The sequence below is a fragment of the Thermobia domestica genome, chromosome 4, assembly GCF_964235325.1.
Source record: "Thermobia domestica chromosome 4, izTheDome1.hap1.1, whole genome shotgun sequence".
In the NCBI taxonomy this organism is placed as follows: Eukaryota; Metazoa; Arthropoda; class Insecta; order Zygentoma; family Lepismatidae; genus Thermobia; species Thermobia domestica.
In genome coordinates, this window is record NC_137457.1 from 25,480,309 (window position 1) to 25,552,397 (window position 72,089).

General features: G+C 36.2%; 1 long non-coding RNA gene across 1 annotated transcript; it reads right to left on the reverse strand.

The window, feature by feature from the left end:
* Positions 1-14,339: 14,339 nt before the first annotated feature.
* LOC145683782 (uncharacterized) lies at positions 14,340-29,346 on the reverse strand. Its single transcript, XR_014131178.1, has 2 exons — positions 28,763-29,346; positions 14,340-23,191 (listed from the first exon to the last, which is right to left on the reverse strand). It is a non-coding gene; the product is annotated as an uncharacterized LOC145683782 (long non-coding RNA).
* Between the last annotated feature and the right edge of the window lie 42,743 nt (positions 29,347-72,089).

Here is a 72,089-nt window from a genome sequence, read left to right on the forward strand (position 1 = left end):
AACAACTTGTGCAGGGAAATTGAGGAAAACATAGTCAAAGGCAATACAGAAACGGCATATAGAAAGGTTAGAAAACAGTTCGGTGAGAAAAGAAACGCACAGACATTATCATAAACAAGGGAAGAAATATGGAATATGCTTGAAGAGTTTGCTGTTGATTGTGGATCTGAAATAGATGATACAAATATTGACCCAGATTGTTGGTGGCGCTTCTGTAGCAGGGACGTTTAGTTTTTTCTTTTAGTTTGTAATGACTGACCAATAAGGATGACTGTAACATAAGCCTTTATGTGAGTGGGTGGGAAATATCTCTTTGTAACATTTTCTTAGGTACAATTGTATTTATTTATTTATTTATATTCTCATACATTTTCTGGCTATGGTAGCACGACAGAAGAGCGAATGTGAAAAGGGCGACTCAAGGCGGAAAATAGATATAATCGGCCTGGCACTATATTTTTACTTTATGCTTCTACCTTACTGCCATTTCAAAGTATCTAATATGTGTATTGATGGATTGTAACATTTGAAGGGCTGTAATGCGCTAAAAATCTCATATGTGCATACTTGTAATCAATCATATTGCTTGTCGGAATTTTTTTGTAACTGAAAAGTGTACATTTATAAAATAATATAAAAAGTTACATAAAAATAAGAAAACAGGTTAATAATGTGTTCTGTGGTACTAAGTTCATATTACGAGAAAATAAGGACCAGTTTGGGTTCAGGAGAAAAAAGGGAACAAGGGAAGCAATACTGAGTCTACGGTTGATCATGAAACAGCACATCACAATAATCAAACTTATTGTGATAGCATTTGTAGATATAGAAAAAAAAAACTTTTGACAACGTGGATTGGATATTATGTTCAGAGCGTTGAAGAATCTGAAAGTGGATTACAGAGACAGAAGAATAATATACTAACTTTACAGGAACCAGACCACTGTTATAGGGAGAGATCAGAAGGAAGCAAGAATAAGTGGAGGATTAAGGCAAGGATGTGGACTTTCACCTCTCCTGTTCAACGTCTATATGGAAGAGGCTATGGAAGAATTCTTTGAGTAAAACGAGAAAGCCGTAATAGTAAATGGCCAGGTTTTCAGCACAATAAGGTTTGCTGATGACATAGCACTGATAGCGGAGAACGAAAAGAACTTACAGGAAACACTTCCAGACTTTAACGACAAACTGGAAATATAATCCAAAATGAAGAATAATAATAAGAAAACCAAAGTGATAAAGTTCTCAAGAACAGGACAGGAAGGACCAACGTATGGCTAGGTAGAGAGAAAATCGAATACGTTAAGACGTTCCCCTATTTAGGAAGTCTAATATTCTCGGACGGAATATGTGGAAAAGATGCAAGTTCGAGAATAGAAGGCTAAACAAGCCATCAAAGACATCGCAACTTTCTTTATTTTTACGAGATACAAAGGCAACCAAGAAAGTTGTGTCGTTTTTTGTGGAGGTTTGTGTCCAATTGGCCCTCACTCCGTGAGTTGGAGATAAAGCGAAAGGCAGTTGTTAGTGTTGGTATATCTAACATACTAGCTGGTTGTGGCTGTTCAGTTACACCATGAGCTTGCCTAACGACAGAGTGAGCGTGCGACTACCACAGAGCGTCATAAGGGCGTTATGCTGTACAAGTTCAAATTAAGATCATACTGTTGCAGCAGGACGGAAGATACGAAGGCCTTTGATGAGGGTGTCGTGACTACGCGGACAGTGCAATGGTGGTTTAACAAGTTTAAGGACGGTGACAAAACACTCGAAGACACACTACTTGACGGAAGGCCAACACATGTACAAAATGAAGATATTCATGCAGCAATTGGAACGAACAGGGTCCAGACATGTGAGGAACTGGAACTATAATTCAGTGTGAGTGGAAAATCCATTCGGAAGCACATCCATCAACATGGAAAACACTACAATTTGGTTGCATGAGTCCCACATAATTTGACTCGGTGCCAGAAGGCAACGTGAGCAGACACCTTTGTTTAGCATCCCATGAACAGATTCCAAAACAGCCGAAACCGTCACTGCACCAGAAGAAGATCCCGATGTGTTTTGTGGACTGCTTAAAGTATCATGCATCGGGAACTGCTACCAGCTAGTCAGAGCATCAATGCGACTGTATACTGTCAGCAGTTAAGCCATTTGCAAGAAAAAGTCAAAACTTTGGGGCCAGCACTTCTCAATTGTAAAGGGGTCCTCGTGTTACAGAACAACGATAAGCCCTACGCGGCTAGGATGACACGGGACACCATTCTACTCCTTGGATGGAAGACAATATTGCATCAGCCGTACTGCCTGGACATTGCACCGTCCGATTATTACCTGTTCCATTCCTTGGACAATCACCTTAGAGGACGCCAGTTAAAATCCATAGTAGAGGTACAAAATGCACTTAATACTTCTTCGCTTCACGGCCCACCAAGTTCTAACGCAATGGAATTCTTGGCCGTCCAGAACGTTGGCAGCAGGTCGTCGATGTTGATGAGGACTATTTTTCATCTTCGAAGTACGTCTAAGGTGACATATCGATGTTCGAACGTGGTGGGTGATAAAGCGATAGAAATTTCATGGTTAATTTTATAAAAGAGTGGCACAACATTATTGAGAACGAATTCTACAAATAAAGTAATTTGTTATCTTGTGTAGAGATTTCTTAAGTATGTGGTTTCTTTCTATTACGTCTCTTATTATAGATTTCTTGTATTATAGGAATTGTACAAAATCTTAATAATAATTAGGCAAGTGCTTCTTTTTTAAAATGATTTAACTGTTTAAAAACTAATCATTTATGAAATGTATTATGCATATCTGATTTTTTGCTGTATTTCTTCTTGTTAACCTAAGTAATAAGAAGGAAAGGTGGTAAAATATTAGAAAAGGAAAATGGCAAATTGTTTACGATTCTCTCTTGAAGACAATTTTGAAATCTGGTTCCTGCTTTATTTCGCTCAGTACCATCATTTATAATTTTACACTAAAGGTGAAGATACTGTAGAACTTGTTAAAGGACATGGTAAAAGTGTAAATGTGTCTCTCGTAAATTTTTGAAAGTATCCTGATTTCAGTATTCCCTTAAAAGATCATCAAAGGAAGGACCCTCGACTGAAGGAAATTATTACTAAACTAGAGAATAAACAGGAGGCAAGAGGTTATAAATTGCAAAATAATATCTTATTAAAGCAAACGAAAGGTAAATCTGGAGAAGGTTTCAGAGCTGTTGTACCTTCTTCATTAGTAAACTCAATTCTTGAGTACGCCCATAATTCTTTGGTACCGGGAGGTCACATGGGAATTAAAAAGACCATAAATAAAGTGTCTTCTCGTTTTACATGGCCATCAATGTATTCCGATATTAAGAATTTCATAAATATTTGTGATGTATGTCAGAAATGCAAGGATAAAACTACTAATCAAATGGGTAATTATTATACAAAAATAGTTGAACATCCTAATTGTCTGGCATATTGACGTAGCTGGCTGACTGCCTAATAGTTTTGGTTATGAGTATATTTTGATTGTAACCGATTCTTTTAGTAGATTTGTGTTTATAGAACCTTTGAGACTACTAAATTCTAAAACAATTTGTAATAAACTATTAGATTTATGTCTGAGATATGGATTTCCAGGTTCTGTTACACAACGGAGCTTCTTATTTCGTGTCAGATTTCTTCACCCAGTTTTTATATTCTTATGGTATTCAGGATGTTAGATTATCCCCTTATAACCCGTCGCCGAATAAAACTGAAGGGACTTTAAGGTCAGTGAAGAACTTAATTCGTGCGTATGTTGACAAATTACAGAGAAAATGGGCCCAATTGTTAACTAAAATCGCGTTCACTATCAACATTATCATGAACGAAACAACTAGGTTTTCGCCTAGTGAAATTTATATGGGGGAAAATTTTATCACCCATTAGATATCAAATGGTTGCTAGATCTTGAAATTCTTGATGATGATCAGAATAAGGAAGAGAAGTTTGCTACCATAAGTAATAATATTCATAATGCTTGGAAACGAGTGAGAAAATCTATTCACAGAAACATATCCTAGTTAATATACATATCGGAGATCTTGTGTTAGTTAAAAGAATGATGAAATTGTCTGTAGAAAAACACTTTAACCCCAAAATATCGCCTGCTTGGGATGGCCCTTTTGTTGTACTGAGCAAACCAACTCAGAATACGGTTTGGCTAGAAAATATAGAGAATCCTGCTATTATATTGAAGAGACATGTAAGTTTTTGTAAGCCATATAATGTACCACAAAATCAAGTTCCAAATGTTTAAAAACGGCTTAAAAATCCCTTAACTGGATTAGATTTTGTAGTTAAAATTATTGTTTTGTATATAATAATGTTTGAATTCTTGTTGTGTTTGTTTAATTTTATTTTTCTTGCAGGAAATCCTTTACGTGACTTAGGAACTAGGAGAGGTAGTAGAGCTAGTCATCATCATCATCTGTGTACGTTGAGTTGTTATTTGTAATGGATTTCAATTTTTTGGAAAAATTTGTAAGAGAATTAACCATATATTTGGAAGATAATTAGTAATGTACAATAGCTTTTATTATTCTCCTATTGTTTATTTATTGTTTTTGGAAAGGAGAAATTCGTAGCCCCCCGGGGGGATTTGTGTTGCGTGCCTTCAGTTACCTATTGCTGGAAGTTCTCATACTTCCCGCTACATGGCGCTAGTTGTGCCTGTTCACTCCTCGGGAGTGTGCAACAAGCAAACTTTATAATGTTCTAGGTAACCACCTTGGGTGTTGTTCTAACGGAATTTGCTGCGACAGGATAATATGGAGGAGTGAAATGGAATTGTGTTAATATGGGACGATTGAGTGAGAATTACCTTTGGTTTGGTTTAAAGATTTCTGGCAAAACTAACCACTAAATATAATTTTTTAAACTGGTTTTGAGACAAAGAGAGAAAAAGAATGCAATGGAAAATGAATGATTTGTATTTGTTTGTATGGTAGTTTTAAGTAATATTAGAATACTACTATAATTCTGTTTCTTCATTCATATTGTCTTGCTTTTCCAAAAGGAGGAAAAAATAAGAATAAAAATTTGACGAGGCCATGTCTTTGGATTTAACAGCTGCATATGAGCTGAGTTTGCTGTTTGCTAACTTACTGGAAATATTTTTTCTCTTAACTTCTAAATTAAAGGCAGCAAATCTCAAAAATAAGCATGCTAGAACATTAGTAGCTTTATTATTGAGTGAGTTTTCTGAAAGTATTCCCTTATTGTTCTTTGGACTGGGGGATTTTATACTTTTCGTTACCTGTCAAACAAAACATGAAAAAAAAAGTTAAAAGCTATTTGTTACCTCCTATTGAGATTTGATTAACAGACTTAAGTGAATCCGAATGCTATTTAAACTTGTTGTATGTTACATGTTATTGCATTTAATTTTCTTATAATAAAGACATATATATATATATATATATATATATATATATATATATATATATATATATATATATATATATATATATATATATGGGAAAATGGGCTTTTTCTAATTGCTACTGTAACTGGTAACCTGCTGTACAGCAAACAAACATACACGGTCACACGACGTGTGTCCTTTAATTGTCAGTGCTGGTTGTTTGTATAGAATAATTTTGGATTAATTTTTAATTCTAAATACTTCAGGGTACAAAACAACGACTACTGAAGGTTTCTGGAGGCGTATATTATATATGTGTGTTTATTACCAAACAGATCTTAGACAGTTCTCATGTAGGGCCATAGTGACTCAATGGTAAATGTCGTGCCGGACCTGTGGAAATGTGAGTAGAGGCAAAATCCCAAAAGTTCGCACAGGGGCGGCTCGGCAAAAATAAAAGAGTGGAGCAAAGTCGTTGGTCTCTTAACACTAATGAAAAGCACTTAGAGTTCTTCAAGGTTCGAACTGAAACTCTCTCGGATTCCCTTTTGCTGTTTATTTCCAATAATATTTGACTATCTACAAAGTTATTTACAGATCGGTGGTGTTTTACAGAAATCTCACAATACTACGTAGGGATCCGAAAAACTGGCGAGGTAACACACACTACCACGAACTGTTAAAATAAATTTGGGGTTTAATTGCTTTGCAGCAGATTAGTACGGTCTTAATGTGAACCTGTATAAACTTGGTACGGACTTCAAATGCACTGTGTATGGGTAACGTATGAACTACGTATGAACTACGTATGAACTACAACAGAGGAAGGACTTAGTGCCCCTCAACAAACGCGATTCAGCCGGCAGCAATTTCGGATTGCAACTGAATGACGGTTTTCGCACTCCAAGTGGTTTTGTTAAAGCCTTATCTTTATCCACGTGTTGCCATCACCAGTTTTGGGGATGTACATCGAGATTTTGAGGGCGCGTGTGGCCAACGGTCAGTTGGCCCAAGCGCCCTGGACACATGATCATTGAACGTGAGCAACGTGATTGCCGTCCTAATTTTGTAAACCCGGGGTGACCAAGGGGGCCCCGAGGTCCTTTGGTTGACGCCAGCATGGTGCTTCTAGAAGCAGAAAGACATTTAGCTTGTCAACAGACAAGGAACTAACGGTAATTTATTACTTTATTTATTTCGTTTATTAAAGAATTGTAAAGAAATAAGCCGATATGGTTGGTGTTTTTGGGTTACGAAAATAAATGAATGCCTCATATATGATTTTAGTATCAGAATTCTGGCACGTGTATACTGATCTTTGCATCATCTCACATCATGATGCGTATTAGGAAGAAAAGAAAAGAACAAAAACAAATGAAGTAATTTTGATTAGCGAAACTCAATATCATTTGGCCTATGACCTGTCCTTCTTTAATATTGATATGTTGTTGCTCGCGTTGAATGACTTAACTAAATCTTTCATTCAAAGAAAAATCTCTATTGCAATATATGACTACCTAAAGAAAGACACGAAAAATGAAAAAAATAAAAAAGTCACCTGCTCCTTTCTTTAGTTGTACCCACACAGGTGAGAAGCTGGGGGGTGCGACACCTCCCTTCTTATTAAAAAAAATGAGAAGCACTTTTTTAAATGTACAACAAACATGTTTACTTATCGATCCATGGCATTTGTTACTAACGGCTTCTTATTCTAGACAATACCTTTCGAGGTTTGGCGCTGGGTTTTGTACCTGTGGTCGCTACCTCCAAATCGGTCACACTACCTTGAGTTCCTAATTCAGACATAGAAATGGGAGTGAGATTAGTTTCTTCTTGCTATGTATGTATCCTATTTATAATCATAGGTTTAAAACATATACTCTTGCAACAATTTTCTTCATTATTACACCAATTATAAATTGATTTAAGACATTTACTTCGTTTGCAACAACACAATATTATTAAGAGTATTACGATTGCAGAACCAATATAAGCGAAAATTGATAAACCTTGAATTTTACTGGCGTGAGTTAACTTCCATTCTTGATCGGCAATTGCTTTATCAATCTCGTCTATTTTATGAGATGCAAATCTTAAATCGTTTAGATTATTAATTACGTGTTTAACAGGTAGGTTTAATTCTATATCATATATTGTAATTTGTTGACCATGAATTTCGCCACAGTCACAGCTTAAATTTACGTTTGGAATTACATCCTTGTTTGTAATGTTTAGTTCGTATGTGTTTTGAGATTGAATTCATGTTCTAACCCCATTATCCTTTACAATTTTTCCTGTTGTGGACTTACATACAACCATTCATTATTGTCTAGTTGCGTCCATAATGTTTCAATTAAATGTATAATCCTCTTGTTGCAATCTTCGGGTATTGAGCGTGTATACTGTAACAGTTACGCTTCACATTCGTCGTGAACATGGATAGATAATATTGGAAATGATTGTTTACACACATACCATTTGTTTTCTAATCTTTTACATCTCTCGAACTCCTGATTAGTTAATTTTGCATAATATTGTTTGGTGGTATCTATTATTAAATAGTCCTTTTTCTGGTTGGATGAACATAAACTTATTTGTTGCAATTTTTATTTTAATAGGTAGTGGCAACACACGATAAATGTCATAATTTATGTGTTCAGTTAATGGTAGACTGATTACATAGCCTAAAATGTTTTGGTGACAAAATACTTCAAGATCTATAATTTGTAAGAGAAGGTAGCCATTTGAAACACTTAACGGGAATGGAGGGGAGAGACCTTGTGGTAAATTTTGAATATCAGTACGAAAATGGTTAAAGATTTCGGCTGGCGAAATAATGTGTGGTTGAAGAATTCCTTTTTGAGCATTAATAATTGCCTGTAAAATTGTTTCAAAATCGGATCGGATATCTTTCAATACCCGATCGATTTTTTGTATATGTTCATTAAGGGTAACTTTCATATCAAGAGAGATAATTATGAACAAGCTTTTTGTCGCGTTTATTGATTTCTGAGGTTAAATAATCTAATCCCTTCTTTAATTCATTTTCATTTTCCTAAATTTTAAATATGGTATTATTAACTGTTTGTAAACTACTTTTGACGACTACCATTTGTTCTTTAGATAGCTTTAGAAAGTCTGCTTGTTCTTGCTCCAATTTCTGGATGTGCTCAGTATAATATCGAGCATCATCCTCGTCAAGGGTACCAAACAACGTTTTGCTAATGGCCCCGACGATATTAAGGATGCCACGTTTTCTTCTTTCCTCACGTCTGTTCCGTAATTTGTTTAATCAGAAATTGCGTGTCTCTAATGGCTCTTACCTTCTGACTTACCCCGTTTTCTAAAGTGGAGATGCAACCCGTCTTATTACCTTTTACCAAATTATGTTCACACATCGCTTCTGTGCGTTTAATGTACATCAACACTAGATCGAAATTTTTATCTAACCTAGTTAAATTTACATACGTTACCAAGCGCCATTTTGTATTGTACAATTCTGCTAGTCCTTTGTACTCATAGTTTAGGACTGTCTTAAAATTTTTCAAATCGGACATTTACCCCCATACATATATAAAGAGTGGCAAGTAGTACAATGAACATCATAATTTTCTTCATCTGGAAGAGAAAGAATAAATTTTAATAATACAGTTTCAATCTATTGGCGTGAACCTTCATTGCCTTACTACGCTTAGTTTCAATAATAGTTTACTCCATCGACCTTTTGGACCTTGTATGGTCCAATCCATTGAGAGGACAATTTCTTAGATCTACCCCTTCGGACTGTTTCGTCAAACAATAGTACTGAATCACCTTCCTTAAAAATAGTTTCATATGCGGTCTTGTCATAGTGTACCTTATTCTTTTCTTTTGATTGTACTAAATTTCCTTTGGCTAATTGAAAGGCCTGTTGGAGTTTTTCTTTTAATGTTTTCACAAAATCGTCATAGTTATAATTTGGCTCCGTCACTTTACCTTGCAGAATACCAGGGATATTCGGTGGGCGCCCAAACATGAGTTCATGGAGTGTGAAATTTGTCGCCGAATGTTTTGTAGTGTTAATTGCAAACACGGCATACGGCAACCAAATGTCCCAATCTAATTGATTTTCTGAAACAAAGTGTCTCAAAATTTGAATAAGATTTTGATGCATTTTTTCTATGGAACCGTTACTTTGGGGATGATAAGCAGTTGTGTATATCTTATCTATTCTGAGTAATTTGCAAGTTTTTACAAATACTTGGCTGAGAAAATTAGTTCCTCTATCAGTAAGGAGTATTGAGGGGATTCCAAATTTCAAAATTATTTCTTCTACAAACGCCTTGCTAACGGTATCCGCATCTTGTTGTTGAATAGGTATGGCGACCACATATTTTGACAGATCGTCCTGAAAGGTAAGAATGTATCGGTTGCCTAGGGTAGTGGGTGTAAGCGGCCCGACTAATTCCATTGTGCATCGTTCAAAAACGTGTTCCGGGGTCGTTGTAATTTGCATTGGCATTTTTGTTTTATGATACGTGATTTTATTCTTTTGGCATGAATCACATTTTTGAATGTTTTTCAACATCTAATCGCAAATTTGGCCAATCATTTAAGGTATAGTTATTCAATTCTAAGTGTTGCCTAATTTTATCTATTGTTCTTTTAACACCAGGGTGTCCTGCTAGGGGAGAATCATGAAACTCTTTTAAGATGTGATCTTTTATATCTTGACTTATTGACTTATTTTCAATTGTGAGAATTCTACTGAGGGCATCGGCATGGCAGTTCTTTTTACCTGGCCGGTACCTAATTTCGTAATCAAACTCCTCCAATTTAATGCGCCAACGCATCAATCTAGAACTGGGATATTTAACATGTAAAATCCATACTAAGGGTCTATGGTCAGTATATATTATAGTCTTTCTCCCTAGAATATAAGGTCGAAATTTTTGGCAAGCCCATACTACGGCTAGTAATTCCTTCTCTGATGTACTGTAATTTTGTTCCGCGTTATTCAGCGCGCGAGAAATATACGCTATCGGTCTATCATCTTTGCCATCTTCTGTATCACTCTGACTTAGGATAGCTCCAATCGCGGTCCCTGATGCGTCACTACTAATTTGGAAGGGTTTAGTAAAGTCCGGATGGCGTAACACTGGATAAGATGTTAATTTAGTTTTTAGTTCCTCAAAAGCCTGCTGTTGTTTATCTGTCCACTCAAATTTTGCGTCCTTCTTGAGCAACAAATGTAAAGGTCGTGCGATTTTACTAAAGTTAGGAATAAATTTCCTATAGTATCCGCACAAGGATACATAACTTTTCACTTGTTTGATGGTTTTTGGGACCGGGTAGTCCGTTATTTTTTCCACTAACCTACGGTCGGGAAGAATTCCATCGGCTGAAATAATGTGACCTAAGTATACGACTTCTTTTCTTAAGAATTCACATTTGGTTGGCTGCAACTGAATGTTATGTTCCCTAAATCGTTCAAAAACCTCAATTAGCCTCTGATTATGGTCCTCTAAAGTGGGACTATATAAAAGTACATCATCTAAGTACACCAGACATTTTATACCTACAAGACCTGCTAGAACTGTATTCATTAACCTTTGAAAGGTACTTGGTGCACCTTTAAGTCCGAATATCATTCGATTAAATTCCCAGTGACCGTCAGCTGCTGTGATGGCTGTCATAGATCTGTCAGATTCCCTTACTTCGCATTGCAAATATCCATTTGCCGCATCTAGAGTCGTAAAATATTTGGTCTTATCTAGCTGATCTAGGATGTCAGAAATGTTTGGAAGTGGATAACTGTCCCCTACCGTTATCTGATTTAATTTTCGCAAATCTGCCACCAGCCTCCAACGGGGTTTGCCAGTAGCATCAGGTTTTTAGGGACCATTAAAACTGGAAAATTCCAGGGACTCCTACTTGGGCGTATAATGCCATCGTTTAGCATTTGATGTATTTGAGTTTTTATTTCTTCCTTGTGTATTTCGGGAATTCTGTAATTCTTTTGAGTTACCACAGTGTGGGCATGCTCTGGGAGTAACTGTATAATGTGTTCGGTTGTTTTAGTACAAGTTAAGCTATCACCTGGCAGAAAAAATATAGCATGAAAATTAAAACAAATATCAAGGAGGCTTTGTTTTTCCTCAGAACTTAAGTGTTCTAGTCTTAATACTTCTAAAAGTTTTTGTGTTCTTTCTTTCTGAGAAGTGAGACGGGGAGGAGTAGAGTTACTCTCATCTTGAGTAATGACCTTGATTTGTTTACTTTCTACGTTTTCTGGAAGTGGTTCTAAAACTAAAGGTTGGACAGTTAAATTTACAGGTACCTCATTGGTATTCAAAATACGTGCTATGAATTTGTTATTTTTAGCAACCGTGATAGCTTCATCAAGGATTACGTTATCAGCTAGCTCTTGTTTGTTCACTATACAAATTCCGTGATTATAGGTGGGAAGTTCAACTATTTGTTCGCACCTTCCTGGTATTTCAAGGGTTAATATTAAGTGATTGTTACGCTTATAATTCAGAGTGCAATTGTGCAAGATTAAAAAGTCTACGCCAATGATTCCACTATAAGGTGAAGGTATGGTAACCTCGTTTGAGACTACATGAAAGTCATGGTTAAATTTATTTCCATCTAATTCTAAGGTTAATGGAATACTTCTGAGGGTGTAAAAAGCTGTCTTCTCAATTCCTTGTATTCGTGTTTTCGTATTGGGATTCACTGAATGGAGTAACTGAGTGTTCAATTCACTTTTCTTGATTAAGCTAAGTTGCGACCCAGAATCAGGAAGAAAATTTAATGTTTGGTCAAGTTCGCAAATTCTTATTTTCAAACAGTTAAGGTGGCCCAACTCATTATTGCAACCGAGAAGGTCAATGGGTTGCCGCATTGCCTCCTCTACTGAGTTTCCCTGCCTGGCAACATTCCTGCTCGCTTGACCTTGGTCTGTAATCTCCTTGGAGCAATTACGCGACGGACAAGTTCCACAGGTGGGACAACCTTGTGCGGCACCTATATGCCTGGATGCGCTAACACTCGAGAATCCAGAACAGTGGCCGCTATTACCTTTACAGTGTGCACACTTAACTTCGACTGAGTGGTTGCAACCCAAGGTCCTTTGTTTAGGAAATTTACGCCTAAATCTACTCTTGCCGCCGTCAGTAGTAGTGGCTTGTACCACCTTTACCTGAGCCGTTGTAGGCTCACGCCCCTTACGCAAGTAACATTTTGCGGCCCTGTGGCCCTGTTTTCCGCAATTAAAACAAACAATTTTTGATTTATCTGCCTTTATTGTTTTGCTGGATGAAGTGGATTTATCTGATTTACTCAATTTTTCTTTCTGGGAGAGTATATAACTCTCTTCCTCCAAAGCAATCTCTACAGCTTTACTCAAAGTAGTTTGGTCGTCTCCTTTACTTCTGACAATAGTTTGGATCCTATCATTAGCTAACCCTTGTATCAAACTGGCTTTTGATAAGTGTTCAATTAGTGAGATTGCTCCAGCAATTTCTTCATCGTCTAACACTCTGTTTGCAGCTTCCTTCAAATCTGACTGAAGGGAGTCGACCCGCGAGCCCCAGGAAGCTGTTGTCTCTGTTTTACCTTGCAGGGCATTGAACAAAGCGCATGCATAGAAATCTAACGTCCGACGGACGGCGTAATTTTCTTCTAGAATAGCCTTAACTTGGTCCCAGCTTTCCGCGGTATTACGGACCAGTAACTTGACCTTTGCCTCACCAGTTATTTTTGCTTTTACAAACTTAAGTAACATATTATGCTGTGCTGGGTCTACTAACTTAAATGCTGTGTCTACGTTATCAATAAATTCCTTTAATTTTCGTTTATCGCCACTAAAGGGTTCAGTGATTAATTTTATAGCTTCATGTACTGTACAATAATCATTAAGTTCGCCGTCAGCTGCCATGGTTTACAAGATATTTGAATCTATTAATTCAAATTTAGTTAACTAAAACAAAAATTTTGCAAATTGAACACAAATAAATTTTGCAAAAGCTTATTATTTGCAGATGTACGTAATTACTAAGATTTCGTGCAAGAAAATTTTGAATAGAAAACTTAACACTTACGTTGCTGTAGCACTAGGATGTTGGAACCACTAGCTCGAGGTACTGATGATCCTTACTGGAACTTTACACAAATTACTCCTTTCACTGGTTAAAACAGAAAATAGAGGTTTTCGTCAAAATGGTGACCTCGGAGACGGGGTGCGATATCCAGGGCCTCCTGCGGCCAATGTGGAAACCGGAACTGGAAAACCTTGGTTGTTGGTGCGTGGTGACCAAACTCAGCCTCTGTGCGTGAAATCGGCGATGTGTCGGTCAAATGTTGTGGGACTATCGTATATCCAAAAGACCAAACGGCTAGACTCCTGGCTCGGCTTTTACCACCAGTGGCGAATTCGGAGGTGTTGCAGAAAAGTATTTCCTCGTCCTCGCAGTAGGTCTCAAGTCCAAATCCTGCGTCTGGATCGTGGAGACAGGGATTGTCTGGGTGGAAGTCTATGAGAACCTCGTCGTCAATATGAATAGTTTTCTCCTCTTCGCACAATGGTTCCAGTAGAGGTTTCATCCGGGGTATAAAATGGTTAAATTTCCTTTTCTCCTTTTCTTGCGTACACTACTGCCTCTGTTGTACTTATACTTAGCGTTTGTCGAGAGCACTTGGCACAATTACACACTTCACTGTCAACTGTCAGTCACTACACTTCACTTGAAGGCACTGAAAGATGGAGAGTTATTATTCGATGTTCTATGATGAATCACTATGTGCTTCGAGACCACCCCACACCTGACACAAAAAAGTTTTGTATGTCGTGCCGGACCTGTGGAAATGTGAGTAGAGGCAAAATCCCAAAAGTTCGCACAGGGGCGGCTCGGCAAAAATAAAAGAGTGGAGCAAAGTCGTTGGTCTCTTAACACTAATGAAAAGCACTTAGAGTTCTTCAAGGTTCGAACTGAAACTCTCTCGGATTCCCTTTTGCTGTTTATTTCCAATAATATTTGACTATCTACAAAGTTATTTACAGATCGGTGGTGTTTTACAGAAATCTCACAATACTACGTAGGGATCCGAAAAACTGGCGAGGTAACACACACTACCACGAACTGTTAAAATAAATTTGGGGTTTAATTGCTTTGCAGCAGATTAGTACGGTCTTAATGTGAACCTGTATAAACTTGGTACGGACTTCAAATGCACTGTGTATGGGTAACGTATGAACTACGTATGAACTACGTATGAACTACAACAGAGGAAGGACTTAGTGCCCCTCAACAAACGCGATTCAGCCGGCAGCAATTTCGGATTGCAACTGAATGACGGTTTTCGCACTCCAAGTGGTTTTGTTAAAGCCTTATCTTTATCCACGTGTTGCCATCACCAGTTTTGGGGATGTACATCGAGATTTTGAGGGCGCGTGTGGCCAACGGTCAGTTGGCCCAAGCGCCCTGGACACATGATCATTCAACGTGAGCAACGTGATTGCCGTCCTAATTTTGTAAACCCGGGGTGACCAAGGGGGCCCCGAGGTCCTTTGGTTGACGCCAGCATGGTGCTTCTAGAAGCAGAAAGACATTTAGCTTGTCAACAGACAAGGAACTAACGGTAATTTATTACTTTATTTATTTCGTTTATTAAAGAATTGTAAAGAAATAAGCCGATATGGTTGGTGTTTTTGGGTTACGAAAATAAGTGAATGCTTCATATATGATTTTAGTATCAGAATTCTGGCACGTGTGTACTGATCTTTGCATCATCTCACATCATGATGCATATTAGGAAGAAAAGAAAAGAACAAAAACAAATGAAGTAATTTTGATTAGCGAAACTCAATATCATTTGGCCTATGACCTGTCCTTCTTTAATATTGATATGTTGTTGCTCGCGTTGAATGACTTAACTAAATCTTTCATTCAAAGAAAAATCTCTATTGCAATATACGACTACCTGAAGAAAGACACGAAAAATGAAAAAAATAAAAAAGTCACCTGCTCCTTTCTTTAGTTGTACCCACACAGGTGAGAAGCTGGGGGGTGCGACATAAAGTTCACATCTAGTGCTATGTGTCGTCAGTTCAATTCCTGCTCTTGCTACATGGGTTTTGTGGTGGACAAACTCCTTGTGTATGTTTTTTAAAGCTTTTCTCGTTTCCAACCACTGTCTTCATTCCGCCAATTCTTCATTTGATCATGCGTCCCAATTGTACTAAAGTTGCCGAACGACTTATAAATTAAATTCCGATTTAAAGATTCCAATGAGGTATAAACGTATCATTGAAATAAATATGTAACACACTTTGAATACCGTCTTTCAATCTCGCGTTAATTTAGGAGTGTTCATATCTAACTGTATATATAATATCCAAAGTTGTTGACAAAATAAAACTTTTGAGATATATCTTCTTTTTCACCTCAACAGTAAGCTGGTGGGCATCCTGGACATTTTAAAGCTTTTCTCTCCCTTGGAAGTGCTGTTTTGAATTTCATTATCTCTTCATATTATCCCTTCAATATCCCTTCCAATATCCTCTTGTGCATTTTATCACTTTAGTTTTTTTTCTTCTTTATCTTCATTTTGCATGTTTCTTTTCAATTGGTCGCTCAAGTTCGAAAGTGCTTCCTGCATATGGTGTGTTATCAGCAAACTTTACTGTGCTGTAAACCTGGTTATATGATATATAGATTTATGAATTTTAATATTTACGGATTAAAAAGTCACAGAATAACTCCACAAATATAACTAAAAAGAAAAAGAATGCTCATAAATACATGCTAGCCTCATCTTACATATATATTACAGGCGCGGATCAAAAATGGGCTATAGCCCCCCTTGACGCTCAGGTATACGCTGGATAAAATGGGCTTCAATCCTGCTTTATTCTGGATAAAAGGGCAAACTATGGTTTACTTCTCCCTTGATCATATCCTGGATCCGCCACTTTATATATATATATATATATATATATATATATATATATATATATATATATACTAACTGGAATATCGTAACTAGTACTAAAAGTAGGCTTCTGAGTTTCCATTTTAGGAAACTTCGTTGTTGTAGCTGAACCACGTGTATGGCATCCCACTTCCTTTTACAGACTTTACAGAGGCCAGTGACGTTGCGGAATGGACGATGAGAGAAGCACTGGTTGACGAATCTGAAAACTTGTGAATTGAGGTAGCATCTGAACTCTTGAGCATTGTCAGAAAAGGGAATTGTCAAAACTCCATTTTCGTATTTCGTATGTCTATAAAGTACCAGTTATGTTCTCGCCGGTGGTTGGATGCTTTGTCTTGCTTTTGTTGAACTGGCTAAACGTATTCGAATCTCGTCCAGCGCATATAATGTTTTACCATTTATTTTCTCACTGTCTTCTAGCTTATATGGGATACTCGTACGGAAGATAAAAGGCAGCAAGTCCTATGCAACAAACCGGGTAGTTAACTTCTATTACTTTCAATTCATGTTTGTATATTTTACTCTCAGTGAAGGCAAATAATTTCAGTGTTATCACAGGATTGCAAAAATCTGCATTATTTTTTAACTAAGAAATAATGCATTTCAACAATAACAGAAAACTAGAAAAAAAACAAGTGAACTCACTCTTAGCTATTTGATCAGAGTACGTATGTGGTCTGGATGTCACGTAAAGCTGTAGATGCACGTCCCATAAAGCATCGATGCTGTAAAGAATTCTAAACTCCAATTATACAAACTACACTAGAATTCGTAGGTAAATTATTCAGCCAACGAAATAAGGAAGTTGGAGACATTAGAAAATCATAAATATATTACTTGACGGTTATCAGCTATTACGATAATTTAACTAGGAAACAATGTGTTGTTGAAAGCAATGAAAGTAATTTTAAATTTTTCATGATCCAATACAATAACTAACCATTCCCAATTGTAGAAACAATTGAAAGCCAATTTAATGTTGATGTATTCAAAATCTTTCTCGGTCAGATACGTGCAGCAGCCTTTTCAGGCTGGCTATGCTGAGTGAGGTTTTTCCAAGGTTTTGTTTATTTACAGCAGTCTATTTCCGCAATGATACCTAGCATATACATCACATACTTGAAAGACTATATGTATCCTAGAATTTTATATTCTTTTTGGAAAAATGCACCCTAAATTGGAAGGAAATATATCTTTTAATATAATAGTTAACAATTGTTTCTAGAATTCTATACAGGCTCAAAAAATATTTAAATACATTCTAAGAATCGTTAAATGGAACCAACAGTTCCTTTCAAAATATTTATTGGTTAATCGTAAAAATTTAAATATAGAAAGTGCGAAGATAGAAATGTTATTACACAGTAATGAGAACCAGGCTCTGACTTTTGAAGTTTATAATTTTTCAACAAATTAATAAAATATTTAACGTTTATAATTTTTCAACAAATTAGTAAAATATGTTTTGATTATCCACGATATTTCTCAATATGAAAAAGATCTTAATGTTTAATGTGCTGGACAATGCATTGCAATATTCCATGTTACCAAAAGTCGAACTGTGAACTTTGACTGTAAGAATTAACTTAAACTCAATGTAATCTCTCACCCTAGTAGCGACTCTATCTTTAATGCTTAAACATTGTCCAGTTTTATAATAAGAACTTTCTCCTTCTTCAGCCATTATTTCCTCACCTTCTCACACATTTTACTTAGCTTTCTGAGATATAATTGAATAGTTTCCCTCACACATTTTCAGTATTGAAAATTGATCGTGTAGTAATTTAACATTCGCTTCTAAATGTTAAGTGATTTTGTAAAACGTAAGCTTAAACTAAAACCACACTTTATTACTTCTAAATTGAAAATTTGACAATATTTCCTATGATGAATTGCAAATACCTTTATTCATGAGGCGAGGTTCAACCGTAGGCTGCACTGCTCCCTAACCTAACAAAGTACAAATAGAAATAATACAGAAATGTTACAAGGAATGATATAGAAATGAATTAGGAATATGTAAAGAGATCTTACACATACATATATAAAGACAATAAGCATATAGCGTTTAGTTGTCTACAAAATAATATATATATATGATTAAAAACAAGATAAAGAAAATTATAGTTAATCAGATACAGTAATACCTGTTCTCTATACTACAATATGCGCAGATAATTGGTTTACTTGCTGCAGTCCAAGGTGTAGGTACTGGAGCTAAGTTTCTGTAGATATAAAAGACGATTCTTTACCCTAAGTTTGAAGGTCGAGAATTCTTTGCACTTGGTTATATCGGGAGGTGATAAGTTCCAGGCTCTCGCAGCTGAAATGGAGAAAAATCACGCAGTTTTCTTTAGTGTATGCCGCGGGATGTCAAGCGTACGGGAACGTTTTCTCTCGTATGGGTGGATTTCATTTCGAAACGTCAGCCTAATTTTAACATAAAAGGGGCTATTATTGTGTGCGACCTTATGTATTTGGCAGTACAGATGCAACAAACGCCTCCTTGACATTGTTAGAATATTGTCTTGATTTAGTAAGGGCAGTATATGTTCAGATTTTCGGGTGTTATAAATAAATCTCGTGCAGGCATTTTGAACTTTTTGAATTGATATTGCTAAGGATTTTGTAATGGTAAATATAGAGAATCGCAATATTTGAATAGTGGAAAAATAAGCGTGTTCATTAAATGGTTTTATGTTCTGATTTAGATAATAATTTATACAATAATCTGAGAATTGATATTGATTTATTATATACAATAGATATATGTCGCTTCAAGTTTAACTCATTGCTGATACATTTTGCTTCTTACATATAGCTACTACAAATGCTTCCTTTCGTGTTACTGACACTTACTTCTTAAATTATTTATTAATACGCGGTGGGATTATAGCCTTTGAACAGTAGGAATTGTCAGGGCTGGAACACACGTCGCCTCTGGTGTTTCGAAGTTCCCGAGTCAAGATGTTCTCTGATGGGATGTGCTTTTTTTGGAGAGGAATTAGATTGTGTTGAATATACCGTAGTGAAGATCAACACAATTACGTCCCACCAGTGAGCCGAGTTGAGACATTGATCTCTCGCGAGTCAGGCCTGCCCCAACAGCTCGCTTATGGGTGGCGATAGAGCCACAAATTTAGGTACCCACTGAAACCAAAGTCTACTGAAATAATAAACACAAGACAAGGGCAATGTCTGGTGATCCCTTTACTATTAGCAATGACTTCATTATGGTTTATTTTATGTGAATCATCGCTCCGTTTATCACAGAAACGACAACACTGTTGGAAATAGGAGTTGGCAACACTGGACGCGGTTTGCAGTTCAGCTGCTAGAAGTACTAGAGATTGTGCGGGCAAGGTGTGCTTGTAGCTATTATTTTGTTGTGACAAGTGAAATAATCTGTCTGGTGTGAACAGCTGTAAAATAAAAGGTCTCATTCCCCCAAAGAGTAGAACTTTCATTTTTATATCTGGCGACCATGACAGGACAAAATAGACATGGAGGAAATGAGAAAATCAGTGTCAAGTTTTAAGACCAATATTCACTAAATTGCATACGAACTGTTTAGAACACTCCAGCGCAGAAATCAAAAACGAAAGTAAAATTAGCGGTACATTTCAAGTGGTAGAAGAAATATACGTAAAAAGTAAGGTAGATGACAAGATAATGGCATTCGCAATAAGCGAAATTAGAATGAGAAAGAGTTACTAGAAGAAGCAGAGCAACCAGATAAGTATTCTTTAAAATTTTGCCAAATATTAAAAAACTCGGCTGCATTGGGTGCATGTAAAACGAACGATAGTAGTAGTAGCACGAGTGGTGAAAGAAACTTTAAATTCTAAGAAATTGAGATTAAAAAATTAATGGGAACTTGAGAAACTGGCTCTTGGTCGCAGTTTGTACGCATAGATCAAGATAAACGGATTCTTAATGTAGATAAATTGCAACATCTCATTTAAGCCAAATACCGAATACGCGTGCATGTCAGTTTGTAATAAGTCTTCCCCTATGTGAATATAAAAATCCCAGTTACTCAATGTTTGAAAGTACGTTTTGGTCGTGCGTCATTTACGTAGCCAGTTTGTTCAATAGTTTCAACTGTTTGATTACAAATGTTTAAGATATTATCGATGTAATGATTTCCTACACACGTCGGGTCTTTTTTTTTTTTTTAAAAAAAAACGATATCTACTTCTGACTGATTTTTGCCTCTTGTGAGTAACATTACTGACATTGAAATTTTTAGCACGAAAGCCAACAAAAATATTTGATTGTTATTTTGGTAGTCAATTAGCTTTCTGACAAACTATCTTTCTCATAAAGAGCAGAAATTTCTTCATCACAATTAAGTTCAAAAATCAAAATCTCGCAAACGAGTCCACTTTTACACACAAATTTTTATTTAGGTTACCCGATTGAATTGGTTCTATTAGAATGCTTAGAAGCTTCTATAAATATAAATGAAATATAATTTTTGAACCGGACTTAAGATACTTTAATTAAATCTGCTATTAATATCGTCGCATACTCTCTAAACTTCTGACATATCGATCCAATGCTAAATTCACGAATGTTCTAAGTTCGACTTTTCGTTAAGCATTTTAATATTCAATTCCCCCCCCCCCCCGAAGAATCAGTATATAAACTAAGATACATGTTTTAGGAATTGACGATAACTTCTAACATACTCATATTTCACAAATGGGACTTTAGCATTAAAATCTGCCTGCCTCAAATAACATAAAACTCCACTTAGGTGAGAATCGCAAAAATTGGCACATTCGCGGTTTTTGCATTGGGCCGACGGTATATGATGTATCTCACCTGTATGAGTTACCATGGTTAAGGTTCCACTAAATATATTTTAAGTTTTGAAATGTTACTTTTCAAACTATAGATATTAATATACAAACTGCTTAACCTGATTTTTCAACAGAATTTTCCCACACTTTTCAGCACGAGTAAGCAATTAATTCCGTGTAACTCATGAATTACAAATAATAATTTTCTTCATATTTGGCCGGTATAATTTTTACTTGTGTGAATTATAACGTGTGAATTATAGTGTGTTAATTATTCCCCACTTTGACATTTCACTAAATTATTTTAATATTAGTCATGTGTGTTTCCACTAGTCTGTCACAAAATTTTAGCTTTCATTAAACTCAGTTCTATATGATATTTCTAAGTATGAATTACTTTGAATGTAGTATGAGCTGTCTAAGTAAATGAGACTTATCAAGATGTCTTCGTACAATATTGACATCTGTAAGATTTTTTTAATTCTATACTAAACACAAGCGTTGCCAGAATGTTTACTTTCTTCATCTTTCCGCAATATTTTTGTGTATGATGCTCCGTTTCTTTATGCATTATTTTCTTGAAAAATGTAATTTTTCAGTAAATTAATTTCAGCACGTTTTCACCTTCTCCTATGTTATCCCCGGCGGGAATATCTAACCCGGTTCCACGTTTATCAGTAGGTCCTATCTCATACACGCTTGCTGCTGAAAGGGTGGTGAAACTCAACATCAACTCAACTAAAGCTTCATTTCCTGTACCAATATGTCTTACCAGGTCTGAATTTTGAATAAATTATGTTTGAAACCTGAGTTTCTTACCTGTATGAATTAAGATTTGTATAAACAAGTTTTGGAACTGACAATCTTTCCATATCGTTAAGACCTGATTTCCCAACTGTGTTAAATCGCGTGAATGCAAATTTAATTTTTTTTTTACCCTCCTTTACACATTATTAACATATATTAGATTTTTCACTTTAATGTATTAACATGTTTTCGCAAACGTGGTTTTCATTATATTCTACTCCACAGATTTGAGGGTGGTCTTTGACCTTTATGTGATTGCATGTGCCTCTTCAAATATGTGATTTGACGAAACCCCTGTCCACATTCATGGCATGTGTGAGGCTTCTCACCTGTATGTATTAGCACGTGTCTTGACAAACTTGATTTTTCACGAAATCTTTTTCCACACACATGACACGTATGAGGCTTTTCTCTTGTGTGTATTAACACGTGTTTTGCCAAATTTGACTTATTAAATTCTTTCCCACAGCCTTCACATGTGAAACTTTTCACCTTTATGTACGAATAAGTGTCATGTCAAATTCGAAACTTGTCTAAATCCCTTTCCGCACTGTTGGCATGTGTGAGGATTTTCACCTCTATGTATTAACATATGGTTTGACAAACCTGATCTGTGACGAATAGCCAGACCACACTCAGGGCAGATATAAGGTTTTTCCCCTGTATGTAATAACATGTGTGTTCTTAAATCTTTTTTGTCAATAAATCCCTTTCCACAGTTATAGCATGTGTGAGGTTTTATACCTGTATGTATTAAAATGTGTTTTGCCAAACTACGAATTTTTCTAAATTCCTTTCCACATTGTTGGCATGAATGAGCTTTTTCATCTGCATGTATGAACATATGCGTTGCCAAAGTTGACTTTTGACGAAATCTTTTTCCACACTGTTTGCATGCGTGAGGTTTCTCTTTTGTGTGGATTAACATGTGATTTGTCAAAATTGATTTCTTATTAAATGTTTTTCCACAATCTTGACAAGTATGGTGTCTTCCACCAGTTTTTATTAACATGCCTTTAGCCGAACTTGGACTTGGTCCAACTTCCTTTGTATACTCTTGGCAAATATGACGTCTTCCAGATGTATGTATTAATGTACGATTTGTCAGTATAGAACTTTGAGTAAATCCCTTTTGACAATTTTGGTTCGTATCATGCTCTTCAAATACTGACTCGTACTTACTGAGCCTGTAACAAATTCAAGAAACAAGCAAAAAAAATCAAGATTAATGATATGAAACACCGAAAAATAAAAGAAAAGATCCAATTGCATGTAAAACAGATTATGAACGGGAAGAGACTTGTTTCTACTTATATTTGTGATTGCATCTTAATGTAACGACCTCTCAGGCAATCATTCGTTATATTTTGTGATAAACTGAAATATGACACTATTGTGATATTACATAAAACCTTTACAAATATGGAAACGAAAATTAACAAATGATTTCAATATCACATTTTCCAAGCAAGAAAATTTCCTTTATTTTATTACCACATTTATATATACGATGTCATACTTAACTCAGGCACATATCAAGGTAGCTATGTAATACTATAGAAAGACCTTATTATTATAGGTGATAAGGGAGGAATTATGTTACTGAAAAAGTTAATGTATTCTATCGCTGGTTTCTGTGCACTTAAATTTAGTAATTGCGGGAAGATGTTCGAATTACAACTAAAACTGTTTCTGTAATGGCAAAGAAACAAAGGAAGGCCTTAAAAATTCTTAAAATTTTGCACACATCATTTCAAGCAGTATGCGAGTATCTACTATTATTTTAATATCTTCGAAATTGTTTGATATATTAATTTTCATCCGTATTGTGTTCTTTACGACAATTGAAATATATCTACACGATTAAATGTGATATGCATCTAATCACTTTTCCAAAATAAATCCTTTTGAGAAATGGAAAATTTTCCATTCCTTGTCATTTTCCATATTTATAGGAAATACTTGAAAATATGATTGAAGAATTCAGCACTAAGGTAATGAGGATATGGAATGTTCCCTTCCTCTCCGTTGGGTTATAACTGTCCAGAATTTCCAAGTTTATTATGCTCTCACAACCTTAGTTTGTAACACAGAAATAAGAGTAATATCAAGTATATTCTCCTAGAACTTAGAATTAAAATTCGTAATAATATAATCTTATGCTATGCGAAGAAATCAAAATCAAATGGTTTTGCAACATTGCTATTACAGGCTATGTTAAACAATGTCCCCCAGATCTTATTTGCATCATGACAAACTTTAGTGCTAATTACTTTAAGATTTAAAAGGGCAAGTCAAGACAAATGCTCCAATTTCCATATTATAGAATGAAAGAAAATGGTATACATCACATTATAGAAGTAAGAAAGCTGAACTGTTTAGACAAAATTTTTAATATGTTGAGTGCCTACCTTTATTGAAATATACACAACAAAGAGAAGAGAAATAAAAATGTACATCAAAAATTATTGTCTCAGGTGTCTGTCTTGTTAGAGACAGAAAATTAAGCACACAAACTTATTATATAAGCACACTAGCAACAGAGTCAAACACCACACCACTCACAAATCACTGTAACACACTGCACGTGGCAACAAAGCACATCAACTACCCGCTAAACAGCAATGACCTCATTTCATTGGTTGGCTCACAACGTCACCTACACAACAAAACCAATAACACGTCTACTGGATTAAAACGTTCATGTGAGTGCTAGGAGAAAATACTTTAAAGGCCAACCAAGCGCACTGGTGGGAACTTTTGGCAAGATAAAACACACGTACCCTACTTAAAAGCAACTATAACAATACTGAACAAATTTGTAATATATAATGCACTAATTCAAACACTGGCAGTCGAATATTGAAAAAAAAAATTATGCACAACATTTTAAAATAAAAATATGACGTGAATAATTAAAGAGCAATGTTTTTTTATTCTCTGAATCTACTGTGGTACATTTGTCATAGACTAATTATTATTATTATTATTATTATTATTATAAGAGCAGCAAAATAAATATCAATGAGCAACATTTAGGCAAGCTGAGAAGTGTTCTAGACTTTCCTTGAGCTTGGTGTAATTAAATTTGTCACAAATCAGCTTAAAGGATCCCAAGACACATGTTTCCTTTCGGAGTTATAGGCTTTCGAAAATACGAAAAAAAATTACCTCTGAAAGTCCATAACTGCAAATCTATGGGGCCTCCTAAAGTCGGGTCAAAACTTCACTTAGAAACTAGTATGTTCCCTATCCAAAAATACATGTTACAGAATTCTAAGGTACTCATGGAACAATTTTTATAGGGGAAGGTTGGCTACGGCATATAATTTGATGTACTTACCAACTACTTCTATAAAAATTGTTGCAAAAGTACCGCAGGATTCTAAAACAGGGATACTTTGATAGTGCACACACTAGTTTTTAGGTGAAGTCTTGGCCCGACTACAGTAGATCCCACGGTTTATTCAACATATGGACCTTTTAACCGTTAACGAGTTTTCGTTAACATTTGGCTAAACATTTTTTGATCATGCCTACTGCGTCTGAAGAGTATTATTTTCAGGTATTGTCCATTGTGGTTATTTGTGTACAAGGTTTCCGCGATGGTAAAGTAGCTACTCACCCCTGGTGACAACTGGTGAACTTTACGCGAGAAGTAGTCTGTGGATGTGTTGTATTGCAAATAGTGCCAGAAGACGACAGAAAAGGTAGCGAACCGTTAAGGATTAAGTCCATTTCTTCATGTTTTCGGCAGCCTATAACGTCGAAAGAAAGCACTTGTGCAACCAGGTTGGGCTATACTTTTTCTCATCTTGGTATTAGGAATCACCTCTCAAACGTTGCCGGTGTTGTTTTGCAACACCCTGTATGCCTCTAGAGAGGGAGTATATTTCTGACACTTCCTTCTCCTCACTTAAGGTAAACCGAAAATTATATATACCTGCGGGTTCTTCGAAACTATGATGCCTTCGTGAAAACTACTTTGAAATACGCAAATTCTACAGTGTACATTTGTATGCCAAAGCAATCAATAAGCACATCTTCATTGGTGCAGATTCACTGTAAAATTTACAGAACAAATTTGTAATAATACTTTAATAGGCTAGTGTGTATGTTATCCACGGATTCGCCCACAAGGTGTCTAGTAACTGTTGAAAGCGAAATGAAATACAAGTATAAAGTCAATGTGCTAACTCATCACGCACAACCATAGAAATACCCGAGAGTTAAAGAATTCACATAAAGAAATTCACCTTACTAATGTGTTAAGTTACTTTGGAAAACAAATACACAAGCAATAAAAACAAATCGGGGTGTTACCTATTACGTCTTTATTAACGTACAAATACATGATTCAACATATAAGTAATTTTATACTGTATACATTGTTTTGCGATATCCCTGTTTATATGTATACTCATCGTCGATGACCTGCTTGCTACAAACTGACGCATTCCTTCGCTTCAGCTAGAGACAAATGTGCTGTGCTCTTGTCTTAATCAGATATCATTCGTACTTTTCAGTGGCCATATAGCACAAGTTGGTTAATGTCATTTGCACAATAGTTCTTTCCGTGTGTTTACATTGAAACCTTCCTAAAGTGAACCTATATGGAAAAATGCATGTCCACACCCTAAAAATGATTGGTGAAAATAAAATAAAAACCCTGAGAAAGATGAAAAGTGTGGCTGGGAGCATTCGAGCTAAATCACGGGTAAAATCACGAAAGTCCATATTATCTGTTCCAGTTTCGGATAACATATTTCAAGTTTGAATTTCGGAAATCTCCTTCACTCACGCTACCTATTTTTCTAACGAAGGCTCTATATATGAAACACTATTGTAGAGCACTCACAAAACTTTATAAGAGGTAATCAATTAAAAAAACTTGTCAATAGTTTATCGAGATACGAGCTACGTAAAATTTGTATGGATGGTATCGTTCACTTGTGTTGTTGCGTATAGCTAGTCTGTGGGTGTCCTCTACTTCAAACTGCAGATTGTTACGTGCAAGTTTACTTTTGACGCAACACACTAAACAATTGTTCAAAAAATATAACTTCTTCACTAATTTCCTTCTTATTGTCCTCTAAAGATTTCCGCTAGACGACACGAAAATATCTCATTTCGCATAGATAAAATTTTAGGAGCCTACTAGAATTACAGTAGAAAATTTAGTCGTTTCGCGATTTTTGTATGAATACGGTTTCCGAATGTATGGCATAAAAACTACAGCGCAAAACCCTAACCAACTTGTAATAGCCGGCCACTAGAAAGCACATATGCTATCTAACGGAGTCCGGGCAGAGCGGCAGAGATGGCAGGTATAAGCATGAACCGAGCGTGTTGAGTAGATGTGGTATTTGGCAATGATACCAGGTTCAATAGTACTTGTGACAGTTTTATACTAGTGACGTTCTACTTATAAAACACAGCTTCTCTACACTGTGCAGATATACAGCGCCAGTCGGAAAGAGCGGTGATGGTTTACTTTTGGCGCAGCACAATTTGGAAGATTTACAGGTAAAATTCAATACTCTGTATGAAAAGACATATTTGTACAGAACAAATTTCTGCAAGCGACAGAACTCAACACCAAGTAATACACAAGTATTTTGTGTTTACAAGTGTAGGGTTACTAGTGTAAAATACCTACAAGTTCTTTGCAAAGGGTAAAATAAGTGAGTGCATAAGAAATATGACTGTATTAGATACTACTTTTTACAGGCGGTGTATTTCTGTGCAGTGTACAGAAGTTATACAACTGTTTGTGCACTACAGGTTTACGTTTACAGGCGGAACGCTATTAGTATGAAACCATGAAAAGTGCTATTGAAACCCGTATCACTGCCAAAACACACTCATTTTCACTATCATACTATCGCTGAAACGCCTGCTCCCTTCGGACGAACCTCCTGCTAACGCTTGGGCCTTCCAGCTTCGCACTCCCCTCACTCGGTTAGATAGCATTCGTGTTTTTTAGTGGCCCCTACCAGAGGCTGTTTTGTGCTTTTCCTACTACAGTTTTTATACTACAGTTTTTATATATACATGCGGAAGCCGTATTATACTGAAATCGTAAAAAGCTGTAATTTTTCACCAATTGCTTATGATGCCCCTTTGAATTTTAGCTGTGCTATGCGAGATAGTTTCATATCGCCCAGTAAAAATCATTTAGGAAACATTAAGAGCGAAATTAGTGAAAGAATTTTAACTTTTGAACAATTATTTCGAATGTGTGCAAAAAATAAACCTGCAAGAAAAGAGCACCTAACGGAATCATCTTTCATACATAGTCACTTATTTTATCTGTCGAGAAGCACTTGTAACGAGTTTACACTAGTAACCACAGACTTGTAAACGTAAAATACAGCATTATTGCAATCTATTTAATTCTGTCATCTGTAGAAATTTGTTCTTTATATCTTTTCCCGCAAAATATTCAAAATGTATTTTACCTGTAAATCTTCTAAAATGTGATGCGCCAAAACTACACTAGCACAGATTACAAATTTACATCCGAGGTATTTTTCGTGCCTAACTACTTCTGGCGAAGTATTGATTTTTTACCTAAAAACTTGCAGTTTTACTATACAGACCCATAGTATAAGTAGTGATAGGAGTAGGAGTAGGGGTAGCAGTTACATTTTACAATCTATGGATCCGTATACTAAAATTGCACCCTATAAAATTTCCGAACGCATGTATTTGTATTATCAATCTGAACTAATTACTTATAGAAAATTTAACATTACCTTTCATGCCCATTTGAATTTAAACTTTTGGTTGTTGATTGTCCGTAGGCATTACAGTACGATGCACAAGTCTCTTCAACCACTGTTACTCTCAGTTTTTATATCACCTTCAAAATCAGGATCTTTTATTGCAAATTCTGATTTCACCGCATTCATGTTTAATTTCACATCCGAAGAATATATAGCTACATCCTTCTCAATTGTTTGCTTTCCTTCCGTTGCAGATAATATTAATTCTTTGTTGTCAGTCATCAGTTCGTATGTCCATCCTTTCCCTTCGAGTGGATCTTCTTGAAGGAATCCATCATCGATTTCTTCTTTGCACATAAATTCCAAGTTAACATACGTCTCACCAGCCATTATGACCTTACATTTAATACTAATTTACAACTGTGTTTGATACTTCCATTTTTATTTTATTCTGCCATTATTAATGAAATGACTTACAACATTCATAGAATCAACTTTATATTTGCAATCAAAAATACGATCAGATTTTAATAAAATACAGAATAACTGCAGTTTGAAAACATATTTCAACCTCTTCAGTTCTATCTAGTGTTGCCAACACTCGACGAGAGAAAATGGCTAAAATCAATAGCTAAAATGGCCACAAATGGCTAGAGAAAAAAGCATGCTTCCGCTCTGAAACAAAGATAAATAAATCCAATGCTAAAACAAAATTAAAGCAAAACTCACCTTACAAAAATAAAATATAACCTTCTTGTTCTTCTTCTTCTTCTTTAGGTTGAAGCGAAGCTTCTTTTGCATCTATTGTTTGTACTGGGCATGGGCGGATTAAAGGGGGGCGAGGGGGGCGATCGCCTTCCCCCCAAGAGCCCTCCAAAATATTAAAATTACACACACTGTTGCTTGTAGCTTACCGCCACGCGAACGAAAGTTTGGGATCGTTCTTGTGTTATTTCAAAAGAGGGTTAATTCTTTAAATTCTATTTAAAAATTGTGTCTGTCCAGCATGCCGATACTACGCTAACGATAACTCGAGTCATAATATCAGATAAATTACAGGAAGAAGGACGATTTTACTTGAGGCCATAACATCAGGAAAACTATCCATGGCTAGTTCTTTCCCATGAGAGGGGTCTTTTTCTTCTTTCTTTCTTTTCTTTTTTCTTTTTTTTTTTTAAATATTGCTCATTTTTTGCAACGGGTTTGGTTGAGGACTATCGAATAAACATGCCCTCCAAACTCTTTTGACTAAACCTTTGAAGAAATTCGCTACTTTCTACGGTATTTTAGAAACTCACAACAAGGCATAATAGTACATTAACGCTGTTGAGGTCGGAAAAACGTTTCTGAAAAACTAGTGGGAACCAGTGAAACTAGTCGAGAATCAAATCAACTCGTCAAGAAGACAAGTAATCCTAAATCGCAACAAACTGAAATTAATGTTGTAGAATGTGATATTCCTTGGAAGGCAAGGCATTGCTTTTCAAGGCCACAGGGAAGATGCTTGTGCGGATAATAAAACCACACAAAATGCCCTCATTGTGGGTTGTGGATGACAAATCACGTCTATAATATTGTCAATCGAGTGCGGGAGGGTCAGTTTTATTCTATTATGTTTGGTGAAACTACGGACGTTTCGCACACAAATGGTGCAAAGAGAAGACTGCTTCAGTTTCATTGATCCTCGATCAGCAGAGCTGAAACGTGAGGACATTGGTTCGAGCTCGGAATCCGAAGACGCAGAACCGCCCGAACTCTCACTGACTGGAGGGAAAATTGGAAAAATTGCTCTATCTTTGCTACGAGACTTCTCACTCGACCCGAAAAACTGCCTTGGTATTGGTACAGATGTTTGCGCCGTCATGACCTCTCCAAGTCTCGGGGCAGTGCAGGAGATCCAGAAGGAGGCTTCAAACGCGCTGTACTGTTCATATTGCAATCACAGCCTCAACTTGTCCATCTTCAGGTCATCGTCAGTATAGTGCGTGAGGAAATGTCTGGGAACAATGAAAGAGATCATTGTGTTTTCCACCGCATCGTCAAAACGTAATACTGCTCTTAAGCTTACGCTTGGTGGCCAATTGGAGACATTTTATGCAACGAGATGGGTTGAACGGAACTACATGGTGTTACAATTTCACTTGATATTTCAAGAAAATTAGTGAGGCTCCACAGTGTGTTCCAAGTGATCCAAGTTAGATACAGCCAAAGCACGGGCACTTTCTTCTGCCATGCAAGACAGCGAGTTTATCGTAACTATTACTTGTCTTCAGGATGTTCTCGCGATAACTCTCCTTCATCGACTTTTGCAGAAGACATATTTAGACATGAACGCAGCGTCAGATGTCATTCAGGACACTATCGCAGCATTAAACAAGAAGCGTTCAAACAGCAAAGAAGAATTCAAGGCAATTTTCGAAGCAATATCCAGAATGGCTGCCAGTGTCGACGTGCAGATTCGAGCTCCTCATCTCTCCCAAAGACAAACACATCGTACTCACTTCAGGGCAGATGACACGACATCTTACTACTGAAGAACTGTCTACATTCCGTTGATAGAGTCGGTCGTAGAAGACATCAAAATGCGTCTTGCGCCGGAAGCTTTAAACGTATACGGACTCAACATTCTATTGCCAACACGTGCAACTGACAAAACTCTGAGCAACACCTCCGCGTTCTAAAACTATCGGACTTTACAAAATTATCGGAACTGAAGAAAAAATGCTGTTTTCCCTCCTTAGTTCTGAATTTACAATCTGTACTTCTAAATGGAAGAGAATTAAAGAGGAAGGTAAAACTCTATCACGGACTGCGTTGGAAGCCTTGGCCACCAGTGACGAAGATCTTCGCGTGACTATTCGAAAACTGTTGTGCATACGATACGGCTAGTGCATAACAATCTTAATCCACATTGCACCGACTGAAAACGTGGTTGCGATCTCGTTTTGGCGAAAAGCGGCTGAATGGAAAAAATGAAAATGAAATTTTTGAGTTTTACGTCCCATGGTTATGCGGGCTAGGCTAAAGAAGACGGTGCTGATGAGCAATGAATGAAATGATGGAATGGAGAAAGTAGGAGGACTAGCACTTTTGAATGTCACAGGAACATTGTCGTAGACCGCGACAATATTATATCCACAGACACGCCTTGGGTGGTATTCACCAAAAAGCACGTTTGGCGTTGTAACTTGTCGTAAGTTCTTTTGTCCTTTTGTCTAATTCATTTTACTAAAATACAGAAACATTATGAGCGTTCTAAGAAATGTTTAACCTGATATTTTTCTAGCAAAATATTTAGTAAAGTATAGCCACGACCAGGCCTGTAGACAGGATATCGTTTTGGGGGAGGGGGCATTGTGGTGAAAATTCCGTAGCAATTATATATTTTACCCTCTTTTACTGTATCCGCTTTACCTTTCTTTTTGGGGGGGGTAATTTATGGGAACATATTCCACTACACAACAAAGAGCCCCCCCCCCCAAGACGTTTGGTTTAATCCGCCAGTGGTACTGGGCTCCTTTTGTTTCAACCAGAGATGTGCGTCTACGCGTAAAAAACGATAGTTTACGTTTACGTGTCAACTATGCGTAGACAATGTAAACAACGTAGACTATGTAAAATATGTCAACAACACGTAATCTAATATGACGTTGTGGACAATAGAGCTTTCTTTTGTCGTTACCTTGCGAAATTGCGTACAAAATAAAATGCCTAAAACAGCGAATAGTAACTTTCGAATACTTAGTTTCGTCTTGATGAAGGAAAATGAAAAATATTATGCATTTTTTAAAATATGCAAGAAAAAATTGGCCAATACAGCAGATTCAAGACTGAAAGCCCACAGGTGAGAATTAGTTTTGTAAATTTCATTATAAAAGCAGTGGAAAATCTAAGGAAGTGGTATGTGCAGAGCACAGTAAACATACAGATTAGATAATTCCCTCTACTTTTTATGTGTTAGTCGTTTCCCTAATCTTTCGCTGCACCGAAGCAAAACATCTGAATGAGGAAATATGAACAAACGAGCAACGAAATTCTTCCTTACATTTGATAGTGGTTGTCTACATAGTCTACACGGGAAAAGGTGTAATGTAGATTACGTATAGATTACAGTAGACAATCGCGTAGACGTAAAATTATAGTTTACGGCACATCACTGGTTTCAACTGGGGCTCTATTGTCCACAACGTCATATTAGATTACGTGTTGTTGACATATTCTACATAGTCTACGTTGTTTACATTGTCTACGCATAGTTGACACGTAAACGTAAACTATCGTTTTTTACGCGTAGACGCACATCTCTGGTTTCAACTGAACCCTATTCGGCGTAAGCTGTAAACTGCGATAAGCAAAGCCACGTGAAACTAAATCTCGCTGATTTGCTGTTGGCCTACCGACGCTTGTACTCCTCCGATAAATAGTTTGTATGATTTGATTATTTCTTTTGCCATGAAGCTTCATATAAAACTACTACATTATTATAAATGACAAAAATATAATACGGATTATCTAATAATACTAGAATCGAGTATGGTTAATGAAACAATAGAAATAAAAAATAAACATGCGAAGTAATTATAGCGCCAATTCAACTGTGGACGCGTGTTCTGCTTTCAAGCCTGAAAGACGGCTGCCATGAATCCCGGTTCCGCGAGTGCGAGTGTTGTGATGAAACATCAACAAGTTAAACCTTTACTCACTAAGCAACAATTGTTTACCAGCGAGTATTTGAATTTCTTTAATCTTTCGAGTTTCTTTTCTTTCTTTGCTGCTGCTGCTGCTGCTGCTGTAAGTATCTGGACAACACGAGACAGTATTGTCAAAATGCACGTGTATAATTTGCTCCTCCCCGTGGGGAGTGGGAGTGATACATCACTAGCCAATCGTATTTGTGACAAGTGGAAGGACACAAATATTTTGTTTATCAGAGTTTAGAGCATACGCTGAACAGGGAATAGTTGCAAAACTGTAGAGGAAATATCGTATAGAGAATACCACTTTTACATAAGCCGCAACCAAAATCTCACCATTGAAATTAAACTGTTTTCGTTTTGAACCTTTCCTGAGTCTGTTTTTGACTTTACTCACCTGATTGAATCAGGGGCGGATCCAGACGGACTTCTGGGAGGGCTGTCGGTTGTAATAATGCTACTTAGAGCTAATTTTAAGAGCTCCAAACTAGAGATGCAAAAAAGCCGGCTTTTTTGAATCGATGGTTGTTTGCACATAAAAAGCCGGCTTTTTTTGGGGAAAAAACGAGAATTTTGGAAATTTTGGCTTTTTTTCATTTTCATGATATTTCTATTTAAATAACTTTCTTATAGTATACTCTAAAGTTAAATAAGATTTCATGACTAAATGCTATATTTCGCTCTGAAATTCACCATCATGATGAATGGAACACATGTTTTATGAATTAAAGTAAACATAAAGTACCTAGTATTTGAGAGCAACTGTACAAGATATTTAACTTTATTTAACTTCTGAGTTATCGATATTTTTTTTTTAGTCATCCGTGTTTCATTTCCTAGAGATTAGTAGGCCTATTCTAGCTTCTAGCACATAAGTTAAACTTTCGTTTTTCAATATTTCCGTCAGAGCGTACGTTTGTCAGTATATCTGTTAAAGCGTACTTTCACATTCCTGTTATACTGTAGCTGTGCAATGATTTAGCAATAATCTTCCGGATGCAAACTTGAATACCATTTTGTACAAATAATCAGTAGCGGGTTGAGAGAAGTATTTTGGGAGATGTTTCTCTGCTTAATGTTTGTTTTTTCTAAAATTTCCTAATTTTTATTTGGGAGTTTATGAGTACAAGCATAACTAATATTTCGTTTTGTTTGTATATTCAGCAATAACCCGGATACAACCTTGAAGACCATTTTATACTGATAATCAGTGGCGGATTTAGAAAAGTATTTTGGGAGGGTTTTATCTTATTAATGTTTAGTTTTTCTAAAAATTCCTAGTTTTTATTTGGGAAGAGATTGAAACTTATGAGTAAAGACATAACAAATATTTCGTTTGTTTTAGAAATTCTGTAATTTCGGGGTAGAAGCTTCACCCGCAAAACATCCCCACCCTAATCCCCTTCGCAAATCCGTCACTGCTGGTAATTAGTAATAACAACGATTTAAAAACGATAAGAAAGGAAGTCGGCCAGAACTCACAATACACTCATTATCTCTACATTTACAGATACAATTAAGAAAAACATTTGTCAAAATGGTAGAATGGAGGTTGGATCCCGGACTTCCCGATAGAAGCACAAAAGATAACCACTCATTCATGGTTGTTGTGCAATTGTGCTTAACTTAAATAAATTCTCTCTCTCTCTCTCTCTCTCTCTCTCCCTCTCTCTCTCTCTATGGCCTATGGAATCCGAAGGTTCAATGCCGCGTTCACAAAAGCTCTCCATTGACTTCAATCCTTAGCCAACTGGATCCAGTTTTTACTTTGTATTCCTATCTATGCGAGATCCATTTTAATCTTGTCCTCCCACTTTGAACTGAATAATAACACGAATTTTCTGATTTTAATCGACATTTAATTTCTTTGTGGATATGATTTTGGTCTAGTGATATTGATCCCAGATATTTGGAAGTATCCACTTCGTTGAAAGTATTATTTGATATTTTAACGCATACATAATTTGCCATATTACGATCCCGGTGAACTTCTATGTATTTAGTTTTCTCTGCATTTACTTCTAAACTAATGTCGCTGCAAGCGTTTAATAAGGACTCTGCATTTCTTTCTAGTGTTCTCCTATCATCCCCTATTAAATTTACATCATCAGCATACGCCATAACGTGGTGAATACCATTCAGCTCTAGGGTCTGGTTGCTATCTTTAATTTTCCTTATAGCGTAGTCCGGAACAAAACTGAACAATAATGGCAATAACGCATCTCCTTGTTTCAGCCCATTCGCGACATGGAAGCTCATGGACAAGAATTTTTCTGCTTGGACTTTACTCTGGGATTCATTTAAACACATTTTAATTAATCTAACTAGCTTTCTCGGTATTCCGAATTCTGTAAGAATGTTGTACAATGTTTCCCTTCTATCCGAGTCGTAAGCCTTTTTAAAACCAATAAACAGCTGATGTACTGGGTAATATATTCCCATTTCTTTTCGAGTATTTATCGAATAGTAAATATCTGGTCGATAGTTGATCGATTTCCCCAGTGGCGTAGCACAGTTTTGCGGGCTCCCCCCCGCAAAGTATAGAGAAGAGGCCCTAGCTGTAAAGCCGACAGAAGTAAGGTTGAAGTTCTAATTCTTTAAATCTTTATTCATCGCAAGACATCGGGGCCCCCTATACCTCGGGGCCCCCCCGCACTGCGGGGGTTGCGGGGGCAGCTGCTACGCCACTGGATTTCCCTAAATCCACTCAGAATAATCTCCAATAATTTCATCTGCGTATGGAATCAATCTTGTTAATAGAATGTTAAGAGAAATGCCTCGATAATTATTACATTCAGTTTTGTCGCCTTTCTTGTGAATTGGAACAGTGATTGATTGTTTCCACTCTTCTAAATGTATTCCATAGATTTCTTTTCTTTTCTTTTCTTCTTTTTTAAGTTTCATAATGATATGTTGAATTCCTGTCGTTAAAAATTCAGAAACCTTCAGGACTGGATAAACCGTGATGATGGTTGTAAGTCTAGGAAACCGCACAATCAGATGAATAGTCTATTACGCATATGATCCATTAACAGAAAAGTTTCCCGATTCTGAACAAGCTTAAGGAACAGTCAGTGCATTACAGAATTGGGAATTTTACCAATTTTGCAGATTCCAAGCACCTGATAGGTGGTAATATTATTACGTATGTGATCAATGAATGAAAAAATTGTTCGAAATATTCATACAATGTATATGAAAGTTAAAACTTAAAAATTTCAAGAATGTACAGAACCACCCGAAACCAAGCTCTTGATGTGAAGCTTATAAGATTATCATATAAATGTATTTCTCTCATGTTTTTATTTTTTTGTTTCAAAAAGAGAGTGTGTGATATTTTGAAGTAAAAATACTACATACAATTTTACTAGTTATTTGTGTATCTTTTTTTTTTAAAAAAAAACTACTTATTTTTGTGTATAAGAAGTTAAAAAATCATTATATATATATTGGTTAATCCTTTGGAATTCATAATGTAAATATGTTAAGAATTAAAAAAAAAATCTTTTCGAAATTCATAGTTTATTTTAGAGGTTCTATATTATTATCTACATCAGCCACTAATTAAATGATTTCTTGTGCTGTAGAGAGGCGAAACAAAGTCTGTTTTATCAATTTAAAGCAAAATTTTGAAAAAAGCCCAAAATTTCCCAAGCAAAAAAGCGAAGCAGAAAAAAACGATTTTTTAAAAAAAGCCGATATTTTTCCGAGCCCTTGCATCTCTACTTCAAACTCGGGGATGGGTTTTATTTATATATAAAATATAAAAAACTTTTCCTCTTCTTGGGGACCGATCGCCCCGATTGCCCCTCTGGATTTGCCACTGGATTGAATACACGCTTCATTTCCGCGTTCGAATGTGGAAGCATTAGTATTTATAAATAATAATAATAATAATAATAATAATAATAATAATAATAATAATAATAATAATAATAATAATAATAATAATAATAATAATAATAATAAGTGTAACTTAGCTTATATGGTTGGGGTCAAAACATTCGTGGACACACACGCAACACACACACACACACACACACACACACATATATATATATATACAGAGGAGGACAAAAATTCTAGAAACACATCATACAGGACACGTCAGCAGTAAGTTTGGCCCTTCACTGTACAACACGTGTTGCGGTTGCTAGGGATGCGCACGAGTCGAGTCGAGTCGAGATTTAAGCCTGTCTCGACTTGTCTCGAGAAAATGTTCTCTCGACTCGAAAATATGTTTCTGTCTCGACTCGACAGTCTCTGTCTCGGCTCGACTCGAATTCGAGTCGAGACAAAATGTACGAGTTAAAATATACGCACACATCAGCCAGACCATTATGACTACCTACCTAATTATCAGTATGTTGACCTTTGGAACGGATAACAACGGCGACGTGTCTTGGCATGGACGCAATGATCCTTGGTAGGTCGCCGGAGAGAGTTGACACCACATATGCACACGCAGGTCACCTAATTCCCGTAAATTCCGATGAAGGGGCAATGCGCCGTGACGTCACGTTCAATCACATTCCAGATGTGTTCGATTGTGTTCAGATCCGGCGAGTCGAGGGGCCAGCAAATCACTTGGAACTCGCTCCTGTGTTCCTAGAACCACTCCATCATATTCCTGGCATTGTGACTTGGTGCATTATCTTGTCGAAAAATCCTACTACCGTTGGGAAACATGATCGTCATGAAGGGGTGTCCGTAGTCTGCAAGCAGTGTACGATACGCCTCGGCCGTCATGATGCCTTGCTCGAGCTCCACTAGACACATGGATGCTCACATGAATGTTCCCCAGATAATAATTAAGCCGCAGCCAGCTTGTCTCCGTCTTGCAGTAAAAGTGTCAAGGAGCTGTTCCTTTGGAATACGACGGATTCGCATCCTCCCATCGTCATGATGAAGAAGTTATCGAGTTATCGGGATTCATCAGATAATGCAACGCTCTGCCACTGTGCCAAGGTCCAGTGGCGATGGTTACGTGTTCATTTCAGTCGTAGTTGTCGATGTCGTGGTGTTAACATTCGCACATGAATGGGTCATCGACTGCGGAGGTCCATCGTTAGGAGTGTTAGGTGCAATGTGTGTTCAGACTAGTGTTGTGAAAGCCTGGGAAAAACGGAAATTTTGTGTTTAAAAGAACAATTTTTTCACGGTTCTCCCGAGCTTGGAAAAAAACGGAAAATTTGAGTAAAATTGAAATTTTCGAATATATTATGCTTTCAAAATTAAAAGTGTTTTATATTTACTAGTTTAGAGTTAAGAAAATTGAGTACTTATATTTCTTGTATTAGAATAGGGAAATTTTGTGCACAACTCATCCAAACACTTCAAAGTTCGCATCGTGATAGAATGGAGTTATGGCTACAAAAGAAACTAAAATATAATCCTATTTAGCTTAATTAGTATAGACGCATTAAAATTATCTTGAGCAATCTTATGAAGTCCCCCCTTGATGGCAGGGAAGTGTAAAAATAACGGGGCCAGAATCATTTTAGTTAATATGTTAAATTAAACATATATTTTATAGAGATATCTTCCTTGTTCTTTGTAAAATTTCCTGAAATTTTGAATCCATTAGAAAAAAATAATTTGTTCGGAAATATTGGCAAAAACAGGAAAATATAGTTTAAAACTATTTTTTAGTCCTAGGCTAGTAATCTTACTTGCTGTAATATGTCTACAGCATATACAGTAGGAAGTCGAAAATCCGAACTAATTGGGACCACAGGTAGTTCGGATTTTCTACAATGACAAAAAAAAATCCATTTAGGCTTACATATACTGTACGGTATGTTCTTGAATCGATACAGTGGTTATTCAGTACATACATTAAATACAATACCGAACGTAGGGCTACTTACATTTAATGTTTCTGAAGAACCTGCTCGTACACTAAATTACACTGATCTTGTAAGTCACACTTAAATCTTATAGGCCTAAGAGAAAATAAAAATAAAAATATGTATGACAAACAATTACATATGAATGACCGGGTTCGGACTATCGACGTCCTACTGTATATATAATGTATTTCGCTAACGGAAAAATACTTAAAGCAACAGGTTTTAATTCTACTTCTTAGTTTTCTGATTTCTGGTAAAATCCCTCTTTATTCTTTCTATATTTTTCGAAAAACTCAACAAGAGAGAGGATTTTATTTACACATACACACATATACCGCACAAGTGAGTGAATTTGAGCAGCGAGAAATATAATTAAGGGTTGAGTATGTGACAGTTCCGTTCGTTATTATTACAGACTAGCAGAATACCCGTTCCTCGCACGGGGAGAATACGTTTCATTTTGGACACAAAGGGCACAAAACTGTCACCAATGAACTTATGGAGCCCCACAACTATGAATTCGACATTAATTCCGGTAATTTTCAATTATCTTTACATGTCACCATCCCCCCTTAGAGTACTAATGGAACTGGATTTCGATTTAAACGGCCGGAATTTCACACTGTGCATCTCAGCGACCCCGAAAACTTTGGATTCGACAGTAATAACGGTCATTTTCAACATTTTTTATATATCTTCTCCCTCCTCCAAGTTGTGGGGCCGAATTTTGATTTAAAGGGCATCGGAAGTGTCATTGTTCATTTCAGCGACCCCGAAAATTATAGATTCGACACTAATGTCTGTCATTTTCCCTTCTCCCCTTCCCTCAAGTTTCACCTTCAAAATAAAATAATAAAAACCATCCCGAACCTCAGTTATGTTGAAAATTTTATCAAGGTCGGTAAAATATCCAAAAATTTTGAACCCATTAATAAAAAATAATTTTTTTGGAAATATTAGCAAAAATTGGAAAATATAATTTAAAAACTATTTCTTCGTCGATGCTAGTAATCTCACTTGCTCTAACATGTTTGCAGCATATATACAATGTATTGTGCTAACAGGAAAAATACTTAAAGCAACAGGTTTTAATTTTACTTTTTAGTTTCCTAATTTCTCGTAATTCTGCCCATCAGATGCAGAAGATATATATATATATATATATATATATATATATATATATATATATATATATATATATATATATATGAATGAATGAAGGTTTTAAGACAAATTGCACTCAAATTATGCCAGATATTGTATATTCACAAATACAGTAGGGGGACCCACAAAGCTTTGGGGGGCTTGACCTCCTCCGCCCCTCAGGATTGCCTCCAGTTTTTGTACATTTCACTTCCTACACAAAACTACACGCAGTGTGCAAATATTGATATTAGAATGATGGTACGGGATAAGTAGGGCTACTTAGTATGAATTACCGATATTTGTAAAGAAAAGTAGGTCTGTGTATTTTCTGATACCGGCACAGGAACTACATTTTGATAGTTTATCATGTGTCTCAAAAAAATGCCAACTAAGGAGAAAAAAAACCGTGAATGATTTGCCTTGGTTGCTCTTTATGTCCAAAAATATTATCCCAACCGAAATCAGTGGAAGATTTACGGGATTTAGGGCTTTCAGGCTGAAGCCCGCCCAAATTGCAGGATTTCCTTTTAAAAATCTAATGTTAGTCATTTCTCTGCGTATAAGCTTCAAGCTTCTCCCCCCCCCCAAGCCTAGTAATTTCTTAAAAAAAAAAAAACGAAGCCTTTCTGAGTGAAGCCCCTCTCAAACTATTTTCCCGGATCCGCCACTATTCGTAATTTATTTTCCAAGAAAAAATACATTCCGGCATCTACCTAAATAGGAAATTTACCTCAAATTAGAAGGCAGGAAGTATTAGTAATAATAATTTCCTATCTAAGGGGTTACTTTGGATCGGTGTAAAGTAACCCCGATTAGAGGCTAAAACCGTCTATTTTCCAGTTTTATTTTTTCTATGACTTTAATACGTTTCACACTTCAATTTCAAGTATTGCTTCAAAGTCCCATTATACACAGTAGTATTCTACTAAACTGACTTAACTTTCAAGGAAATTCTTTTAGGTGATATCTTACAAATTTTGTCGGCCTTTATAATGACTACTTTCCATACCTCTACAACAACAAGCCCTCCAGGTAATTAAAACTGATGTTAACCGCCAACATTATAGCCAAAATACAATTCTATCTTAAAGTAGCAGTCGAAACTTTCTCTTTACAGTTTATGGCTTTATCTACAGAGGACTGTGCAACTCTTTTGATGTTTTGTGCAAAGTTACCCCTTAAGTGCAAAGTAACCCGGTCTTACGGTACCAATTATAAATATGCATGTATTCAGATTTCAGAATGTGTTAACAACTCTGGTTTGTAATACTGATATATACCACTACTTCATCTATATCACCTGATATATATATATATATATATATATATATATATATATATATATATATATATACAGGGGTGTATCCAGCAGGTTTGTGAAGGGGGCCCGTCGTTTTTGAGGGGGGCCAGCTACAATGTACAAAGCCAAACAAAAATGTGTTGCTGCTAGTGTTTTTGAGGCCTGAAAGAAAGGAAAATTTTGGTTTCCTTCTGGAAAACTAAAAACACTATTTTAGCTTCTTCTTCTTTTCTTCTTCTTCTTCTTACTCTTATTATTATTATTATTATTATTATTATTATTATTATTATTATTATTATTATTATTATTATTATTATTCATAAATTATATTCAAGATAGCTTTATTCTGCTTAATCAAGAACTACTGCCCGGGACCAAACGCTATACTTTTGTGCACAACTATAAAGGTAACCAAGAAAGTTCTGTCCCTTTTCGTGGAGGTCTGTGTTCAATTGGACCTCACACCGTGAGTTGAATGCGAGTGGAGATAAGGCGACCGTCAGTTGTTGGTGTGGGATTATCCAACATACTACCTGGTTGTGGCAATTCAGACACACCGTGAACTTGCGTAAAGACAGAGGGAACATGGGACATCCACACAGCATCATAAGAGCATGTATGCTGAACGAGTTCAAATGGAGGTCAAACGCCGCTGTAGCGGGACAGAAGATATGCAGGCCTTTGGTGAGGGTGTCGTGACGACACGGACTGTGTAGCGATGGTTTAACAAGTTTAAGGACGATGACGAAACATCCGAAAACACCACGTGCCAGAAGACCAACACATGTACAAAGAGGAACTGGGACTACAATTCAGTGTGTGGAGAAACCATTCGGCAGCACATCCATCAACTTGTGAAGCACTACAAGTTGGGTCAATGGGTCTCACATATTTTGACTCCGGGCCAGAATGCAACGCGGCAGTCGCCTGTGTTTATTTACTCTTTCGGAGCTATTTCTGGACAGGGCGTTAACATGTGATAAAAAGTGTTTCCTATACGAAGCTCCACGGCGCCGTCATCATTGGTTAGCATCCCATGAACCGATTTTAAAACACCGAAACCAGCACTGTACCAGAAGAAGGTCCTTCTGTGTGTTTGGTGTATCGTGCATCGGGAACTGCTACCAGCTGGTCAGAGTATCAATACAACTGTGTAGTGTCAGCAGTTGAGCTGTGCTCAACAAAAACTCAAAACTCTGGAGCAATCACTTCTGAATTGCAAATGGGTCCTCGTTTACGGGGGGACAACGCTAAGTCCCACGTGGTTAGGATGACTCAGGACACCATTTTCCACCTTGGATGCGAAACAATATTGCAACCACTATATTCCCCGGGTATTGCACCGTCCGATTATCACCTGTTCCATTCTTTGGACTATCACCTTAGAGGACGCCAGTTCAAATCCCTAGTAAAAGTCCAAAATACACCTGATACTTTCTTCGTTTCACGGCCCACCAAGTTCTACCGCGATGGATTCCATGGCCTTCCAGAACGTTTTCAGAAGGTCGTCGATGCTGATGGGGACTATTTTTTATCTTCCAGGTTAGGTGACATATCGATGTTCGAAGGTTGTGGGTGAAAAAGCAAGAAAACTTTTCTTGGTTACCTTTATATTTAAATTTAAGACCTTGTATACAGAACCTATCTACACAAGATTGATTTTCTTTGAAATTTCACTTAATTTCTTTACGATTTCCTGGCAAAAATGCTTATTTATTATTCGTGACTAAAAAAAAAAAAAAAAAAAACAATTATTTTATTACACTGAGTAGAAATAAAAGAGAGAGCGAATTAAATTCAAATTGAATAAAAGCATTGTTTCTCGCCAAATTTTCCATCCTCTATGTCTTTTAAAACACTTGTTAAAGCATATAAAAATATACTGTACTTACAAATTAGTTTAGTACCTTTGTTTTATGGCTGTATTTGTAGTACCTTGTTAAAACGGTTGTCTTCAAACTGTCAAATATAAATCGCAGTAAATTGTGTAATCTGCTGTCACAAAAAAGGATCCTATTTTCCGATCGGTGTAAGGAAGAGATATATATACTATTTTTCGATCGGTATGGAAAAACAATATTTCTCCATACTATTTTAATATAGGGAGCTAGCTTTAATGCGAGGCTGAGGAATTGAGAGTTGTTTGACAGGTGCCCCACCCACGTCACCACGAAACGGTCACTCGACGGTCCTGGGCAGGGTTGCCAGTTCGTTGTAAAAAAAATCACCTAATACTCACTTAATTCAAAGAGTTTATGCAAATCATGCAATCGCTATCGAAAGATTTTTTTTAACTCGTCATTTACATATTTGCATAAGCAGTTACCGTATTTGGGTGCATTTTGCATATTATTCACTTCTATATTTTATAGCCACCCGCGTGGCGGAGTGGTCTAGCATTTTAGTCTCCGATTCCAATATAAAGGGGTCAATTCCGCTGGGGACAGCTGAATGGAATGATTCAAATCCCACTGTATGCAAGAAAAAGTGTAGGTTCTACATTTAGAAGCTTCTAAGCTCGTTTAGAGCGTTAATTCTTATAAATAAAATAAATAATTAATAATAATAATAATAATAATAATAATAATAATAATAATAATAATAATAATAATAATAATAATAATAATAATAATAATTCTTATTAATAATAATTATATCTAAGAATATTCCGCTCTTTCGAAGATATTTTGTTGGCTCTAAAAATAGCATTGGCTTTGTATAATATATCTATTTACAATCTAATCACAGAGCTTATATATAACACTTGAAATAAATAAATTATATACATTCCTATTAATACGTAACAGTTTACAAGTGCAATGAAGAATATACCGGTATGTTTTATGTTTACGTTCAATTAATCATTATCACTAGAGACCAGATGTTTAGGCATTAAAAATCTGGAAAATAGGTAGGCAAATAGGCACTTAAAATTTATAAAATAGGCACTAAAATGTAACTCAAAATAATGAAGATACATACTCAATACAATTAAAAAAATAAATTCAAGTCATAGATAATGTTCAAAGAATATAGAAATATAGGCTACCTGTTTGTGAATATCTTCTTTTCCTGTATATATGAAAACGAAGCTTGCCATATATTCCGAGTATATTTGGTAAATACATTCTCTACTGCACTTTTTCACTATATATAACAGTCCAAATTTTATATATTTATCAGTACACATAGCAGTCCAAACTTTTCCAACGCTTTATCAGTACGCATAGCAGTCCAAAGTTTTACGGCATCTTATCAATATAAACAACAGTTATTTTTCTCGGAAGAGGCAGAATCCTTCTTGAAATTCAAAATTATATACTTTCTCCCAATAAAGTCTAGTTTGGAACAAAATTCATAGAATAGGCAATATTAGGCACTAAGGCAATTATTTAGGCAGGAACGGGCGAAATAGGCAAAATAAAATTGTCTTAAATTGAAACTATAACCTCCGATTTAAACTTCAAAACGTTATTTTTGAATATATTTTTAATATTAAAGAATAGACATTTTGTCTAACATCCGGTCTCTAATCATCACTATCGGACATGCGCTGAGCAAGTTCAGAATCCGAAGACGAATTCTCGTCCTCTTCGCTTATATCATCATCATCATCACTGTCAATACCACCAAGTTCAATTACAAAATTGTCTATGGTATCCTCTATTAATCCATCTTTCTCCCAGAACTGCTGCTCCACTCTAATCACGTGTTTGTTGTACCCCTCCCAATCCTCCGGTGTCACAGACTTCAGAGCATCTCTGGTCACTTTCTCCAATCTAGTCAAAGGCAATCCCCTGTTGGATTATTTTCCCTAACAATTCTTTTGATTTTTGCCCAAGCTAGTTCAATGGCATTAAGTTCACACATGTAAGGCGGAAGGCGAAGTACGTTATGACTATTGATCTTCAATAATTCATCAATGCGATATACTTTCTCCTGTGGCTTATGTTGTTCAATCAGCTGATGTAGTTCAAACTTCTTCATATTTTGGGAAAAGGGAACTTGGTTGTCTTTAAGTCAGTTCATCATCTCCTGTTTTACAGCATACTTTGATGGTGGTTTGTTAATTTGTATGTTGTGGTAGCGAGCATTATCAAGAACAATGATACTTTCTTTAGGAAGATTAAGGACAAGTTTTTCCGTAACCCATTTCTCAAAATTAAGTGAGTTCATTTGTCCGTGGTATTCCCTTCCTGCTCTAAAAGTTAAACTTGCCCCATCAATAAACCCACTACTTGCTCGAGCATTCACTAAGTTCAACCTGTTCGAAGAACTTGGGTTTGAAGACACACCGTGTAAAGTTTCACTCTGCCAGCATTTCCCAAAAGTCAGATTGTTGTCTACCCAACTTTCGTCTATGTAAACGATATTTCTATTTTGTGACCTGTAATTTCTAATGGCCCTCAAATACCTTCCCCTCCAATTCACAATATTTGGACGCTCGATGAGAATCTTCCTATTACTCTTGCATCTTTTCCACTGAAACCCCATACTGTAAAGTAACCGCCGTAAAGTGTGAACCTTCCACGGGAAATCAACTTTTTGTTTGATGACTGACAATAACTTTGGTGCACTTGGAACAATTTTCTTCCGCAAATAGAAGTCTTGTATAATATCACGTATAAGGCACCTGTCAAATTTATCACAATGAAACCTATACTTTTCCGCTTTAGGTCGTTTTTTACCTGGAGTGGTGAGTGTTGATTCACCAGCGTCCAGTCCCTCTTTCCGTATGTTTGTCACACTTTGCACAGAGATCCCTGTATACTAGTGATGGGTCGTTCATGAACGAACTGACTCTTTTGAACGGCACCTTCAGGTGAACTAGTATGGAACTAGTTCATACATTTGGAACTGTCCGTTCAAAGTAACGACAGCTCCGCAGACGACACCAGCAGTTCAAAGTAACGACGACTCCGCTCCAAAACAACCAATAAGAATGAACCAAACTACCGCACACGTCTACCGACACCGATATAGCCAGAAGCCAGTAAGAATGCATACAGGGTTTTCATAATCTGAAGACAGATCTGCGTTACGCGACGATTCGCTGGTCGTTAGTACCAGTCTTTTTCGAGGGACTCAGGAACTATGGGAACTCAGTGAACGTAGTCGTTACCTTTTGAATGACACAACACCAGTTAACAAAGAACTAGCACCTTTGAACGAAGACTCCCAACCATTCAAAAAGAGAACAGGCTCCTTTTTGAACGACAACTCCCAACCGTTCAAAAAGGAACTGGCACCTTTGAACGACTCCCGTATTGGTGCCGGAGCGAATGAGCTAGCTCCACCAAATGAACTGCCTCGACCCATCACTACTGTATACGTGGAGACACGCAAATTAGAACTTGATAATAAATGCTTCAGTTTTTTCTCCCTCGCTTCTTCGTCGCACTGCACTATGACCTTTCTTATTACTTCCCTAGCTTCGCTGTGTATAGTTTGCCCTCTCTTACGCCGTGAAGCTATTGTCAAATGACTAATAAGCAATAAAACCGCAACCACAACAGCACTCAATAAATAACCAACTCACACGAACTCTTCAGAATGACATTCACGTGACAATTTTCTACCCCTGGCAACGCTGACATATAGAAGGAGGGTAAGGGAGTGTCGCAAGAGTCAGGCAGAAAGCATGTTGGAATTTTTTCCCCTCTACCTCAGCCCCCGCTGGTAAACAAGCTAGCTCCCTATAGTACCATAAATTATTAATTGTCAATAAACTTTGTTACTTTTAAATGAATGAAGCGGGATAATTTTTCTATGATGTTATTAAAGCTGGTCATTTGGGGGGGGGGCCTGGAAACCATTTGGGAGGGCCTGGCCCAATGCCCCCCCTTGGCTACACCCCTGTATATATCTATCTATCTATATATATATATATATATATATATATATATATAGAGAGAGAGAGAGAGAGAGAGAATGTCCGGGGGCAAGAGTCCTTTTGGAGTTTTTTGGAGTACTGTTTGTTGGAGTTATGCAACACTGCTTGTTCTGCAGAAAGATTAAATGGCGACGGTGCGCTGTTCATGTTAGTAAAGGTGTGCGGTGAAATTTGTTAATACAATGAGATAAATTACAATTTGTCTTACTTTGAAGTAATATTTTGTTATATGGGAAATAGTATTACAGTCTGTGGGAGAAGTTACGACTTATTTTATTGCTGTTTCATATGAAAACACTTTTTCAGTAACAATATATACTACCTCTCCTTTTCCCGGTATTAGTTATGAAGTCAGCACTTCATTGTAATTAAAACATGTGCGAATGAGGCAAAAGTCCACTTTTTTCTGGGGCAAGAATCCTAATGCGGACTTCTGCCCCAGCTCTCGAATTTGTAAATAATTTTATTCTTAAATTTAAATATCAGTTTCTAACAGTAGGCCTACTTAAATTCGTTTCTATGTAGGCATTCTTTACTTAATTATAGCTATGTAGGGCTGTATGAAGGTTGATCTTTGAATTTGGGCAAGCCTCGCTCAACACTGATTAGTGCACCGATGGCACCAAGGGCACTACTCATATTTCACCGGTGTAAACAGAGTCTAGGATTAATAGTCAGTAGTGCTAACACATACCCGTTTGTATTGCTGTTGAGTGTGAAAAGTTGTAACTGTACGACCTAGTTGATCGATTATTAAAGAAGAAAATTTTAACTTTTTAAATGAACCTCGTATAATAGTGCTCTCAAGAATTTTTCTCTCAGCCAACAAACGAATGTGCATATATGTATGTGCGTCTCGACTGCGTCAGAGATCGCAGAGTTCCTCTCTCCTTCCCATATAAGGAGCTAAAATCCAGCACAATGGACAAACGTCGTCTTTAAAAATTCCAATGTATGGGTTGTCATAGTTATTTTTAGCTTTTGACGTCACCTAACTGCGTGGCAAGACGAACTGTTGGCTTAGCAACAAGACGAGACGGAGAGAAAAGGTGCTTTAGTCTGACGACGACTTTGATAGGAGACAACAATGAATGAACCAGCCAGTGCAATAATACGGCAATAATGAAGTATTTGATACATACGTTCAGCAAACTCTTACTTAGAAACCAAAACGAACAATTAAAGTGCATGAGCAACGTTAAATAATATTTTAACATGTGTGAATAAAGTGGTTTTAGCAGTACGGAGCTGGAGAACGGCATACAATTCAATTCGCCGCAAGGAAGATGAGGGGAGAGCAACCCGCAACCTACAGGACATCACCCATGAATATCCAATACAGTTCCCCTTCCAGTGTCAAAGTAAGTGAACAGTGCTAGTGAAGGTGTAAAATCAGCAATGTAACGAAACCAAACCAATAATTCGTGTCAACCGCGACATCCGCGTCTTTCGTATTAAATGGGCCTAAAGTATTGGTTATATAAAGTGAAGTGCTACCGCTTATGTAATTTTTATTCATGAAGTTCAAGTGTTAATTAAAAGAAAAATCCAAAAGTTGAGTATCCTTTCAAAATAACAATCATGATCTAAACTCTTATATGTTAATTTTAAGGAACAACTTAATTCATTTTTCTTTACAGCACGAGTGATTAGCGCCTATGCAACTTAATAATTCATACATTAATAAATTGCATTAGCGCTATAGAATACAATTGGAGTTAACTTTGTGCCGGTTTCCCGTAATGTTCTGACCGAACTCTGAACCTGTTGTCCGACGGCTATATGGTCATTTTAATGTTCGCTCCAACCCGATAGTGAATGCTAAAGAAGACATTCGAACGGTGGAGAATCGAACCCAGGCCATGGAAAAGCGTAATCCCACTTTGGGACCGTGGGACACGAACCACGTACAGTAATAAAGGGTTCATCCCGACAGGGAGTGGGACGTACCTGGATCGAATCCAGTACTATTATATATGGTTTTCTCTCACGGGAATGTACCAGGACTCGAACAGAACTCCTGTCATAAAATGGCCAAGCCCTTCACAGGGACAGAAACCCTAATACTGTCATAAAATGGCCTTCCCGAACAGGAACGACTTAGACTCGAACCCTGATACTGTAATAAAATGGCGCCCGAACAGGGACGACTAAGACTCGAACCCTGATACTGTAATAAAATGGCGCCCGAACAGGGACCAATAATAAACGAACCCGGCACCATTATATCTGACGCACCGAACAAAGACAGATGTTTTAGTGGGAAGAAAGCAAATTTTTGAACTTCACTGTTGTATTCAATGCCATCACTAATTTGCATGTTGTATTTTTAAGTATAATATTTTACAATGTCAACGCTTAGTGAAATGGAAACACTGCTTGATGCGGTGAAAAAATTGTCCGCAGATTTGGCTGCAACTAACCAAATACTAAAATCAAATCATGAAGAGTTGACTAAACAATTCGAGAATTTAATAGTAGATGTGGCTGAATTACGTGAAAAGTATGAAACACACGAAAAGGTTGAAAATAATTCTCAGGAGCTGTTAAATCAGCCAAACATTGCTGCACAAAAGCAGGTAGGTCCTAGTGTATGCATACAAGAATGCGAAACAACCACTGAAAAGGCAAATTATGAATTTAGCAATTAATGTTTTGCGAAAGAAACATTTCTTCACATTCTTTCACATGTAATGTTACTTACATTTTTATATTTTTGTGTTCATTTTAGAGTATATGATTCATAAATCCACGTACAAAATGCTAGCGCTGAATTTAATGAATGTAAGAGCACAGATAGAATTAGAGTACGCTAACGTAATAAATGAATATAAGTATAGTACTGTTCCATTTTGCTTAGAAGAGTTTCAAAATGTTTTAGGCCTCGATGCAGAAACTCATAGTTTCAATAGAGTAGCGAAAATTGCTATTTGTGAATCTGTATTTAATTTTAATTGCGAATATAGGAAAACCGTAGAAAAGGAGGTCAATCTCCGTGTACGTGGTATACGTAGAAGTAAGCAATACGAGAAATTGAAAGAGAAATGTGCTCGCGGCAAAAATGTATATTTTAAGTATGTAGCTAGAAAGTTGAAACTCCAATGTGATGACGTTAATGTCAAGAATAAAGTTATTGAAATAATAGTTCAACGGCTACAGAAAAAGTACTCTGATGTCAGCTCTCTTAGTGATTATGATAGTACGTTCAATGAAAAGGAGAAAGAATTATTTTCAAGTAATGTTGAAAATTCTCCTGAAATTGTTGTTAGTAGTATTAAATCTATCCTCAAAAAACGTAGCAAGGATGTCAGTTTACATACTATGTCAGGTAATGTGGGTCAGACCAAAAAGGAAAACAGAATTCCTAAAAAGGTTAGATTTATAGATGAAGTAAATGTGGACCCGTTAGCACATGTTCGCCATAGTTGTCCTTCTGAGGTTAGAACTAAAAGTGGTAAGAGGAAATTGGAAAATGTTGCCGATGACATTGATCCTTATCCAAATCCTGTAAAGAAAGGTAGGTTATCTGAAGTCGAAAAGTCGCATTTTATTCACATTAATGAAAGTGAAAAGGTTATGTGGAATGAATTGTTTCAGTTGCTGGGAAATAATACTGTACAATTACAAAGCATTACAACTAAGCTGGAAAGTATGTCTATTTTACAGAGTAATAATGTCTTTATTCAGGGAAATGAAGTAAGTAATGAAAATGTCAGTGTAAATGTAAACACCGTGCAGGTTGACTTCATGGAGGCTACCTCCAATAGTAGTACGAGTGTGGTTAACGTAACCACCACTAGGGAAATAAAAAGTGATACTGTTGTAGTACTTTTAGACGAAAATAAAGTCTGCACTTGTCCCTTATGTGAAAGGAAGTGGGTGGATCAGCTGTTTCCCCCGTCCGGCTCAATGCTACTTGTTCATAGAAGATGTTTGTCTATAAGTCCTGTAATTTTTGTGGTGTATACACGGCATGTTACAAATCATCCCAAGGTAAGATTCATTAGGCAACCAAGTGAGATTGGTGAGTTGCATTATTTTTCCAGTGGCAATATGTCTTTAGCGTTGCTAGAAGGTACAGTATGTACACTTGTAATCGTATGTTTTAGTAAAAATGAAACCATTCCACATTCGACTGGCATACATCGTGCAACTCAAAAATCTATGAAATTTAGATTCAGAAAAGGTAAGGAAAAATGTATTGAACTAAGTCAGAACGTTCAGATTAAGTATCCACAAACCAATACTTTGTACTCAACTCGAAATGTTACTAAGAAATCTAGAAACAGAAATTTTTGTCTGGAAAGCAAGAAAGGTAAGCAGCAGTTTTTCCACCGTGCGAAAATGAAAAATAACCTAAAAACTTGCAAAGATGTTCGTCAATTAGGTAAAGTATTACATTTACGTAGAAAGCGTAATTTCTTCGCTGCCAACATTGGTAATGATACTCAATGCGTAAATGTACCGAGTGTACAAACAATGCGTAAGGTAATTGCTAGTTCTCATGTTAAGGTAGTACAAAAATCTACTGCTTACAGAATATTGTGTTTTTGTACTAACAAAATCCAATGGATGCCTACTATGGAAGTTAAAAGCAAAATTCTTGAAGGCATGACGATTTTAATTTACGATGTTGTACTAAATCCAATACGAAAAGGAATTGGGTAAACGACAGTAACACATAGCCGGATTGCCCACTTTCCATATTTTTGACCTTGCAATGAAAAATGAATTTATATCCATTGCCAAAGTTCTTTTATATACAAAATTCCTTGATATTAGTAATTATTTTTCATGCTATAAATATTTTTCAACACTGTTAGTATTTTACAAAATTTTGAATGTTTAAATAAAATGAATAATATTTTATTGTGTGTATCACGTTAATGGCTATAGCCAATACATTCAGGAAAATTTTAAATATTAATTTTTTCATTTCACGTATTGTTTCACCTTATACTATATTAAAAATATTGTATGAGAGATACCATTTTTGAAATTTTGATATTTTAAATACGTATTACGAAATTATTTGTAATAGCATATTTTTTCGTTAATGCTTCACCACGAAATTTAATTTTTCGAATTACGAAAATGTAGTATTTCTTTTCGAAGTGCGAGAGTGAATTTGCGCAGTGAAAATTTTTAAATATAGTGAAAGAAATAAATTTAAATTGTGAAGATGTGGAAAATCTCTATTGAATATTCCATCACAGTGTTGCAATTTTACAAAATTAAAAATGTTTTGAATCACAAATTTAAATATTTTGGTGAGAAACCATTCGGTAACAAACCTGAATAAGCACATTTTAACTTAATGAATTAAAGATTTCAATTTTAAAACTAACAACCATACGTCAATTAATAGTAATGTATATTTACTTTGCGTTTTGTCAAAATATTCGTTTTACCTAATCAGTATGCCTCTGGGATTACTAATCAGCTGAGGATACTTGAATTTTGGTGTGGTAAGTTATTGTAGTAGTATTTTAGTATTTTCCACCTGTACCCACCTTCTTGGCGCGTCGTTCAGTTGAAAAGAATATATAATGAGACATCCTATTATGAATGAGTATCAAGTAAGTTGTGTGTGTGATAATTATTAACAACTATTTGTATTAATCTTTTCGTTGAATACGAAAACATTTCAAGTTTTAACTTGAAAACATGGAAGCAAAGGTCCCTCCAATGTTATGGGTTATACATATTATGTAATGCCCGGAGTAGGCAATTTTCTTATTAGTCCCTTCTATATTATTTTTGAATTTTACCCAAATATCCTATCTTTTCACTTTGCTTCGGGGATGGAAATAAATGACATTTTAATGTGGGTAGGTATCTTCAAAATTTCGGAGGGCAGACACTCTGAAAAGTGTAATGGTTTGACAAACCATCCACTGCTCAGTCCATTCTTGGTCAATTTTTAACCGGAATGTAATAATTGTAAATATCATGATATCGAGTGTTATCGTAGAATTAAGTCATAATTTTCATACTGTAACCAATATTTCGAAAATATCTATGAGTGCTCGTACTTGAATTTAATTTGTGTGCTATATATTTGATTCATAGTAGTAATGGTAATTGAAATAATACTACTAATAATAATATTAATAAATGAAAACAGATATATAGTTATTGTGTTAGTTTTCAAGAATATTAGAAGTTGTTTTCAATGAAAGTAAATATTGAAAATGAATGCTTTTGATAATAGTAAGAAAGTTAATTCATGTTATATTTAAAAGTACAAGGCACTACATTAGTAAATATTTTAGGTTACAATGATTATTTAATATACTTGTAATGTCTTTGTGTTTAATGGTAAACAATGCCAGTAATTAGTTGTTCAATTATTAAATGTGATATTTTGAAAGAAAATAACAATAACTTTGTTATATTTTGATATGTTTGAAATCATGGCACTAAATATTTTGAAATGACAAATAATAACATAATGAAAGACATTAATAAACTTTATTGAAATTATGGCCCAACCGTAATCCGAAATTCGTTTCGTATGGCCCACGTGTGCGTTACCGTATTTCCGAATGAACTTTAAAAATTTTTCGTTATATCATCTCAAGAAGACTTAAGTGATGTTAACCCTTTGAAGACCAGTGGATGAAATTTGGTGACACTAGTGAAGTGATCAGTGTTGCAGGGTTCTATTTGTTTTTCTCTCTCTCTCAAAACAAATGTCCTGCCGAGCGCCAATGTAACTGTACGACCTAGTTGATCGATTATTAAAGAAGAAAATTTTAACTTTTTAAATGAACCTCGTATAATAGTGCTCTCAAGAATTTTTCTCTCAGCCAACAAACGAATGTGCATATATGTATGTGCGTCTCGACTGCGTCAGAGATCGCAGAGTTCCTCTCTCCTTCCCATATAAGGAGCTAAAATCCAGCACAATGGACAAACGTCGTCTTTAAAAATTCCAATGTATGGGTTGTCATAGTTATTTTTAGCTTTTGACGTCACCTAACTGCGTGGCAAGACGAACTGTTGGCTTAGCAACAAGACGAGACGGAGAGAAAAGGTGCTTTAGTCTGACGACGACTTTGATAGGAGACAACAATGAATGAACCAGCCAGTGCAATAATACGGCAATAATGAAGTATTTGATACATACGTTCAGCAAACTCTTACTTAGAAACCAAAACGAACAATTAAAGTGCATGAGCAACGTTAAATAATATTTTAACATGTGTGAATAAAGTGGTTTTAGCAGTACGGAGCTGGAGAACGGCATACAATTCAATTCGCCGCAAGGAAGATGAGGGGAGAGCAACCCGCAACCTACAGGACATCACCCATGAATATCCAATACAGTTCCCCTTCCAGTGTCAAAGTAAGTGAACAGTGCTAGTGAAGGTGTAAAATCAGCAATGTAACGAAACCAAACCAATAATTCGTGTCAACCGCGACATCCGCGTCTTTCGTATTAAATGGGCCTAAAGTATTGGTTATATAAAGTGAAGTGCTACCGCTTATGTAATTTTTATTCATGAAGTTCAAGTGTTAATTAAAAGAAAAATCCAAAAGTTGAGTATCCTTTCAAAATAACAATCATGATCTAAACTCTTATATGTTAATTTTAAGGAACAACTTAATTCATTTTTCTTTACAGCACGAGTGATTAGCGCCTATGCAACTTAATAATTCATACATTAATAAATTGCATTAGCGCTATAGAATACAATTGGAGTTAACTTTGTGCCGGTTTCCCGTAATGTTCTGACCGAACTCTGAACCTGTTGTCCGACGGCTATATGGTCATTTTAATGTTCGCTCCAACCCGATAGTGAATGCTAAAGAAGACATTCGAACGGTGGAGAATCGAACCCAGGCCATGGAAAAGCGTAATCCCACTTTGGGACCGTGGGACACGAACCACGTACAGTAATAAAGGGTTCATCCCGACAGGGAGTGGGACGTACCTGGATCGAATCCAGTACTATTATATATGGTTTTCTCTCACGGGAATATACCAGGACTCGAACAGAACTCCTGTCATAAAATGGCCAAGCCCTTCACAGGGACAGAAACCCTAATACTGTCATAAAATGGCCTTCCCGAACAGGAACGACTAAGACTCGAACCCTGATACTGTAATAAAATGGCGCCCGAACAGGGACGACTAAGACTCGAACCCTGATACTGTAATAAAATGGCGCCCGAACAGGGACCAATAATAAACGAACCCGGCACCATTATATCTGACGCACCGAACAAAGACAGATGTTTTAGTGGGAAGAAAGCAAATTTTTGAACTTCACTGTTGTATTCAATGCCATCACTAATTTGCATGTTGTATTTTTAAGTATAATATTTTACAATGTCAACGCTTAGTGAAATGGAAACACTGCTTGATGCGGTGAAAAAATTGTCCGCAGATTTGGCTGCAACTAACCAAATACTAAAATCAAATCATGAAGAGTTGACTAAACAATTCGAGAATTTAATAGTAGATGTGGCTGAATTACGTGAAAAGTATGAAACACACGAAAAGGTTGAAAATAATTCTCAGGAGCTGTTAAATCAGCCAAACATTGCTGCACAAAAGCAGGTAGGTCCTAGTGTATGCATACAAGAATGCGAAACAACCACTGAAAAGGCAAATTATGAATTTAGCAATTAATGTTTTGCGAAAGAAACATTTCTTCACATTCTTTCACATGTAATGTTACTTACATTTTTATATTTTTGTGTTCATTTTAGAGTATATGATTCATAAATCCACGTACAAAATGCTAGCGCTGAATTTAATGAATGTAAGAGCACAGATAGAATTAGAGTACGCTAACGTAATAAATGAATATAAGTATAGTACTGTTCCATTTTGCTTAGAAGAGTTTCAAAATGTTTTAGGCCTCGATGCAGAAACTCATAGTTTCAATAGAGTAGCGAAAATTGCTATTTGTGAATCTGTATTTAATTTTAATTGCGAATATAGGAAAACCGTAGAAAAGGAGGTCAATCTCCGTGTACGTGGTATACGTAGAAGTAAGCAATACGAGAAATTGAAAGAGAAATGTGCTCGCGGCAAAAATGTATATTTTAAGTATGTAGCTAGAAAGTTGAAACTCCAATGTGATGACGTTAATGTCAAGAATAAAGTTATTGAAATAATAGTTCAACGGCTACAGAAAAAGTACTCTGATGTCAGCTCTCTTAGTGATTATGATAGTACGTTCAATGAAAAGGAGAAAGAATTATTTTCAAGTAATGTTGAAAATTCTCCTGAAATTGTTGTTAGTAGTATTAAATCTATCCTCAAAAAACGTAGCAAGGATGTCAGTTTACATACTATGTCAGGTAATGTGGGTCAGACCAAAAAGGAAAACAGAATTCCTAAAAAGGTTAGATTTATAGATGAAGTAAATGTGGACCCGTTAGCACATGTTCGCCATAGTTGTCCTTCTGAGGTTAGAACTAAAAGTGGTAAGAGGAAATTGGAAAATGTTGCCGATGACATTGATCCTTATCCAAATCCTGTAAAGAAAGGTAGGTTATCTGAAGTCGAAAAGTCGCATTTTATTCACATTAATGAAAGTGAAAAGGTTATGTGGAATGAATTGTTTCAGTTGCTGGGAAATAATACTGTACAATTACAAAGCATTACAACTAAGCTGGAAAGTATGTCTATTTTACAGAGTAATAATGTCTTTATTCAGGGAAATGAAGTAAGTAATGAAAATGTCAGTGTAAATGTAAACACCGTGCAGGTTGACTTCATGGAGGCTACCTCCAATAGTAGTACGAGTGTGGTTAACGTAACCACCACTAGGGAAATAAAAAGTGATACTGTTGTAGTACTTTTAGACGAAAATAAAGTCTGCACTTGTCCCTTATGTGAAAGGAAGTGGGTGGATCAGCTGTTTCCCCCGTCCGGCTCAATGCTACTTGTTCATAGAAGATGTTTGTCTATAAGTCCTGTAATTTTTGTGGTGTATACACGGCATGTTACAAATCATCCCAAGGTAAGATTCATTAGGCAACCAAGTGAGATTGGTGAGTTGCATTATTTTTCCAGTGGCAATATGTCTTTAGCGTTGCTAGAAGGTACAGTATGTACACTTGTAATCGTATGTTTTAGTAAAAATGAAACCATTCCACATTCGACTGGCATACATCGTGCAACTCAAAAATCTATGAAATTTAGATTCAGAAAAGGTAAGGAAAAATGTATTGAACTAAGTCAGAACGTTCAGATTAAGTATCCACAAACCAATACTTTGTACTCAACTCGAAATGTTACTAAGAAATCTAGAAACAGAAATTTTTGTCTGGAAAGCAAGAAAGGTAAGCAGCAGTTTTTCCACCGTGCGAAAATGAAAAATAACCTAAAAACTTGCAAAGATGTTCGTCAATTAGGTAAAGTATTACATTTACGTAGAAAGCGTAATTTCTTCGCTGCCAACATTGGTAATGATACTCAATGCGTAAATGTACCGAGTGTACAAACAATGCGTAAGGTAATTGCTAGTTCTCATGTTAAGGTAGTACAAAAATCTACTGCTTACAGAATATTGTGTTTTTGTACTAACAAAATCCAATGGATGCCTACTATGGAAGTTAAAAGCAAAATTCTTGAAGGCATGACGATTTTAATTTACGATGTTGTACTAAATCCAATACGAAAAGGAATTGGGTAAACGACAGTAACACATAGCCGGATTGCCCACTTTCCATATTTTTGACCTTGCAATGAAAAATGAATTTATATCCATTGCCAAAGTTCTTTTATATACAAAATTCCTTGATATTAGTAATTATTTTTCATGCTATAAATATTTTTCAACACTGTTAGTATTTTACAAAATTTTGAATGTTTAAATAAAATGAATAATATTTTATTGTGTGTATCACGTTAATGGCTATAGCCAATACATTCAGGAAAATTTTAAATATTAATTTTTTCATTTCACGTATTGTTTCACCTTATACTATATTAAAAATATTGTATGAGAGATACCATTTTTGAAATTTTGATATTTTAAATACGTATTACGAAATTATTTGTAATAGCATATTTTTTCGTTAATGCTTCACCACGAAATTTAATTTTTCGAATTACGAAAATGTAGTATTTCTTTTCGAAGTGCGAGAGTGAATTTGCGCAGTGAAAATTTTTAAATATAGTGAAAGAAATAAATTTAAATTGTGAAGATGTGGAAAATCTCTATTGAATATTCCATCACAGTGTTGCAATTTTACAAAATTAAAAATGTTTTGAATCACAAATTTAAATATTTTGGTGAGAAACCATTCGGTAACAAACCTGAATAAGCACATTTTAACTTAATGAATTAAAGATTTCAATTTTAAAACTAACAACCATACGTCAATTAATAGTAATGTATATTTACTTTGCGTTTTGTCAAAATATTCGTTTTACCTAATCAGTATGCCTCTGGGATTACTAATCAGCTGAGGATACTTGAATTTTGGTGTGGTAAGTTATTGTAGTAGTATTTTAGTATTTTCCACCTGTACCCACCTTCTTGGCGCGTCGTTCAGTTGAAAAGAATATATAATGAGACATCCTATTATGAATGAGTATCAAGTAAGTTGTGTGTGTGATAATTATTAACAACTATTTGTATTAATCTTTTCGTTGAATACGAAAACATTTCAAGTTTTAACTTGAAAACATGGAAGCAAAGGTCCCTCCAATGTTATGGGTTATACATATTATGTAATGCCCGGAGTAGGCAATTTTCTTATTAGTCCCTTCTATATTATTTTTGAATTTTACCCAAATATCCTATCTTTTCACTTTGCTTCGGGGATGGAAATAAATGACATTTTAATGTGGGTAGGTATCTTCAAAATTTCGGAGGGCAGACACTCTGAAAAGTGTAATGGTTTGACAAACCATCCACTGCTCAGTCCATTCTTGGTCAATTTTTAACCGGAATGTAATAATTGTAAATATCATGATATCGAGTGTTATCGTAGAATTAAGTCATAATTTTCATACTGTAACCAATATTTCGAAAATATCTATGAGTGCTCGTACTTGAATTTAATTTGTGTGCTATATATTTGATTCATAGTAGTAATGGTAATTGAAATAATACTACTAATAATAATATTAATAAATGAAAACAGATATATAGTTATTGTGTTAGTTTTCAAGAATATTAGAAGTTGTTTTCAATGAAAGTAAATATTGAAAATGAATGCTTTTGATAATAGTAAGAAAGTTAATTCATGTTATATTTAAAAGTACAAGGCACTACATTAGTAAATATTTTAGGTTACAATGATTATTTAATATATTTGTAATGTCTTTGTGTTTAATGGTAAACAATGCCAGTAATTAGTTGTTCAATTATTAAATGTGATATTTTGAAAGAAAATAACAATAACTTTGTTATATTTTGATATGTTTGAAATCATGGCACTAAATATTTTGAAATGACAAATAATAACATAATGAAAGACATTAATAAACTTTATTGAAATTATGGCCCAACCGTAATCCGAAATTCGTTTCGTATGGCCCACGTGTGCGTTACCGTATTTCCGAATGAACTTTAAAAATTTTTCGTTATATCATCTCAAGAAGACTTAAGTGATGTTAACCCTTTGAAGACCAGTGGATGAAATTTGGTGACACTAGTGAAGTGATCAGTGTTGCAGGGTTCTATTTGTTTTTCTCTCTCTCTCAAAACAAATGTCCTGCCGAGCGCCAATGTAACTGTACGACCTAGTTGATCGATTATTAAAGAAGAAAATTTTAACTTTTTAAATGAACCTCGTATAATAGTGCTCTCAAGAATTTTTCTCTCAGCCAACAAACGAATGTGCATATATGTATGTGCGTCTCGACTGCGTCAGAGATCGCAGAGTTCCTCTCTCCTTCCCATATAAGGAGCTAAAATCCAGCACAATGGACAAACGTCGTCTTTAAAAATTCCAATGTATGGGTTGTCATAGTTATTTTTAGCTTTTGACGTCACCTAACTGCGTGGCAAGACGAACTGTTGGCTTAGCAACAAGACGAGACGGAGAGAAAAGGTGCTTTAGTCTGACGACGACTTTGATAGGAGACAACAATGAATGAACCAGCCAGTGCAATAATACGGCAATAATGAAGTATTTGATACATACGTTCAGCAAACTCTTACTTAGAAACCAAAACGAACAATTAAAGTGCATGAGCAACGTTAAATAATATTTTAACATGTGTGAATAAAGTGGTTTTAGCAGTACGGAGCTGGAGAACGGCATACAATTCAATTCGCCGCAAGGAAGATGAGGGGAGAGCAACCCGCAACCTACAGGACATCACCCATGAATATCCAATACAGTTCCCCTTCCAGTGTCAAAGTAAGTGAACAGTGCTAGTGAAGGTGTAAAATCAGCAATGTAACGAAACCAAACCAATAATTCGTGTCAACCGCGACATCCGCGTCTTTCGTATTAAATGGGCCTAAAGTATTGGTTATATAAAGTGAAGTGCTACCGCTTATGTAATTTTTATTCATGAAGTTCAAGTGTTAATTAAAAGAAAAATCCAAAAGTTGAGTATCCTTTCAAAATAACAATCATGATCTAAACTCTTATATGTTAATTTTAAGGAACAACTTAATTCATTTTTCTTTACAGCACGAGTGATTAGCGCCTATGCAACTTAATAATTCATACATTAATAAATTGCATTAGCGCTATAGAATACAATTGGAGTTAACTTTGTGCCGGTTTCCCGTAATGTTCTGACCGAACTCTGAACCTGTTGTCCGACGGCTATATGGTCATTTTAATGTTCGCTCCAACCCGATAGTGAATGCTAAAGAAGACATTCGAACGGTGGAGAATCGAACCCAGGCCATGGAAAAGCGTAATCCCACTTTGGGACCGTGGGACACGAACCACGTACAGTAATAAAGGGTTCATCCCGACAGGGAGTGGGACGTACCTGGATCGAATCCAGTACTATTATATATGGTTTTCTCTCACGGGAATATACCAGGACTCGAACAGAACTCCTGTCATAAAATGGCCAAGCCCTTCACAGGGACAGAAACCCTAATACTGTCATAAAATGGCCTTCCCGAACAGGAACGACTAAGACTCGAACCCTGATACTGTAATAAAGTGCTCTTGATAACATTTGTTTAATCGGTCCTGAGAGAGATTTGTACTTTGCTATTAGAAACACTACAAAAAAAAATGATTTAAATTTAAAGATACCACCTAAAGTATGGAGTTTATCTTTTTCGGAAGGTCAAGAAAAGACAAAAATGTGTTGTCGCTTTGGTTGGACGAATGTACCATGTATGGCTCTAAACTTACAATACACTTTTTTTTGTACTTTTTCTGGGAGTGATGGTAGTTTATTTTCTGTTTTCTGTCAACAACAAACCTTTATATACTTTACTTTTTTTTACAGGGTTGTCCGTAAGTCTTAGTACAGTGGATTATTTTGGAAACAAACATGATTAAAGCAAATCTGGCTAGCGGAGGACGGACTTGGGTAAAGGAGCTACCGATTGATGCATGCGTGGTGAATGGCGGTCATCTTGATCCAGGTTATTTTTTGGAAGTGGAAAGGTAAACATGTGACACATCAATTAACACTGCTTTTTGCAGGGGAATGCAGTCCCGCAAGCAGAAATGCGTTATCGTGTCCCGTTCCAAAGTTGACGGTTTTCTGTTTCGTTGCAGGGAGAGCGACATGGCACTAACGCTGCAAAAAAAAAAAAAAAAAAAAAAAGACGTGACGCCCCAAATTTGACAATTTTTCTTTTCGTTGCAGGTAGAGCGAGATGGCATTGACAAAGCAGGAAAGAATTGAGATCATTTTAATGTCTGAGGAAAGATGCAGTCGTGTGATTGCGCAGGACTTCAACGCGCTCCACCCCGAAAGATCTGCAATAAGCCACAACACCGTTAGCTACCTCATTAGGAAATTCTGTCTAACTGGTAATGTTGCCGACAGAACACAGTCAGGTTCCCCACGAACCGCGACAAATGAGGATACATCCACAATGGTGCTTGCTGCGAGTGTGAAAAGTCCGAAGCGCAGCACAAGACAACTATCAGCGATAACAGGCGTACCACGTGCTTCCCTGATGAGGATTCTCCATACGAACAAATGGCATCCCTTCAAGCCCTAGCTTGTCCACAGCTTTTCAGAGGATGATCCAAGACCAACGCATGGAATTGGCCATTTGGGCTTTGTCACAATATGACCGAGATCCACATTTCCCAGCCAGCATTCTCTTCACAGACGAGGCAAACTTTTATTTGGATGGGGAAGTGAATCGCCAGAACATGCGATATTGGCCGGATGCAAACCCACATGCGATCAACCTCTGCGAGAGGGTTACCCCTGCTCATATCATGGTGTGGTGTGGCATATGGAACACGTTGATCGTAGGACCTTTATTCATTCCTGGTACCCTAAATTATGTCCGATATCTGGACATGTTACAGGAGTTGGTGTTTCCGTTGCTTCTCCGCCCTGATGCTATCTTGCCGCGATATTTTCAGCAAGATGGTGCCCAACCGCACTATGCGCTGCCTGTGCTGGAATATTTGGATCTGCATTTTCCTGGACGTTAGATCGGTCACCGAGGTCCTGTGGAGTGGCCAGCCCGGTCGCCGAACCTTACTCCCTTGAATTTTTTATGGGAGCACTTAAAACACCTGGTGTATCAGGAGAAGATTCGGAATGTTGCACACCTACAGGGACATATTCAGGACGCCTGTGATAGCATCAGCCCCGCTGTGTTGTTAGGGGTTCAGGACAGGTGCGTCATTTAGGGGGGCAGGGAGGGGCATTTGCTTCCCCCTGAGTTTGAGATGAATATAGATTTTATCAATAGAATAGTAGTAAATCAGTAAAAAACGCAAAATTTTCTTATATCAAGGGGTCTTGCCCCCCCCCCAAAGCAAAATCTGAAATGACGCTCCTGGTTCAGGAGGACTGGATTAAGAGACTCTGGTTTTGTGTTGCAATGGACGAGCAACATGTGGAGCACATCCTGTAGGTGGGACTTTGGGGAGCCATAACTTTGGAACGGGATACGATAACGCATGTTTGCTTGCAGGGCTGCATTCACCTGCAAAAGCAGTGTTAATTGATGTGTCACATACCTACCTTCCCATTTGAAAAAAATAAACTGGATCCAAGATGGGCGCCATTCACCACGCATCCATCAATCGGTAGCTCCTTTACCCAAGTCCGGCCTCCGCAAGTCACATTTGCTTTAACCATGTTTGTTGACAAAACAATCCACTGTACTAAGACTTAGGTAACTAGAACCATTTTGTAGTTTAACTTTATCAATACGAAGAATAACTTCATACTTTGTATGTTTATTGAGTTTTTCTCAAGTGAGATAAACTTATCTTTTTGCTTAGTCTAACTTTTTTGTTAATACGAAGAATAACTTCATACTTTCTATGTTTATTGAGTTTTTCTCAAGTGAGATAAACTTATCTTTTTGCTTAGTCTAACTTTTTCGTTAATACGAAGAATAACTTCATACTTTGTATGTTTATTGAGTTTTTCTCAAGTGAGATAAACTTATCTTTTTGCTTAGTCTAACTTTTTTGTTAATACGAAGAATAACTTCATACTTTGTATGTTTATTGAGTTTTTCTCAAGTGAGATAAACTTATCTTTTTGCTTAGTCTAACTTTTTTGTTAATACGAAGAATAACTTCATACTTTGTATGTTTATTGAGTTTTTCTCAAGTGAGATAAACTTATCTTTTTGCTTAGTCTAACTTTTTTGTTAATACGAAGAATAACTTCATACTTTGTATGTTTATTGAGTTTTTCTCAAGTGAGATAAACTTATCTTTTTGCTTAGTCTAACTTTTTCGTTAATACGAAGAATAACTTCATACTTTGTATGTTTATTGAGTTTTCTCAAGTGAGATAAACTTATCTTTTTGCTTAGTCTAACTTTTTTGTTAATACGAAGAATAACTTCATACTTTGTATGTTTATTGAGTTTTTCTCAAGTGAGATAAACTTATCTTTTTGCTTAGTCTAACTTTTTCGTTAATACGAAGAATAACTTCATACTTTGTATGTTTATTGAGTTTTCTCAAGTGAGATAAACTTATCTTTTTGCTTAGTCTAACTTTTTTGTTAATACGAAGAATAACTTCATACTTTGTATGTTTATTGAGTTTTCTCAAGTGAGATAAACTTATATTTTTGCTTAGTCTAACTTTTTCGTTAATACGAAGAATAACTTCATACTTTGTATGTTTATTGAGTTTTTCTCAAGTGAGATAAACTTACTTTTTGCTTAGTCTAACTTTTTTGTTAATACGAAGAATCACTTCATGCTTCTTATGCTCTTTGTTTATCTTAAGATTCTTGTAGAAAACAAATAATTCAATAAAAGTGCCTGTATGCCGATTTCCTACTTCGTGTATTTCAGCGGACTTTTGCCCCTATACTGGGGTAAAAGTCCGAATTTGTCTATCTTTTTTTTTTAATTGCTATATCTTATTAAGTATTAAATTGGTAGATTTTCTAGCACCTTCAAAATATAGGGGAATGTTCACTTATACTTCTGTGCGAAATTCGTTATTTTGCCGTTATATCTTTCTGCTCTAGCGCAATTCAAACACTAAACTGCGGATTTTTGCCCCCGCTTACTATAATATACAACATTTTCATCTAGAAATGAGATTCATCTACTGTAATATGAGTCTCATCTTTTCCTTTCCAGAGTAAGCCTCTGTCAGCTCCCTTTCCAGAATGTTGTGCAGGGGCGGATCCAGGACCGACTTCTGGGGGTGGTGGTGGGTTGTCATACTGCTACTTTTAAGATCTCCAAACTCTGGGATGGATTTTATTATATATATAAAATAAGAGTTTCCTCTTCGCCCCCCTGGATCCGCCCCTGATACTGGATATATATATGGGAACCAGTGACGTATTTATGATTTTGTTTCGCGGGGGTTTTGTCTTCTTCATGAAATAGTTGTATAACGTTTTCTGCTTCCTTTTCTCCATCACTTTACAGAAAATTTTTATAACTTCATTCACAATATTTTAGCAACAAAATTTGGTTCATTTGCAATTTTTAGAATAATGATTTAGAGATTTATATCGAAACAGAAGTTTGATGGATATATTTAATAACTACTTTGGTGAGGTTTTTTTTTTTTTTTTTTTGGTTTATGTTCTTGTATATCTTTTCTTTTCATAAATTATAACAAAATACGAATTATCCTTAACCAACAGAATATTATGTTTCCATTTTTCTTTTTTCATTCATTCATTCTTTCCTTTTTCTTTGCTTTTTAAATGGTCTTTTTCATTCATTCTTTCTTTCCTTTGCTTTTAAAAAGATCTTTATCCTTTTACGCGCGAAACTCCAAAAACAACAGAAACAATGCATGAATCAGCTCCTTTAGCCAGAGGACGAGTATTATGCGTGATGTAATTTACATATTTACGTACTGTAACACAATAGTTTCAGGTTAGGGAGGGGTTTATCAACAAAATAGATTTGCTAAAGGGAGATGCGCATTAGTAGAAGGAGAAAATGAATGATATATAAAAATAGGAGAACCGACTTCAACTTACCATTTTGGGCCCTCCCATGGAGGGGCCCACATGAGGCTTGCGGGGCCTGGGCCCCCGGCCCCCAAGGATCGGCGCCCTTGCTGTCTGGTTGGACCTTCAATGGCAACAAAGGTGAATATTGTGAGGGTATCGAAAAGCACTGTGTCTAATGTCATGAGGGCATACACAATTCATGGGCAAACAATGTCTGCAAGGCACAACAGTGGTCGAAAGTCAATCCTGTCAGATAGGGATCGCAGGGCATTAAAACGGATTGTAGCAGCTAAAAAGAAGACCACTCCAATGAAAATTACGTCTGAACTCAATTCCAGCGAACAGAACCCGGTTTCATCGAAAACAATGCGACGGGAACTTCATAAAATGAAAATTTATGGTAGGGCCGCTATCGCCAAACCCCTGGTCACAACAGTAAATGCGAAGAGGCGTATCTAGTGGTGCAAGGACCAGAAGGCGTGCACTTATGAGCAGTGGAAACACGTAATGTAGTCCGATGAATCGACCTTCGCCTTGTTTCCAACAACCGGTCGTGTTTACGTATGGAGAACACCGTCGCAGGCCTATGATACAAACTGTCTGCTCCCAACTGTAAAGCATGGAAGTGGTTCTGTTACAGTATGGGCAGTGATATCGTAATTTTCTGCAGGTCCCATCGTATCCCTGCATGGAATGATGAATGCTAAAACGTATGAGGCCATTTTGAGGGACCAGGTTCTACCCATGGCCCAAATATTGTTCCCTGATGGTGATGGCATCTACGAAGATGATATGGCACCCTGTCACGCTGCAAAAACGGTGAAATCATAGTTTGAGGTGCATGACCAGGATCTATCACACTTCCCCTGGATCCTACAATCACCAGATCTGAAGATCATTGAGCCATTGTGGTCTAAGTTACAAAGGCGTGTTCGGTCTCATTACCCTCCACCAGCATCCCTTAAGGAACTGGAGCATGTTTTAGAGGAAAAATGGTACACAATTCCACACACCACGATTCAGGAGCTGTATACGTCCATTCCACGTCGGATCCAAGCTGTTTTAGACGCAAAAGGAGGTCCCACACTATGCCAGGTATAATTTTCACACTTTTGCAAACATTTTAGATTTTTTTGTTCAACCCATATATATATATATATATATATATATATATATATATATATATATATATATATATATATATATATATATATATATATATATATATATATATATATATATATATATATATATAAAATTCTCAACCTTTGACGAACCACTGTTGGATGAAAGTCTCTCCAATTCTTTTTCACAGGTATCTATTTTCGGCAGTTTATTTCCATATTACTCCACACTGCTTCCTAATTTCGTCACACCATATTGTATTACAACGTTTTCTGGGTCGTCCCCTTAGGATCCAGTCAAGAATTGCCTTTGTTCACCTATCGCCAGTTCTTCTTGCAATATGGCCATCTCCCTGCCACTTGAGTCCTTTTATTTTCGTAATGATATTAGTCACTCTTGTCATCTTCCTGAACCATGGAAGATGTCATCTTCCTGTCATCTTTCTTTCCCTATATCTCCGGGTTATTCCAAGCATACATCTCTCCATGCTTCTTTGAGTTGTATATGCTCTCTCCCTATGCAAGTTTAAGAAAGAGTATTATACATTAACAACTGAACATAGAAAGTTGCGAATTCAACCAGACGTAGATTTTAATTCCTACTTTATATTGTGAGCATCAACATATTTCAAATTATTGCCTTCGGTAAAAAATCGATTATAGAGTTTGAATTTGCGGTTGCAGCTACATAGCATGAGAATGAACTGTGATTCTTCTTTTCTTTCATTATTAAGAGACAAGTTTTATTTATTGACTGTAAGATTCACAACCTGAAAATAAAAGTATATAATATATATTGCTCACTTGAGCACGTGTAAACTTTTCTTTGTTTCGACAAAAATATATTCACAAATTTCCACTTGGGCAGGTAGTCTTCGACCTTAAATTGTCAGTTTTTGAAATCTACCCCATATTTGCTTCTAATGTTTTAACCAAATATTTAGCACCGTAGTTTCGAGAAACCTTCTCTGATTTTGGATCACCAGTGTGTAGTTGGAGTGTGGGAATGATATAAATACAACTCAGGCAGATATCCAGCCTAACTTTACGACAGTTTTGGAGGATGAGAGCACCTTTGCCTTTGTGCTAAAAATTGTTTTAGTAATAGCCGGAACGCTTTTCCCTAGAATAATTTCGCGGAACACAATGACGAAGAACAAAATGTTCTATATTAGTTCTTTATCGTGCTTTAATAGGGTATTAATCTGCTTAAAATATGACAATAATAAACTGAAAAGGCTATAAATTTGAAGCGAGACAAATACAGCACAGGAACTGAATTCGGACACCACACTGACTTACTAGAACGCAGAACTGGTGCGTTCCGGCCCATTTTAAGCCCTGTTTAGCCAATCTTTCCCTGATCTTTGCCCAATTACTCATATTGACCTCAGCCGTATATGTTGTTAAGGAATTATCTGGAAGAACATGTCAGCACAATATCCACGTATTCGTTTACCCCAGATCATTAATAGTGTTTCTTTCAGAAAAAAATATCCAAAACGGGTATTTTAAAAGTAAAGAGGACTATTATAGTTAAACAATTCTTGATATCCTGATTTTCCCTGAAAATTTGCTGGAAGGGTATTTTGCACTTGAGTGTGTGTGGGGGAAGAAGCCCCAGCTCACCCTTTGAAAGAAATACTGCTTATCAACAATACAAGGAAATCACAATATTAGAAAATCCAAATATTAGCCAATAATTTTGATTTAATAAGTTAATATTTCACTTTCCGACGAAATGTAATGATATGGAAACTGGAGTTGAACTCTTAGTGGAGCTGAAGGCTATATATACAAAAAAAAAAAAAAAAAAAAAAAAAAACTTCAAACGAACTGCTCATTGCAAACACAAACTTCAAAATAAGTCAAGTATATTATTTTTGGTTTGGGTGCCATGGTGGCTATTAGTAACAATAACTCGTTGTTTTAACCGTACTGTTCTCCCTTTCCACTTTACAACAATACCAGATGTAGCTATTTTTGTGACTTACATGGAAAGTAATAAAATTTCTTTTGTATTTAGAACAACAAGATTTCCGACAAAGAGCCGAGTTCTGTATGTCTCTGCTTACCCTTATAAAACACACCCTGTATCCCAGACAACACACCTACCTGTACTTCCTTTGACCATCAAGGATCTCCTTTTACCAGCACACTTAAAGTTCAGTGATCTTTATTAAAATGGATATAGCAAAACATTTATTACAAGACATTACCAGATGTGGTTAAAATCAGAGTTCCATTCCCGTTGTTATTCTAGAACTTTTTTCAAACTTAAAGACAGTTTACAGTCGAACATTTTACAATAATATCAGTATAGATAAGATAGTTTTTTTAAAAAAAAAATAACTGTCCTTGCCTAAGAAACAGCCGGACTCAGTAAGGAAGAAGGTATATGAACATCTCTGAACATGAGCAAATTATTTTTAGATATAGTTCAATCACAATTTTACACTGAATCTGTGACCCCCCCCCCAAAAAAAAAATGTTCAGAATAAGTCCTATATTTATTCAAATTACAAGCATTTTTGATGTAACAGAAAAAATAAAGAAATCATGACAATACAGTTTATAAATTATTATTACCGTCGTAAAGGAACATGTAATGTCTAAAAACGAAAAAAAGCAATAAAGTGAGGTGTGAACCAATTCAGATCACATGCATCGAAAATAAGTGACAATTATCCAGCTAGTAGTAGAGGGGCAATGCCAGGGCTTAAGGTGGACCGGAACGCGCCGGTACTGCGTTGCGGCAAATCAGCCTACTGTCGGAATTTAGTTCGTGAGCAACACTTGTCACTTTACAAATTTCATGCATTGATTTTTAATTAGTATTTTGGTTCCGACTATGATTTATCAAACCAGATCAGGAACATGGATCAAGGATTATTTACTTTCATTATTGACTGTGTTCTGGCAAATCACTGTGGATAAGCATTCCGGCGAGGCGGCTATTCACTGTAGCCACTTGAACCCCTGGGCAGTGTGTATGCCTAACGAGCAGCATTTCAAAGGTGGAGCATGGGCACGAACTTTCTGCCATCCTGATTGAGTGACTGAGGTTTTACCTGGTACCTTTTGTCAGGCCAGGCTCGCTTCCTTGCCCCTCCCTTGTCTTCGCCTGGTTAGTTGCCTAAAGGCCTTAATACAGTGAAACAAAAACAAAATTAAGCAAAATAGTGCTGTATTCGCTTCAGCTCAGTTCACAGATAAACACTGGATCACTATTGTAATAAACTTCCGAAATTTTGTGGGCCAGTTGCCCCCTTGGCCCCCTAAGGTACGCCAATAATAATAATAATAATAATAATAATAATAATAATAATAATAATAATAATAATAATAATAATAATAATAATAATAATAATAATAATAATAATAATAATAATAATAATAATAATAATAATAAAGCCAACCAAACTAATTCTGAAAAATAGATCCTCTTTCCAGCATCTGTGTAGCGATTTACTTCGTACAAAAATTATTCGATTGAAGACTAATTTTACTCATTTCTTGAAATTTATGTTCACGACCGATTTTCAATTTTCTCGATATTATCTTCAACTTTCAGAGTGAAAGCTGCAGCTGAATCAGTAAAAAGACTGTTTCACAGGTTTCAAATCCTTATCGACATTGTAAAGCGAATTTTCTGAAGGATGTCTATCCAAGGGCGCCCATGTTGTGGTTTCCAGGGGGGGGCAAGTATAAGCGACATTTCAAATTTTGTTGTAACTACTCTAAAAATTCAATTAAGTTTTTGATATTCCGAAGTACAATTTCTTCAAGGGAGGCAAGCGCCCCACCCCCCTAATGGGCGTCCTTGTGTCTATCTATTTTTAATTTCTTTAAACATTTTTACTAACACTTACACGTCTTCCCCGAAAATTTTACTTAACGTCTACTGGTAACTTCCAGAATTTAAGCTCGTTCTCTTCTGTGTAATCAAGATATGAGGAGAGATCAATATAATCATCAATGTTATATTCTGGGGGCCGCGATGGCTCAGTGGTAGAGCGTTCACCTCTGGTGCTTGGGGTCCCGGGTTCGACCCCAGCTCCCGCCAAGTGAACTTTGTGGTGGGCAAACACCGTGTGCGTGGGTTTTCTCGGGGTTCTCCCGTTTCCTCCCACTTTCTTCATTCCACCATTTAATTCATTACTCATCATCACCGTCTGCTTTAGCCTAACCGGCATAACCGCGGGACGTAAAACTCAAAGATTTCATTTCATTTTTTTTCAATGTTATATTCTATGGGGACAATTTTAGCAGTTAGATTTAGAATGTTACCACTTAGAGAACGTATCAAACTTTAGAAAATATCAAAATGACACACAGAATATATATATATATATATATATATATATATATATATATATATATATATATATATATATATATATATATAAATGGTTAAACTCAGAAAATGGCTAAAAGCAAAAAACTTATGGCTAGGAAAGCCACTAGTGGCTTTTTGGAAAATTTTTGGCTAGCCAGATTCTCAAAATTGCCAGATCTAGTCACAAAGGGCCTTATGCAGAGTCAAAATGAAGCATTATTAGTGTCATACTAACGAGTTTGGTTAACATATGTTTCTTGTAGTAGTCAGCCCCTCAGTATAATGCTCATCAAACGTAAAATGACTCTGCATAAGGCGGAAAGTGGCTAAATTTTCAATCCTAGTTCTATCTCTATATAAAATGAATCTTACTGCTGCCAACTCCTATTGGCAAAATATCGCTAAATTCAGCTCTGAACGTCATCATATATTCGCTAAAAACAGATACTTATCAGATTTAGT